Consider the following 61755-nt stretch of genomic DNA (forward strand, 5'->3'; position numbering starts at 1 on the left):
CGCCGGGAGGACGATGCTGGGTCTAGGGCGAACCGGAGCCCGAGAGGAGCAGCTCGGGGCGCTCCTCGCGCCGGGTTCCCGCAGGCCGGGGAGTCCCTGGCGCGCGGGACGGGGCCGCTCTCGCCGGGCGGCACCGCGCGGCCTCCCCGCGCCGGCCTTGCAGCAGAGCAAGAGCAAGCGGGGCAGCAACGCGTGAGAACGGGCTGCTCGTGGCAGCGACAAAAGAGAAGGCAGGGGAAGATGATTTATAACAGCCTAATTACGTTTGAAACAGCTTGTACCCGGCTGGCTGAGGAAAAGGGAGCCCAAAGGAAATTTAGGAAAGAACAATCCTTAGGTCAATTTGACATTTGTTGTCCTGTGTATGGGAAAATATTCTCATAAAAACAAACTTCATAGCCATGGGAGAATAAAGATTAATTCGGAGGATGTTTTGGGGTTGTCATCATGCGAGCGGAGATGACGCTGTTGGCTGTTACTGGCGGAGCAGCGCGAAGCCAGCGGGGCTGCACCCCGGTTTGTATCCGAGTCCGAGGCAGCGGGACCGAGTGAGAGCTGCAACGTGTCCCGGAGCGGGGAAGGGGCCACCAGGGCTTGACAGCAGGAAGCCAAGAGCTCCTGGTGCTCTCGGAGCTGCTCCCCGCTCGGAGCCGCGTGCGGGGCTGGCTCCTTCCCACAGGATCGGGAGCCCGGGGCAGCCCGGGGTCCGTTTCCAGCCGCCATCCCAGCTGCTCCGCACGGCTCTTCCACCTCAGGGATCCTGTGATCCCTGCAATGACGTTTCTTCAAACCTCTCCATTTCCTGAGACATTTCTGGCGCAGCAGAGCAGTCCTCGAAGGCCTGTTGGGAGGGGAGGGGAATACCTGCTGCTCCAAGAGCGCTACTCCTTAGAGAAACCCAGCTTTACGTGCCCCGGTGTCACTGCGAGGTGCACAGAGGGCAGAGCAGAACCGTGGCTGGCCCCGCTGGCGCAGAGCCCTGTGAGGAGCGGAGCGCAGCCCGCAGCGGCGCTGGGCAGGAGGGGCGCGAACGCGTGGGGAGCAGCGTGGATCGGCAGCGCCCGGCTGCTGGCGCTCCCCGCTGCCGGCGCCCCAGTGTCACCCCAGTGTCACTGCAGTCAGCAATATTCTCATCTTCTGCCCCGTTCCCAGCTGGAAACGCCCCCTGAAGCTGTTTCCTGCTCTGGAACTCCTTCAGCCTCGTGTCCAGTACAGCCCGTTTGGTGACAATGTCCTCAGTCACCGCTTCGCTGTCCCCAGACCCCACCGGGGAGCGGGGCGGCCGTGACCACCCTCCTCACGGGGCCTCAGCGCCAGCCCCGGCTTGTGCTCCCCACAGGCCCGAGGCCGCAGTGCGAGCGAGCGCAGCCCCATGGAGCCAAGTGCGCAGCCCATGCTCCGCATCCCCATCCTGTGCTCCCCATCCCACATCCCGTGCTCCCCATCCCCATCCCGCAGCCCGCGTTCCGCATCCCGCAGTGCTGGAACTGCCCACGGCAGCGCAGCCAGCCCGGCCACCAAGGAGCTCCCTCTGCAAACCCGGCTTCTTCCCAATTCCCAGCGGAGCACCCGGCCTCCGGGGCTCCAGTGACGTGGCTTTACCCCAGGCTTCTATCATCACCTCCTATTCAAACAGTCGAGATCTTTATCACAACTACTCCTTTCTGTCTGGTCTCACCCTTGAATTCCTGACAAGCGACACCATCCAAGGGAGGACAGGGAAGCACTCTCGCTATCCCTTTGCATGCAGGCGCCATTCAGAGGTCACAGTGCAGGCGCTGCATGTGCACGGTGAGGGGGTGACAAATCCTGGCTCTCCTGCAGCCACAGGAGCTGTGAGGATGAGGAGGGGAGTGTGGGAGACCTGGGAATGACCATCCAGCCGGACTGTCTGTGCTCGCGGCGCCAGGGTTCCCGTTCCGCCACGCTGCATGTGTTTGATGCATGCGCACACAGAGAGCTGCAATTGCTCCCGTTGCTTTTCCAAGTTGCTGTTGAAAGATCTAGTGGGAATACTGACTTCCTGAGATCTGGATCAGGCCCCTGCTCCATTATCCCCCCCGAGCTGGTTCCCAGGGAGCACTGAGGAAGAGCTGGGTCCCCGGAGCCGCCTGCTGAGCTGCTGGGAAGCAGCGGGGCTGCGGGGAGGCCTGTGCCCTGCGCGGGGGCGGCACCGAGCCGTGAACCTGGTGATTCCAGGCACGTTCTGTTCCCGCTGGATTCTCCCCGGCCACTCGTGCGGCTCCGCTCGAGGCCGCGCAGCTCCGACGGGGACAACGAGAGGGGCAGCAACGGCGCGAGCGGGACGGGGAGAGGCCAGCGAGGACACCGCGAGCCCGTGACTGCAGCCAGGGACTTTTTCCTTCTTTCGCGCTTGCATAACGCTGTGGTGCAACGTAACGGTGGACTTGGCCATGAGAGGGGAATCAGGGCCTTTGCTCTCGCCACGGGGCCAAGCAGCTCCTTGTGGTTAGGGCTGAGCCTGCTTGAGAGGGTTTGTGCTTTGGGAACAGGTTGGCATGGAAACTCCATAAATATTGCCAATACACATTGGCAGAGCCTGTTGTCACCCTCAACCCTTGCCGTTATCTTAACTTGCTTAGGATGAGACTTCAGAAGGCCGCGGCAGGGGAGAGCCTCCTGGGCGGCTGCAAGGCAGCGGCAGCGCGTTTCCTTGCAGAGGTCTCCCAGCAGCTCCGTGGTTTCTCATCCCTTGCTGCTGCTGAGGACTGGGAGCTCCTGCAGCTCGGGACGTCCTTACGCTGGGAGCCTAGGGCTGTATCCCCGGAAAGGAGGGCAAAGCGCCGCGTCGCCTTGCTCAGCACGCGCTCCAGCGCCATCCGTGAGGGAAACAGTTTGGGACACAGACACGCCGGTGCTGGAGGAATTCCGCGTGCTCCGTGCCGTGCAGGGTGGCAGAGCTGCGGCCGCAGGACACAAGCAGGGCGAGGGCTCAGAGGCACCTCACATGGTGCCTTGTCACAGTGAGTGACAGAACCACTGAGTATGACCAGGCTTTCTCACCAGCCACCACCCATTTCCCCACAAACCTGAAGTCGTCCCTTGAGGAAACAGGCTGCAGGTGACAAGTTCCTGTGTTTGGTGTCCCCAGCGGTGCCTGCCATCCCCGCGCAGCAGGGCAGGCTCCCTCCCCGGCACACACCACCTCGGGCTTTCCTGCCCTCTTGGGCAGCCACGAGCCTCAGCAGAGGCTGGTGCTCAGCTGGAACCAGCTGCTTGGACGGTCCCCTCTCCTGCCCCGCCACGTCGGCAGCGAGGAGTGCGAGGGAGACGACGAGGGCTGCTGGAGACAGCAACTCACTCCCTCCCATAGCAACCCGCCCTGGAGTTGCTCCAGGTCAAAACATCATCAAGGTTAATCTCACTGGACTGTGAACCGTAACGCTCATCCTGGAAGCGAAATTTCATAACCCTGACCAGCCTGCGGCAGCTACGGCCCCGTTCCCGCCTCGCTCGCGCGCTCCGCCGCCCTGCCGCACGCCGACACGCGCATCGGGAGCGCTTACCTTGCGGGCGGCGGCGTTGACCGTCCGCGCCAACCTCTAGCATTTCTGCCCCGGGTCCCTCGCGATACTGCTGAAGACCCTCCGTTTCTTTTCCAGGTCACCACTAAAGGTGCTGAAGAGCAACTGAGCCAAGCATAGCTGCCTGGAAAAAAACATAAAACACCCTAATTAAATGAGGATTACATGTTCACAGGTATTTTGAAATGTATCAATTTTTAATACATTTAATATCGGCTTTGTTAATTTTAAGTGACAGTAACAAAAATCTTCATGCTTTAATCAAATGTAGGACCCCATCTCAAAGATCCCCTGACGGAGGTTTCTCTCCTGAGATGCCTGTTCCAGAAAAGCTGTTCCCTGCTAACGCAGTGCTGGACACGGCTTTGAGGAGCTCCCCATCCCCACGGCCAGACCAGAGCACGGAAAAACGGTAACGTGAGCCCAGAGCTGCCGCGAAGCCGTCCCGCTTCCAACCCTCCCAGTCCGGGTTCCGTACTGACCTCCTCGGCTTTATTTAGGGCTCATGTCAGCAAATGATGCGTGCATTTGTACTGGTGTATTAAATAATATGAAGTATGAGCAGAATAGCAGTTTTGTGACCTCTCTCTATCCTTTTGCTTGCAATTTTTGCCTAACTCTCTAAACAAATTAATAAAAAATGATGTTTAGGAGAGTGTCTTATTCAATATTCTTGGGAAAAAATGTATCTGGCTGTGATTATTTAGAAATGTCTGTCCGTCACATCTCAAGATCAGGGCCTAAACAATTTTCTCTCCACTGTAATATATACATACCGATTGAAATTATATGCACAAACAACATTTTTAAGCATGAATATTTACTAACATAAATAAACAGTGCTTTATAACAAAAGGCATAGATTTTCAACTATAAACAATGGAAAGATATTTACAATTTGCACATACATAATCAAACAGCAAGTGTACAATTGGTCACTTCAGATCTTCTTTTTTATATTTTGAGATTTCCTCCCAATCAAGTAATTTTAATCAGTTCTACAACGTCCATTTTTTCCACAAAAACTGCTACAAATGTCAGATAATAGAGTTTATTAAAATGAATAATTTAGCAGCACAGATTTTCAAATAGAGACAGTGTTGCTAACTTCTTCGTATTGGATAATAAAATAAGGATAGCTCTGATCATCATTGAAAATGACAAAAATCTGAGGTTCAAAGTAATTGTCCACACAGGAGTCGTAGAGGTCGCTGGTGATGCTGCCGGGGTTCACGGGCGGAGGTCTCCTCATGGTGTGGTTGCCCACTGTGTATCTTCCTGTCAGCACTTTAGCCAAAAACATGTAATGGACTCCTTTGGGTGACCTTTTGGAAAAGTTATGGGAATAGCTTGCCTTTCTGGCAAAGTAACTGCCTTGTCCAAACATGGTAGCGTGCTTCCCGCAGACCCGCGGGTCGAAGTTGTGCTTGCAGATGCCATCCACCACGTCCTGGGAGGTGCCATGGAACAAATGCCTCTCGTTCATTACTCTGTCGAGGCCAGTCATTTTTTTAGACATATATTCCTTTTTCCTGGAAGAGAAAATGAAAAGCATAGCTGAATATTCACTGTAGTTCAGCACATGAAGATGGATTTTCACTGCAGTTCTTGAAGTAAAAAGTATCACTATTATCCTCTGGAATACCAAAGCCATACGAGGAGACAGGAAAATATTTCTGCATGTATAACGAGACAGGACTTCTGTTTTAAAACAAAGCTTTTGTGTGCAATTTAATACTTTTGAAATGTTCTGAGCAATGATGCTGCAGGAGGCTGGAGCTCTGTCATCCCCAGGGCAGGAGAGGCAATGAAGCTTGGCAAGCGCCCGCTCCCCTCTGCATGGCACCGCTCCTCTCGGGAGCAAACCCGGCGTCGCGCGAGGATGCAGCGGTACCACGGCTCCCAAAGAGCCCCTACAGGGACACCGCTGTCACACAGGGGGACGAGGTGCTCTGCAGGGGCATTAACACTCCTAGAGTTAATATTGGAAGTTCCTGTGCTCACACAACCCATCCTTTGATCCCTCCTGAGATTTTGCATTCTTGAGAAGGGGCAGAGAATCCACAAATCTAATTTCAGATCCATTACTAAATGACCAAAGGATAATAACCTCAAATGCATCGTCTTGGATTTGGATGGAACGGGCTGACATTGAACCTGTGCTTTGCTGGAGCACTGTCAGGCCCCAAGTCCTGCAGAGCCAGGGCACAAATGGCTATTTTTAAAATTGCTCTTGTTTGATGAAGACAGTTCCTCCTTGGCTGGCTTGAAAGGGAATGGAAAGAACATCCCTGTATTTTTCAACTAGACACTCTAGATCTATTTTGAAGTTTCTGTGAAAACCTATTTTATAAACTTATTAATAGCACATAAAACCTCTTACGCAGGAGATTTCTGGACATGCAATCAGCAATATTTATTTTTCAAAGTTATTCAACTGAAGACTGCTTTTCTTCAGAAAAACACTATTTTGCTCTTCTGGAGTTTATGTGTTCAGTTTAATGATTGATTTATATTTTGCAGCTAAAATCATTTATTTTAAGGTACCTCTCCCCTATTACAAAAACAAAACAAACAACAAAACAATATTTGCACTATCTTACCTTTTATACTTCTCCCAAAGAAACTGGTTTTGCACTCTCAGAATCTTCAATATTTTGTATTTGGTCTCCGGCACAGTCTTGTGAAACAGATTATAAATGGTTCTGTAGCTTTTATCTTCCTTTGAAACAGGCACTTGGATGAAATCCTGAGATGGATCCATACTAATCCAGGTCTCAGGGTAGAAGTTTGGAAAGGTAACAGCAGTAGGAGATAAGACTTGTGACGAAACCGGTTCAGTTGGTGGAGAGGGCACTGGAGAATTGCCACCTAAAGTCCTAGTTTGGGAAGGAGAAAGAGTTTCTAATTAAACGTTCACAAACAGAAGACCTTCAAATTACATTTATTTAGTCATCAACATATCTTCAATTACTGCTGCTCTTTAGTTCTGTAACAATTTGCATATCTTTAATGCGTGCTTAAAAAGAATATGCCAACTATTTCTTCTATTTTAATATCTCCTGCATTCATTAAAATTAATAACAACACTTTGGCTTTCATGGGTGCAGTTGCACTTACAGAAATGGCACTGACTGGTGGTGACTTAAAAGCCTGCTTGTCATCACCATCATTATTCGCATTCTGGGCTGCTGACAAGAGCGGTAGTTACAGAAGGAGAGTGCAGGCTGAATGCTACCACGTACAACTGCTTCACAAATAAGCCACGACACATTAGTGGTGTTAACATGTAGCATAAGAAAATAACACTAATTTGTCAACATGTGACCTCATTTCCTTAAAACACCACACAAGGAGGAGAAACATGCCCACCTTCCTTACAGCATAAATCACAAATAAGGTTAATGAACTCCACAGGCAAAATGGGCAGATATTCTCTTGCAGTGATACATGCAAGATTCTATCCTGAACATACCTGAATATACCTGCATCTTCAGGAAATGTTTCACAGGTAATGCCAGCTACATTTAGGTAAAGAGCAGGGACTCTCTGGCTTATGTTTTATGTTCACCCAAGTAAAATCTGAACAAGCCTCACTCAACTGAATAATCCTTACTCACTGGAGTATTACTTATTTGATTTCAATCAAAATTCTTCTGTGTTTATTAATAGCTTTAAAGAAACCCAGAATATGGATTTTTCTAATAATCATTACTGTAACGGCAGCTACAATGTTAGCTGATTTACACAGCTGTGGTCAAACCCTCCCAGGTGCAGCACACTCGATGGCCCAATGAAGCTGGCTGCAGCTACATGAGTTTAGCATCTCTCAAAATCACACACTGAAGCTGTAGTAAAACAGAGACTGTCAGCAAAGCTAAGGCAATACCTTAATCCTTATTTTTCACTACGATCAGAATCAGGACTGCTATGACCAGCAAGTTCACGCTTGCTCCTTTTTCATATACCTTCGCAGTATTTCTTTGGGAATATTTGGTTTTCCCCGGTAGGACTGTACCTAAGAACATGTCCAACAACAGCCTGTTCTGAGGCTCTGCGCAGAGGCGCTGGCAGCAAGACGCCGCGGCAGCGCGGGAGCTAACGAGCACCGCGGCCCCGCGCGCGTCGAGGGCTCCCGGCGCCGCCATGCCAAGCTGCCACTTCAGTGACTAATGACTTCCCCCTTCGCTCACAGGACAATGTGTTCTAACTACTGGCCGCTAACAATAATGTTTCCAGCTGCGATGGTGAGATCACAAAAATGGCATTTTTATGAGTTCTAATCAAAAATGACTACAATGCAACACTTTCCTCACTCCACCTTTGATGGGCGAACACGTTCGCCCCCCAGTTGCGATAACAATAAAAACAGTGGAATGCTTTAATTGATCTCAAAAATTCTAAAATCTTTTTGAACATTCATTTTTATGGGACCCACAGCTGAGGGCCTGGCAGTCGCTAAAGAGGGTGAGAGGTGGAAAGCTGGACAATGCTTTGGCAAACAAAGAATGTGTGTATCCTGATGTTCCAAGACCCCAAAGGTACGTTACAGCCTTCACGTAACAAGCAGAGCCTAGTGGCAAAAGCTCCTTAGATTACGTTTGTTTCTCCTGAAAAGTGGAGAGCAGCCCCCATGTGAAGGGAGCCAAAACTGTGAAAGCCTTGGAGGTCCATGGTCCAATGGACATCCAGAAATCACACCACTCTGTGCGTGTTGTTCACTCCTGAGTGACAATTTTTGAAGATACTGAGTTCTAGTTGCAGCTAGGGTAGGATTTAGCCAACTCTCCTTCCTAGAGCTGCAGAATACACTAAATGATGGCTGAAGACTGTCATCTTTAAAGAAACTGACCAAGTACAACAGCTGTCGAGTGACATACAGGATGTTCTTCCAAACAGGACTGCCAGTTTCTAGTAGGAGGGTTTCAAAGAAGAATGCAGCACAAGGCTCCTCACATATTCTACCAAATTGGGTGATTGGCAAGGCTGTGCAAACAGGATATTTGCTTTAGTACAGTATATGCACATAGTTTTTAAGAAACAAGTTAAAACTCAGACTGTACTTATTATAAAGTCAACACCATTTTATGGTTAAGATTTCCCAGATAGAGGTTTGAGAGATTTGCTTCGGTAATTTTAGAGTTCAGTCCCATTTTCCATTTTCGGGAAAAATCTGACCTCAAGGTAGTGGGAATGCCAAGGCGCCACTTTGTCACATCCAGTCCTAAGTGCGAGGCCACAGCTGACTGGGAGCAGTTTCTTCACACTGATCCTAAGGAATTCACAGAAAGTCTGCCCACTGTCTGTTAGCCCCTACCACACACTCTGCAAATACATTTCTGGTCATTGTGGGGAGAGAAGGACCTGGGATTATTAGCTTTCACCTACAACCTTTCTTTAATCTTCTGTCCTCCTCTAAGTAAGCTTAAAGGCACTCCTAGAGCTTAACCCGTGCTCTGACTTGCAAGCTGTTTTGAATTCACTGCTAGGCCCATGCCCATTATTTGTGCCAAGAGTCACTTTAGAGCTGATGTTGAGTACTTTTACTCTTTCTGTTAATGTAACTAACACTACTTCTCACTAAACATTTCTAGTTTGTGACTAAGGAAATCTAAATTTTGCATAAAACAATCAAACAGCTGTAAGAATATTCTGAAATTTGTTCTTCTATGAAAATGTTCAACAGCATTTTAAAGTGTTAGCCAACAGTAACAGCATTTCGTTCTACCTAAAGGTGGAGTTGGACAAAGCTGCCACTTCTAGTTTTAGTAACCTACTGCTGAATAGCCCAAATATTCTGGAATTTTTCCAAGGAGTAACTCCATGATTTTGATTAAGGAATATTTCCACCAAACACTTTTATCCCATTTATTTTTATTGGAACTGAACACATGCTCACAGAACCTCTCTCTTTATGCAGGAATTCCTGAATTAGGATTTCCTATTTGCAGACAAGCAACTACTCATCTGGAGAACAATAACATATGGTTAAATCCCAAATTTGTAAATAGTTATAGTGGCATGAAATGAATACGATTTAGTTTTTTTTCCCCTATCTTCTGACTTTTCTTGACAGGGACACAGATTTCCTTGTTCACATCTTAAGGGATACAACATGAAGGAACATTTGAAATTTGAAGTTTTCGTTTTGCTGCGATACCTACTGTAAAAACGGCATGAGCACAACGCATGAACGAAGAAGGGGCCTCCTCTTGATTTCTCTCCTGAAGCATGCATTTTGCTGGAATCCATCTTTGATATTTAAGATATACTGATTATGCCAGGTAACAAACCGAACTTCTTTCAGACCCCGGCAGCTGGCTTCTTCTATCAGTCTTACAACAGGCTGTTTGAGAAATATTAATAAAACATACTAAATATACACAACATAAATTATATACTCAAAAAGAAACAGGCTTGCTGGATGAACAGATTTAACACAGGTATTTAGAAAAAGCATCCTACCTATTAGAGTATGGAAGTTCAGGAACTACCTGTCAACCGCAGCAGTGAGGACCAAAAATCTATTTTTAGGATCCAGATTGACTTATTTATTAAAGGTGATTGTATAACCTGGTCTACAAGACAGTAAGGCACTTTGGAGGTTCACATCCTACTGTGCAATACTTTGACAGACAGATAAATAAACCAGAAACAGCAACAAGCTAAATGGTAGTGTTAAGAAACTTGCAGAAAGATGTTTCCCTTGTCTTAAAACCAGATTTCTAGAAATTAGAGATGACCTTCTTGAAAACGACATGGGCCACTTTGCTCTCAAATCTGAGTCTCATTTGCTCCAGATGTTATAAGGGCTGATTCACGGAGCAGTCCAGCAGTGCATAGCTCTGATTCTATTACTTTTTCTGCAAACTGTGTTCCATACCGAAACGCACAGTCCTCTTCCTCAGAGTATCTCTATTTAAGTAACTTTCCCAGATGTTTAAGACTTTAGAGGAAAGCAGACTGAAAATATAAATATATTACCCAACTTATTTTACAAATGGTCCACGGTTCTATTGGAAGCAATTAATTCCACTTTCCGAGTACCAGGGCATTTTGAAATTACAGGTTGGAGACACGTCGCAGGTTTAGCAGCTGTGAATGACACCGAAACACTGGATTGTTCTGTAAAACCAGTCGGACACAACCATCTTATTTCTCTTGAAGACAGCAGAAAATGCAAACCTACAGGTTCCGAGTGCGCTCGGCCGCCTCGCACACGAGCAGGGAAGGAGGGCTGTGTCGGGGACACTTAGCAGAGCCCCCGGCCGCCTCCGCACGCGGCAGGGCAGCCTCGCGGCACCTCCGCTCGGCTGCCCGGGCAGCGTGACCGAGCCCAGCAGTTCAAACGCCACACTCCACCCCCGGTGACTAAACTGAAACGAATGGGTGTTGACGGGAAAGCTGTGCACGGATGGTGGATGGTCACATCGAGAATACCTAAACGCTACCTTCAGCTTGCTGCTGTTAGTCACTCAGCCTCCACTTCCTCGATGATATAACACGGTGCATTCCTACAAGTTGGGTTAATATTTTAAAATAGTTTCCAAACCTCTCTTCTCTAGAGGCTTCCTACATATACCCTTAGCAACAGATCATGTGGGAACTTGGCTGTAGGCTGAGCTCTTCGCGGTCATAAGGGGCTGAGTGAATTTAAACAATTCTGAGAAAAAGTCTTTGGTCTGTTATAAATTAGACTCCCAGTTGGGCAGAAAACTCTCTCCTGTCAGTGAAAAGCAATGGTCTCAAACATTATAGAGCTATTACTCCTCTTTTAAGCAGAGGCCAAGTAATATTCAGACCACCTGAGGACAAAATTCTAGTGCAGTTTTGCCTTATAGCCCAAAAGTGCAATTTTGGAATGTGTTAAATACCTCAGAGTATTCTCTCCAACCAAAGTGGTCCCTGCAGAAGTATTTCCAGACCGTGAAGTAGTTGGAGCTGGAGCTGGGGCAGGAAGGTGTGGACAGCCTCCGCATTTGGTCAAACTCAACAGTTTCATATAATTTCATAGCATTTAAATCCACCCAAAATTCATGTCCCCTGCAAGAAGAAAAAAAAAAAAAAAAAGAAAATTCTCAGCTTTTGCAATGTATTCAAAAAGCATGCAGAGATATCAAAGCAGACATTCAGCAGTGCAGTTAGACCTTCTCAGAGGCACCCTGACCCCAACTGTACTCATGTCACACAACCCCAATGACCTTAAAGATGTTCCACGAGTTTGAACTGGCCACACGTGACCAACCGCCTGCCCTCCCTTGACCGGTCAATGTGGAGAGCGCCGTGGAGCCCGGAGCCCAGCTTGGCTTATACTTTTTGCATGAGAGAGTACTGGGTTCAGTTGCTGTATCGGAGCTGTGAGAACACCAACAGCCACATGGATGACAGGGCAGCAGCGCCTCCAAGCCCTTCTCAAAGATTTTGACCAAGTCGTTGGACTCCTGGAGGACTCAGAGCCCCGACACAGTGGTTCCTCCTGCACCCCAAGGACTCTCCTGCCCTTCACTGCAAAGCAGAGATCACCTGTACTAAAGGCATACCAGATAGTCAGGGCAGTCTTAAGCAGTTCCTATGGACAGTGGGGAAAAAACATGGTCTTTGGCACAGAGAAATGACAACAACAATCAATATTCCTAATCCAGTGATTCTAATTCACTATGAACTGATGGAAAAAACAATATCCATATCCTTGACATTTTCAGCATACTATCTAAACAAATACAACACACAGCCATATTTGATGAAGCAGTCACATACTATCCAAAAGGTTATCCTTGCAAAAGTTAGTGCTTCAGGGAAGAAAAGAAAATGTAAATGTCTTCAGATGAGGAGCATCTGCTGCCTATCCACCAGAGTTCATTTATCTTTCATCATATGCAACAGAAGAGAACTGGCAAAATATGAAAAGGAAAAGTGATTTCACTATTATGGAGCTTTGGCTGAGGAATATGGGCTTGTCTTCCAGCCAGAAGTACCACTACTACAAAATCAAAGCTAATAGGCAATTTCATGTAAAGTGACTGGTGTCTCAAAGGGACATAAACTGCAGACTGACTCAGGGATTATATCCTGTGTGTACAGGAGAGAACAGAAGTGTGCTTCCTTTTTTCCTTTACAAAGAAGTCAGCTTAACATTGACCTTAGAAAAAAGTTCAGCTATTTCTAATGTTGCTTTATTAGTTTTTTTTTTAATCTAAGTAAAGCTTGGAGTTCTAAAACTATACTTCTCATCAGTCAATCACAAGTCCCTCATTTACTAGCAAACAAAACCTTAAAACAAGAAATTCAAAGAAATGAAAGTAATAAATTCATCCCTTATAAAAGCCAATTTTTAGAACAACTAGGATTAACATATTTTCAAAATAATGCTGTTTACACCATTAGTTTTCCACTTTTATAAATTATTTACTAGTCATTAGCTTACTGGTTTTCATTAGCAGCTTATTTTCTGAAACAGCTTTTGAAACCATAGAAAATATTTTCTTTGAATTCTTAACAGTAAGCAGAACTAAAGCTGATACTTGAAATTACAGTTTATTTTAAAAACTTTGGTCCATTAATATCATAAACATTGAAATACTGTGTATGAAATTTGCCACATCAAGTGACAGCTATTTTCAACATCAATAGGGCGTTATACATACTGATTTGCTTGAGAATAGCTGCAATTTTGCTAGCTCTTTCACACTGTTGCTGGTACGACTGACAAGTTTTATTGTAGCATTTTCATAGAGAACTAATGAAGAGCTCAGACTTTAAAACATGATGATCAGCTGCAACTATCCTTCATTTCTCAATAGGAGTTGCAGGTGCTTAGCTGTTCTCAGTATCTGTTATCATTAATTGCAGTTGGATTCTGTCATCTGCACAGGAAAGAAGTTTTCCCTCATCCTGGGGTGCAACTTGCTGAGGTTCAGCACATGCCTGTTGCCTCTTATCCTTTAGATTGCTTCCTTTATTTTCAGTAAACTTGAACATAGACTTAAAAGAAAGAATAGTCTCAAAAGTTTTCAAATCAAATGTTTTAAAAATGCAAATGCAAGAGCTACTTTTTAAAACCTTTGGGGAAAAAAGCACCTCTAAAGTATTCTTTCTTCAACTCCACCAAAGCCCAAACACCAAGTTGGAACCAGGATGAGTTTTGGCCAATTCATTGCTGGGATGTGACTGAGACCTTCCGCTCCAGGCAGGAACAAACCTGCCCACACTAAGAATGGCCCCAACCAGTTACTTTTCTTCCCTTTTATGCCAGGAAATTACTATTGAAAAGGACCGGTTCAGTAAACACGGTTCTCTAGAAATTGTCACACAACGCCACTAATTAAGATGAAATTTTGTCAAGAAGACCCTGTAGAAAGCCTCACAGATCGTGCCCTGCTTGCGCCAACGGCATACGGAGCGGCTACGCTGGAATCCCAGGTACGAGAGGAGCCAAGGAACTCCGAGCAGGAGGCGCAGTCGGCTGAGCCGGGCCTGCCCCGGGGAGGCCGGCACGCTGCTCGAGGCTGCCGCAACCCGCAGCGCGGTTCATCGAGGAGCAGCGCGGACAGCCACGCTGCCCAGGGACACGCGGCTCTGCACCAGCCTCACCTGGGGTTACAGTCTGCATCGCCCCCAACAACACGACGAGCAAGGCAAAGGTCAGACACAAGTGATGAAAGACAGAGTTATGCACAAGTGAAAGCTCTAACCAGAGTAAGTGACTGGCGCGAAAACACTAAAATTAAATGTAGGGCTTAAAAAAAAATACCAAGGGATGAAAATAATTCTGCAGTGAAGAAATAACAAAATCACCCCACCTTACTGGTATGCAGTCAATTTGTTCCATAACAGCAGACTACAATCTACATTATTTGAAGACAATGTGTGAAATCATGAGGAAATCATCTCTGTGAAATACCAAATTGTATTATTATCTGAAGCAGTTGCAGACAACACCATGAGCATGATATTTTCAGTGAATTTCTTCATGAAAACATTTTAATGCTGTTTTAAAAGTATCTCAAAACCTACATGCTCTGGTCATTCTGAATTTCAGGACCAAATAAAACTACCATTTTTGAGAAAAGCAAGTTTTGGGAGATTGATATAGTGAGTCGAACTCTTCACTTGTTTCACCTGAGGCAAGAATCCCCCCACGCTGTGTGGATATTTCATGAAATGTCTACACAAGAAGGTAATTCTTAATGCAAACCACCTGCAATCTGAGCATTCTTTCTCAGTTCGTTCAGTTTTCAAGCCAAATACTGTAAGAGGTTTCCATCCACACCAAACTCCCTGATCTCTGCCAAACTGCAACAAAATGCAAACCCTTTTTATGTATGTATTGTTTCCTTTTAAAGGTGTAACCCAGAGTTTCAGTTAATTTTATTATAATTTTGTGTTTCATGTGGTTATGATGAAACAGATAATGAAAATGTTTGCAGTAGTTCTATAAATGCAAAGTAAAGGGAATCTGAAAATTGAAATATCCACCCCCTATGCTCTAAACATAATAAAGGCAACTGCTCACAAGTTAAGTCCTTTTAAAGTAACCACATATTGATTAAGATCCTAACAAGTTAAGAAAAAAGTCCTTAAAATTTTGAATACCACAAAAGAAACTTCATAAGTACTTGAAAAGTGCCTGGCTGCTGACACATGGCCTGGATATTTGTACCGTGCACTTAACTGTGTTAAAATAGCGAGCGCGGCGCGCAGCTGCAACGCCGCAGCGGAGCAACGGGGCTCACAGACATGCTGTATGCGGGAACTGCGGCAAGGCAGAACATTGTTCTGAGATGAACACACTCTGAGACGGCTGTTCCTACTGCTTTTATCGCAGAGCGTGCAGATCTGCAGGAAAAACTCTTGAAAATCCACCTTAATGGCTACATATGCAAAAAGCATTTGAGGCCACCCATTTTCTAACTGCAGTGCTGGTGGGGAACTGTATGGTTTTACGTAGCTTTCTTCCGGTATATGATAATGAGAAAAAAAATATGGTATATAATAATGAGGAAAAAAAAATCAATTTACTCTTTTCAGAGCAGGAAAAGTTTACATACAATTTCAGTAAAACAAGTTGCAATACTTTCTCCTGCATTAAAGAAAATCCATCCACAGCTGAATTTGCATCAATGTATCTTGTTAGACTCTACTCCAGACTGACAACGTTGGTAGCTAATGACACCTTATAATGAGGACAGTTTTGCTGAAAGCTAAACAAATTTTCAGCAAAATCTGTATTGAACTTGAAGTTTTAGTAATGAAAGAAATAATTTAGCAACAGTTTCACCCTAGTGTTTGCTTTTTTATACATATTTTTTAATTTTTTGTAGCTCAATTTTCTGCCTCTCCTTTATCAGGTCCATCGCCCCCTTAGCAAACTGAGGACGGAGCAGCCGCAGCTCAGTGACCTACGCTGACAGCTCGCTGGGATAAGGACGGGGGCATCGAGCACCAAGAGCAGATCCTCACCCTTCCAGGGTTCTTCTTGCACGCCTATGTACAACCTGAATGTGACGGATCCAAACACAGTGCATCGAAGGGCTTGTTTCCTCCTTACTGAACCGCGAGGATCAATTCATCTGACTGCACAGGTCGCCGTGTTTCTCTGAGCAGCCCATCTTTGGGTGGCCGCCTGTTACACAAATAGAGCATTTGTCCTCGGGAGACTCCCACGCAGCCAAGGCCTCCTTCCAACCAGCATAAAATACTCACGAGTCACCGTGCAGCTGAGGGATGCAGAAGGACAGCAGGTCTGGGCAGTCACAACCTGGGCTATCTTCAAAGTTGCTCTGATAGTAAGAATTCCTGATTAGAAACCAAAGCCATCCTTTTTAATTATGTCTTGAAAAAAAAGATGCGGTCGAGATCTTTCTGAGTCATGTACAATTTAAAAATTGGTATGGTATCCTCTCTCCCTTCCCCTTAGCTGTGCACAGGGAGAGGCTCAGCAATTTTTTTTTGAACATAACACAGCAGACTCCTCCTGAAACTAAGACTTCTGTTAAACTAGAAATGTTTTTAAGAAGTAGCATTTTTATATTCAACATTAGTGAACAGCTTAGAATCTACTTCCCAGTATTTTTAATGGCAAATTGGGTGACCAATAAGATACTCCCTTTCTTTAAGAAGTTTGACTCATGTAAAATGTATATTACTTCCCTGTTTATTTACATTCTTTAATGATTTATTACTATATTCCTAAGTATTAATCTCTTAAAATTACAGCATGCACAGGCATTCTTGTTCAGATATGCTAAGAGATATTCAGCAAGTAGTTCAACAAGAGCTCTTCAGTTAAAGTGTGTCCTCTGTGCATTAAAAAGCCTTTGCAAACTTATATAATGTAAAGCCAGGAAAACAAGTGAGTGGTGATTACAGCAGGCGACCGCATGATGACATTCCTAGGTGTACCTTTACGATACCACTGATGACAGCAAATGTGACAAATGTACCTCTCAGCTGCCCCAGGACATACTATGGGACAAGGACCACAAATTTGGGATTCAAGAGAAATGAGAAGGCTACACGCTGACAATTATGCCTGATGTGTTTGTTAGCATGGCATCACTTTATCTTCCGTATACCCATTTACTGCTTCTGAGGTCCAGTGTAAATGTGAAACAAAGTCTTGATCCAAAATAAAGGCCATCTCACAATGTACAGAGCGCTGATAACAAATGGATTTGGAGGAGGAAACCACGAGGAAGTGAGAGCTGCATTGCATCGCTCTGTTCCTCAAAGGGCACCCAGAGAACAAGCAACCAGCAGCGGTTGCGTGGCTGCACAGCGAAGGGAACCACAGCGATGCTCACGTGTGGCGCTGCTGCAACACCTGAAACACGAGGACAGCAGCACAAGGAATGCGTACAGAAACGGGAATGGAAATCCCTTCTTGGGAACACAGATGAAATAGACCTGTGCCAACCATTCCTGCCAACTGCCTCCAAAAGGGGAGCTCCACGGAACGGAGTCCAGTGCGCCTCTGTAGGAGTTTTAGGGCTAACATGACAAAACGTTCCCTACTGTTGTTCCTTGCAGCCTGGGGAGTCTATGTGGAAGCATCTGCGTCTGGAGAACAGTGGAAAAGAAGATGAACGTTACAGTTTGTCAGATGTTTGGGAAAGTGGGAAATTTATTCAAATTCCTTGGTGGGGCAAAGTGTTATTTCCATCATGTCTTTGCATCATGCAGCAGGAACAGCCTTCAATAGAGCTTAAAACTTGTAATTAAAACAGTGCTTTTTGTCTGGAGCACCTTCCAGCTGAAAATACCAAACCTCTCTGCAAACACCGTAAGACTCTGCCTCACTCTGCTTCCGTAGCAGACTGTTACTATCTCCAGTTTACCCCGGAAAGAGAGAGGCTTAAATAGCTTCTCCGAAGTCACACTGAGAACCTACGACAGAGATGGCAGCAGAGATTTCTCAAGAAATTCTCTTCAACAACTAACCATATAAAGCTCTCTGCTTATTATATAAAGCAGTTTAATGGGATCATTTCCATTAAAAGATTGAAAATATTTAACCCTATTAAGAATAGGGCAAAAATACATAACCAAATGCTGTACTGTGCGACAGCAACAATTCCAAGTGAGACTTCACAAGTGTTCTCAAAAACACAGCCTGGCCCCCTGAAGAAGTTCCTTTTCTTTCTGTACCCCTACTATAACAAATAACACACCCAATTAGTTGCTTCAGGACACTGACCCATACCAACAAGTCACCATACTGGGGTCTTTTGTTAGATCAATGTGGTCTGTGAAAATAAGGGTGATCTGGGCTTGTTCTTCCTTGCATTCTTAAGAATTTAAACCTAATGGGCAGGACCTTTATGCTCTTTCCATTTAATATGACAAATATTCTGTATCTTAAGATACAGAATGATTTTTTTTTTTGGTAAATGCTATGAAAATGCATGTGCTTTCAAACCCTTCTCCTAAGTTCAGTTACATGTCATGAATCTTACCACAGAGTTCAGGGGAAAAAATAAAGAACAAAAAAGCAGCACACCGAACAACAAAGGTCTGTACAGGAAATGAAACTCAGTTCCCATCAGAACAGCTGTGATGCGAGGCAAGATTGAGAGCTAAACACTACTTAGATGATGAAACTGCTGATTTTCTCTCTATGACTAAACCAGTTCCTCTCTGAAACAGCAATAATCTAAAAACCACTCTAGAGAACAGATGAACTTAAAAGATCCAAATGAACATGAAGACTATTCGTGCTTAAGGTTGCAAGATGATTTAAATCAAATTCAGTTACTATGAGAGATAAGAGAAAAAAAAAAAAGGCATTTCCACTTTCTGATGACTGAAAATTGGAAACATTTCATCTTATTTGGGACAAACAGTTTGAAATTGTTGGCTGTGGTCCAGCCTTCGTGGATGCAAGTGAAACGGAGACCAGCTCCGTTGGCAGTAGCAGCAAACAAGCACCTGGTAACACCGAGCCAAGTGACCGTCTTTCTTCAGCAAGTTTTTCATAACTTAGCAATAAAAATACAATGAAGTCCTGGAGAGCAGCCACAAGGAGTTGAAAAGAAAAGTGGAGTCCTTCCCTCCCAGGGGCACCACGGCGAGGAGCAAAGCGCAGGCTGGTAAAGAAGCTCCATCTTATCAGTATCTCACCATTCCTAAACTGGAGAGAGGGATGGCAGGTGGAGGGACAGGAAATTAGTTTTACATTTTACTTAATCTGTCTCTGTCTCGTGCCATACTGCTTCTCACAGCTATGATCATACGTCATGCAGACCAGATACAGCAAGAAAGATGCAGAGAAGATAAAGATGCTGCAGAAATATTTACATCCACAGCTAAAGACTCCACCATCAGAAAATCTCTTTTTCTAGCAGCACTGTAGTTTTACAGCTTATCTTCTATTGCACAAGAAGCAGCAAGAGTTGGTGGAGGGGGTTTCTGACTGTAAGTGCTGGCCGAGCAGGGCAGGGCAACACCAGTGCGTGGCTGTTCTGTTCCCGTGCTCTTCCCGGGACACCCGCTGCGGGCCAGGCCTGGACATGAGGTTCTGCGCTAAAAACGCCCTGTGGTGCGAACGGCTATGAAGTTCTTACAAAATCTGCAGCAACGAGGACTTGAAGCACATTCAAATCTTCCGAGGATTACTGCGTGTTCCATATTTCATAATTCGAATCCAAGCTGCACCTTCTGTTTGTACTAGAGGATAAACATGGATGTCCTTGTCTGAGGTACACTGCTGGTTTCAAAGTTTCAAAGGTCTCCCAGCCGCCCCAGACGAGGGGATGGTTCGGAGAGGGTTTCTGTTTGCTTTAATTTTTGTATCACTGCGGCCACAGGAAGTAGCTGTAAAACCGATAGGGCAAGCGGGCTGCAGCGCCCGGGCCGGGCCAACCCGCCCGGCTGACCCCTGCGGGGGAGTAGAAACCAGCACCTATTTGAGCGTGTGGAAGAGCGCGCCCTGAAACACCCCGACACCATGAGCAAAAGGAAAGGGGGCTCTGACTATTGCTTCAGCAGCTTTGCTACTGTCCAAGAAGCGCAATTTCTTCATTTGAAAATGGAATAAACAGAGAGAGAAAAAAAAAAAAGCCACTCTTTTCCTAGCTTTGCTGCGGGGTCAGCAATCTGTGGCAGATATCCCAGAGCCAGCACCTGCACAGCTTGGACTGACAAGCAAGAGCACTGGTAAAGAGAGGGTCTTCATGCTGCTCAAGAGAAAGATTCATTTACCAAAAGCTGCAAAGCGGAACACAATCTAAAGCACTCAAGTGACTTTGCAGGCTAAGGCTTCATTTTAAAAAAAAAAAAAAAAAAGATGCCTGTTTCTTCTTTTTGGAATTCTATCCAGTTTCAGGATTAATTACTGGAAAATACCTCTGAGACTTATTACAAAGACACTGCATCCATTTAATCAACACTTAACAGCATGCTCATGTGCAAGTGAAGTCTAACATTCACTAGTGACCACCAGTTCTAGATGTTTCAGTTTCTGAATGTCCCAAACGGATGTTTCAAGTGCACCTCCTCCAAATGGGGCTTCCCAGCAAAGGTATCTTCTCTGGAAGAGCTGACTACAAGGAGTAAATTTTGTAATTATTACCCAAATCAAATTCCTACCAATTTCAACACACACATGTATTAACCGAGAAGAAACTCCAGGATCACTGCTCTTGCTAAGCAAATAATTGTACAGACTCTTTGTGTTCCTCACCCTTACCGCCCCGGGCAGGCAGACTGCTCCAGTATCACGATGGCTGGATTACCTGTAAGCAATTCTTCCCGGCAATCTGTCTGAAACAATCATAAATCTTTGTTTCAGAAAGGACTGTTTTATTAACATGAGTACACACAGAACAGACTGACCTCAACCTGAAGCCAGGTGACAGCTGTTTCCAAAACTGTCATCTGTTTACTGACGTGAAACCAGGAAAGGTATATACAAGTGATTGCTACTAATTCCCCTGACAGCTTCGTGCAGCACTCCAAACCTCCCCTAGATTTGTATAGCTAGAAGCCAATTAGTTTTATTTCATATGTAAATGGTGCCATAAAGCAGGGCAAATACAAATCCCTTGAGACGCACTCTTACAAAGCACAAGGCATGCACTTCTCAAATCACTTCATGTGCTTTTTCAGTTGGTGTCTCTGAACTGCATTCCTTCCAGTAAGGAATTCAGAAGTTCAAAACCACTCAGCTGTGTACATTCAAGAACCACCACCCACAAATCACAAGCCAGTACTTTTCAGCTGCTTTCTCATCTCCGGTGTTATCAATAACAGGAGTTATCTCATACGCTGTGGCAGCTGTGCAGATCAGCAAGATAACTCTGTAAATTTAACTATTCAGTGGGTCACAGCTAGTCAGAAGTCCCTGAACGAGAGGGACGAGGCCACGGGGCTCTGTGGTTTTAAAGTCAAGCCTGCACCTTGTAGCAGCACCCTGTGAAGCCCAGACCCAAGCAGAGCGCTTTCCTGGGGCTTGTTTTTGTGCTGCCTTCCCTTCTCTGCCCAGCTCCCTCCGCACGCCAGCTGATAGAGCACTGGGTCAGAGGCAGTATTGACGCTGGCTGGGCGCGCGCGCCGCGCGCCCTGGCTCACCCGTCACCCACGGCGTACGTGCCGGGCGGGCTCCGCTCTGCCCCAGCCACCAGGCAGCTCACAGAGCACACGGAGCTTTAACCACACTTGAGGCTTTTACTGCTCCCACAAATTTGACTGAAACTGTATGTTAGGATTCTGGTGTAATTTAACACAGACCCAGATGTAGCTGGGGGTAAAAGAGACTGAACAATCACGTCAGCTTCAGATTTCAGAGAGCTTGGCTACAAAAGATTGTTGTTTGAACTATTACACTTCTTACAGGGCTTTTTCCTTACAGAATATTGCTAAATAAAAAATTAAAGTAACTCAGAGATGCTGCTGTTTCATGGGAGTTGCGGTATGCCGGGGCACAGGCAGTTGGACAGACACAAGGACATCCCTCTTTGCCAAGAGCAGGATGGAAACTTCAGGCGAAGTCTGAAGGCCAGGAACTGCACAGTTGTTTGAATCACATCCTAACGCAGCAAGTCATGATGTAAGTATTTTGAAAAGCAACAAAGGCATGATCGGACAGGTGGGTGTGCAGGGAGAAACAGCTTAGTTCTGCAGCCAAGTATTTCCCCATATTGAAGGGCATCTTAAAATTCGACAGCTTGGACGCTCTTGTTGCTGAGAGCAGCACTTGGCCTTGGGCTCTGAGCACCAGGCTGAGGCCTCTCCTCACCCCAGTGAGGTGCTCCTATCCCCTCCGTGGTTAGAGATATTGGTAGGTGGTTATAAATTCTTCATAAATTTTAAGAAAGGAAAAATATAAGGGAAAAATTAATTTATCACTATGCTATATATTCAGTTTGAGGATAAACTGCAGTAACTGATTATCTGAAACAGCCGTATGCCAAAGAAGGAATTAAACAAGCTTTACCATTTTTCCTACTTTAAGATCATGTCCCTTTAGGTAAAAAAAAAAAAAAAAAAAAAAAAAAAAAAAAAAAACCAGCTGAACGTTTGTTACCCTGCTCATCTCAACAGCATGGGTATGAGGCTAGGTTTACATAAACAGCTACCTGAAGAAACTCATGTTTGGATTCAGAGCTTATTCTCTGGCTGACCAGTGGCCAGAAGCTCTCGGACGGCGCCGCTTCCCCGCGGCGGGCGCAGCGATGGCTGCAGCCTGCGGTACCTGCTGTTATGCCACAAACTGCATCCAAAACAAAAGAGCACAAGCAGCTCCCGCCCCTGGTTACTAGTCGGGCGTTCTTGGACACGCAGACTGCTGAAGAGGCGTTTCCGCGTTGTGCGCAACCTGCACAGAGAGGCCTGTAAAGCCAGTCCGACCACCAGGATTAGGAGCTCCAGCCAAATACCGTGGTCACCACGTGAACGCGAGCGGCTCCGGCGTGGTGGCCAGTCCCCGGGCAGGGCTCGCCCTGCTGCTTCTGCGTCTTGTTGCCAGGACGCCCAACATCGCAAGCGGGCGAAGCGGCACGTGATGACCATGGGGACACTAGCAAGGCCCCCGCACCGGCCAAGCCAGCCATGTCTGAAGGGTCAGGAGGCTCTTCTCAGGCAAGGGGTTGCATAAAAGACGACTCACTCTGATACACCTCCACTTCAAAACCTTACATCAAACCATGTTACGTCTAAGTTTTTAAGGAATATCAGATTCACTGTTTGCAACTAGCTCTAGTCTTAAAAAAGAAAGTTTCATTTCTACGTTCTTACTGATACTTATCTAGAAACCCCAAAGATACATATGTGAGTTGCAGAATTTGCCGATTTCTAATTCCACAGTAATTTTTTACATAACCACAGGAAAGGCTGAAGACTCTGTAAATTTATAGCAAACCCTCAGCTTTGTATTCAGGTATGATTTCGTAGCACCAATGGATGCAATTATCTTCTCAAGGTCATTTAAGAGAAGGAAGGGAATTCAGGGTGCAGAATCAGCAGGTGTATAGGGATACCAAAATTGGGTTAAAAATGTTTAAAATCACTTTACTCTCAATAAACTGCTTCTGAAAAAAGTCAGGCAAATGTTCCTGGGTAGCCAGCTGCTTAACCTGGGCGACGCTAGTTGACCCTGCAAGAACCCGTCGCGCGGCAGGGGCGCCCGCAGAGCGCGCGGCAGCCGTGCCCCGGTGCTCCCAGCTTTGGGATCGCGCTGCCTCTCCGACTTTAGTCATGGTAACAGAATGTAACGTGGTTGACAATAATCCCGATAAGTTCTTCCCGACCGGCTCGGACAGACGGAAACTCAGTGTACCAAGATGCCAAAATACTCACCAGACTGGAAACCTGCGAAATACACGTGCAGGCAGAGCACTACGCAGCCAGCTTTGCAGCATGGGGAGAGGGCGATTAAGCAGTGGGGAAGCATTGTTTCTTTTAATCACTCTTGACTCCATAATTTAGAATGGATAGATCATGTGTGTAGCAATGGATTCTATGATATATGCTTGACAAAATAAAAAGGACTTTTCACTCATTTGCGCAGAGCTCAAATTTTAATGACTTGCATGGGCTTGTCTTATTCCTCTGAGCATTTGTTTTCAGAAATCTTTTGAAATATCTGGAAAAAATGCACGTCTCTGCTGTGGATTTATTCTGCTCTGCAGTTACAGGTGTTTTTTTTTTTTTTTTAAATATACTGGCATATTTATCCAAGGCAATTATATAGAATATGATTATTTCCTATATTGCATTATTTATTTCTTTTTCAGTATGGGATATCTATATTCTGGTATTACCTTCAACAGAAAGGATTAAGTCCACATGGGAATCTCAAAGTTGATAAAACTTGAGTTTCCAGGTGTAATGCAATACCTGGTCAGGTCAACGCAAAGACTTGCACTGATCTTGACCATTAGATTGGGCCTCTGATGCCCAATGGGAAACGTCAATGTAGTAAATAAAAATAAATCTGCCCTAAAACATTAAGGAAGAAGGGATAAATTTTGGAAAGAGGAAGGGGCAATGAAAAATCCCAAAAGACTCAGGTGCCCAAAAAAAAAAAAAAAAAAAAAAGAGTTTTCCCTATACGACTATGGAACTGTCATTTTGAATCCGACTCTTGCTAGAATTGCACCAGAGGCTTAAAGAATATGATAGGGCAGAAAAGGTATGAGAAATTTGTATTACACATTTCCTCCAGAAAAAGAAAGTGTTCAGTACTCAGAAAACTGAGAGTCCACGCCCTGCACTCACAAGAACAGGGACTACCTAGACCCGATGATCTTGTCAACACTGTCGCTCTCCATTACTATTCAAAATGAGCTACAAAAGCTGAAAGGAGTTCTGTTTCAGAGCTCAGCAGGCAGGATCTAGTCCAACCTGAGAACACAACCAGGGACACTTGCTGCTTGCCTACTCATTTTCTGAAACTAGAAAACACTACTACACAGAGGAAGCAAGAACTTCTAATGTACACTTCAGCATTTTTAGGTGAAACTACGTAAACAGTAGATCAACATTTTTGAAGGTGTTACCCAGGTAACTCCTAGTGAATTAGCTGAAACATCACCATAAATTATCAGCTATAGGAAAGTGAACACAGCATCTAATTTTAGTTCTTTAGAATGTAATTATGGCAATTGTGCTTGCATCGCATACAGTCGTTTCAGAATCACAAAGCAGAAAGCACTGCTGCATCATTCCCATCTCAATGACTGCAAAGGCTCGTTCATCCCGTCATGTCAACACAAGACAAGGCTAATTAGGAACATCAAGTACAACTTTGCACAACAGTCTCTCATGGTTCTCAGTTTTACAGAATTGAGGTTTTCTCCTTTCACATGCTTCAAGTGCTTCTGCTGCGAATAACACCCTGCAGATATTTAGCAACAGTTTTAATAGGTGTGACAATTTTCTGTCTGTGGCAAACTTGCTATATATCATTCAGTTAACATCACCACAGGGTCTGCAAAATACTTGTATACTACATGTCAAAGGAAAAAAAAAAAAAAAAGAGTATTTCTTAACTGCTTCTTGGCTAGGCACTCTTGGCTTTGCCAGTAAGGGAGTAAATTCAGGTACCTACCGGTATTTCACTTTGATCCTGTCATTATCAGGGTTGCAGTAGAGTCTTTCCAGATGTTCCTGGGAATCATTGGTCACGCTTTGCCAGCTCTGAGTTGCTGTCCTTCTCACTTGCCAGTGATACGGCAACACCGTGTGATGTTTGGGACAGTCACTGCCATAAACACAAGTGCCCTGCAGGAAATCCACACAGATTTCTACTCCATCCTCCTGATGGGTGTGATACTGCAGTTGGTTCAAGAGCTCAAATACCAGATCCAGAGAAGCTTCTTCACTTTTACCCTGGAATATCCCAGCACTGAATTTATCACTTGGGTTCAAGTTGTACTGCACTGGGCAGCTGTTCTCTTGGAATAAGCCAGATGCATAGCTTTCCAGAATCTTGTCTGGGAACAAGGGGCAAGCTGCAGCATCGCTAGAAGGTGCATGCAAACGATGATCCTGGAATGATTCGTTACTAGCAGTAGCAGCAGTTCCAGGAGTAGTTTCTGATGAGAAGCCTTGCTCTCCTGACTGGACCTCCTGCTCAGGATGCCCAGGAGAAGGATGAGCTGCTGGCAGTTTACTTTGCACAGCTGGAGCCGTTGGCATCAACACAGTCACATTACCTTCTGGCTGGGGGCAAGAAGAGCCGAGTTCCAGAGCCTTTTTCACAGCAGGCTCACATAAATCACTATCACCACCACCTTGGCCGCGGGGCACAAAGACTCTATCCAGCGCTCCAGCTCCCAGCAAACTGGTAAAGATTGGCCGCAAAGCCCGGAGAGTTTCTGTGTCCAGTCTCTTCTGCACTTGCTGCTTCTTCTTGAAGCAAGGCTTCACTGGGGGGATTTTTTCAGACAGTCTTACCCGAGGAGGAAAGTCCTCGGAAGGAGGGCACTTCATTGCTGGGCAGTGAGCCTGCTGCATGACACACGCTGGCTTTGGTTCCGTGTCCATCACACACAGACTTTGCTCTCTCCAAATCACTTTCAAATGTCCCAGAGCCTCACAAGAATCAGTCTAGGGCAGAAAGGAAAACAAGACAGTTAATCTCTCTAATTGCTCATGGTTGACACGAACAAGATCACCCCTGGAGAGGATTTCAAGCCAGCAACAGCAAACTCCTCCCCTCTCTGTGACTGTGGGTAGCCCCTAGGCACGTAAAGCACAAAACCAGCTAAACTCGAGCTAATTAATCCCAAACACGCACTCATCGTCTTCTCACACACGATGTCTCAGAGACACTCAGGCACGCACGAACAGTCCCGGGAGGGGCAGGAAGGGGGGGCGGAACTGCTGCCCTCCTCCCTGCGAGGATGTTTATTACTAAACAGCACTCGGGCTCGTTAGACTCGCTAAGGCAAGCGCTGTGTCGTGCTGCCTTGTCTCACGCCGGACCCCAGAACGGAAGCGTGAGCAGGCGCACGGCCTCGGGCGCAGGAGGTGAACACCACGCTCCAAAACACTCACACACCGTCTCTTCCTTCCTCCCTCCTGACAGACAGACCTACACATCCCTATTCTACCCATGCACATCTTCCCTCACGTAATCGCACCCTTCCCCCAGCAGCACCATCACACAACGGCTGGTTTCACACGAGCGAGTGGCAAACTTCACGCTGAAGTCAGCGGGGGCAAGAGTTAATGGCTGGCTTTATGAGGGCGGCAGCTGAAGCGCTCCCAGCCTGTTCCTCCTACGTTTGCCACCCGGTCCCCGGCGCGCCCGGCGCTCCCGCTTCACGCGGCGCCCCGCACCGTGACTCACGCGCTGGGCACGCAGGCACCCGCACGACACCCGCGCCCGGCGCACGCTGAGCCAGCGAGGAGCGCGGGGGCACCGAGAAGTCAATCACGAACGCTGGGAAAACAAATTACTTACATTAACAGGGTAACTACTTCTAATAAAGGAGAAGGACATATTAATAAAAACGTCTAGTAGGTCATCAGAAAGCTCATACCTTTTAATCAAGAATCTTGCAATATTTGATTACAGTTAATTAAACATCCTTCGGGCTCTTCACATGCAACCTCCAAGCTTTGAGTGGAGCACATTAAGGGCTACTTCCTGGAAACATGTATTCCAAGCAAAGCAATCTTGCATTTGAAAAATTCTCAGAAAACTGATAAAAAAGCAGTAATTAAATACTTAAAAAAAAAAGTTCTTCAAAATTCCTCACTGATTTTTTTTTATTATTTATTTTGGAACATTCATTGATAAGGGTTTTGCACTACCCTGTGAAAGAGCATTATCAGGACTGCCAGGATAAAGAAAAGAAGTTGTACCTCTTCAGTTTTCTATTTTTAGGTTAAATTTAAGACAATCAATATCAATACACTCATTAGCTACCTAAAATAAATTTCAAAATTGCTGAACTCTATTATTCTTCCATGGACACATTAGGCAGTTCTCTCTTGCTCACATTCAGTTCCTTAAAACTTCCAATAATTCCAAAGGTCTTAAATACTCAACTGCCCGAGAAATCAGATGCTTCACTTCACTGTGCTTAGGTCTAACAGCATCTCTGCTGTATAAGAGGATCACGCTGGATCCAAGCAGTCCCACTGTGCCCAGGAGCTAAGTAAGTGCCTTATGGTCATTTCCAGCTCTATCTTTAACGTAATTCAATGTTGTTATTGCTCTTTTCATTACTGGAACGTTCAGACTTTGCTTTTCTTTGTTTTTCAAGAATTGCTTTATCGCATGGAGTTAATCTCCCAACATCTCTAAAAATACAAACCAGTGGCAACAGCTAGCAGGATATGTTGGCGTTCCTAATTGAGCATTGTAACATCCGAACGCAGCCGGTAGGAGCCAGGGCGCAGTCCGCCGCACGCCGAGTTTCGCGGGGAGCAGCGCTGCGGCAGCGGCCGGCGCTGCTCTCCCGGCGCGGCCCCCGCGCAAAGCGAGCCCGAACGGGAGCGCGAGCGGCCGCCCCGCACCCGAAGCGCCGCCGCGAGCCGGGGCACTCGGCCTCCGCTCAGCGACGCCTCGAGAACGAGACGGAGCGCGGGGAGGAGAAAGGGAAAACGAAGCGGCGGCGCCCGCCGCGCTCCAGGCGCGCCCCCCGCCCCGCGCTTACTTGTGGGCGGCTGCCGGGCCGGGCCGCGCCGCGCCGAGGCCGCCGGCTCCTGTGCGCCCCGCGTGCGGCTGCGGCCCGGTTAAATATCGCTTCCCGGAGCGCGGGCCGAGGCGGGGCGAGCGGCTCCGCTCCGCTCCGCGCCGCCCCCGCCGGCCGCCCGCCCGGCCCGCAGCGGCCCCCAGCGGCCGCGGGGAGGCCCTGCGCGACCCCACGGCGCTCCGGGACACGCGCCCGGCCCCGCGGGAAGCGACGGGGCCCCTGCAGCCCGCGGCCGCCACGGAGCTCCGCCTTACCGAGCGCTCAGAGCGCGCCGCCTCGGGATCCCCACTCGCTTATGTCGGCTTGATCCCGAAGCCGCTCCTGGAGCGGACTCGCCTTCCGCCTCTGCACGGCCTTCCCGCGCGGGGATGACGGGGATGTGGGCCGAGGGCTGCCCGACCCCTTCCCGAAGGGCAGCACGGGTGGCAGCAACGCCATGGGTCACAGTAAACCGTCCTTTACTCACACGGTAACCTTTAAAGGTGAAGAACATCGTTCTCAGCAACGCCAGAATTAAATGCTTCTGCCAACAAACCCCTCCAAATGATTATCAGGAGGTAAATTACTTCAAAGGCTAAAATTTAGATCAATGGAACATTCACTCCGAACATTACCTGTACTTTTTTTTTTTTTTAAATTAAATAAACCAGTGTTCCATACTATATAAATGCTCAGTGACTTTGTGCAATTAGATATACAGAGAATAGAGGTATCTGGAACAAAACTGTCCTTTCAGGATGACCAAGTAGCCTCACAGTGCATTCCAAAGGTGTTGCACAGCTGCACTTGCAAAGAAAACATGCCATTGCTACAAAGAATTGACAGACTTTATCTTCGCACCGTAATGACACAGTACAGGCTGAGTAAAGACGGCACTCGGGTCTAGAGAAGCTGAAAGCAAATTTGCATAATGGTCAAGCAGCGTTAATGCAACTCTTGGGTGTCTGAAGCATCACACAGACACAACCTCACACAGGTTAGAGCACAGCAGCTTGTAACTTGTCATATCCCCATTCAGTGAGGAAGAGCTGTATACACACTGGCATTTATTTTAGAATTGCCAAAATAGAAATGATCTGCTCGTAATAGCTTATTTCATGGGTGAGATATAAATAAATAACACAGATGGTTCAGCTACACAGTCAAATACGCACACCTCCCACCACAGTGAGGTTGTAAGGATGTATCTGAGGGAAGAACAAGGCCCAAAATAACCGTCTTTCTCCAAACAAATGTATAATTAAAGGAAAAACATCATGACACACCATCAGATCATACAGCAATTTTGAGGTTGCCCCACACGTACATATAAAGAAACTCCGACCACCAGGAAAGCATGATCTCATTTTTAAATACTTGGTTAAATCTTAAGCAAGAGAAAAGAGAGCTCTAATTATTTCTTTCAGATGGCAAACTGCATCAGAGCAAATGCAGTAATTTACAATTCTGACTTGCAAATAAGGGACTAATCAGTATGCGCACTTCACTTATCCAGTGACAAAAGAATGAACTCAACTTCAAATGTGCACATCAGAAAAAAGCAAGAGGAAGGTGTTGAGGCTTCAACACATTTTTCTTAGCAACAAAAAGAATAATGCAATTCCTTTTGTATCCAAATATTTGCAAAATGAAAACTAGTTTTTTTTAAGATGCATTGCACTACAGAAGAGTTCATTTTCCTTTTCTGAAAGGATGATGCCAAAATGAAGTCAGCAAGAGTAAACGCGACTTGGAAGGGTACTGGGAAGCAAGGCCACAAAAGATACGTTGTGTGTTCTCCTTTCCTCTGAGGCTATTTAATCCCAAGTATACCTTGCACAGACTCTGTATATTTTTCTCAGCTGCAGTATCTAGTTCGGTCATCTATCCAGAACTCTGCGGGTGTTTAGGTTTTCATTTCAGTTCAGCCTGCCTGGGAGAAGTGCTGACTCTTCTTTACTTAACAGATTTGGCATGAACTGTGTAATTCTACAATAGTCCATTTTTCATCACAATATATAAAATAAATAGAGTTTGTTGATGTATAAGGACATTTTTTCCCCTCATTTAGAAGCTGAATAGATAAAAATACTGATACTTTTGTATCTTTGAGTATGTTTCTATCCACGCTCTTAATCCTAGGTCAAGTAATCTCCTGTTTTTAAAAAAAAAAAACAAAGAAGTGCTTAATATATTCACACAAAGGAGAAAAACAAAAGGCATTTCCCATAACAGCATCATGCAGAGAGGAGGGCAGTGCAGGTTTATTAAGCCTGGGTTTAATGGAGTGATATCACCTAGGGATAAGTTGCCTAGTCTAGCTCACCTGGGTTTTTCCACTGGAAATGCTGGAAATGGACCACACGTTGGCTCTGCTGGCATACAGTTTCAGGTCAGAAGGACCTGCTGGTGGTGGCAAGTCCTGCATGTCACAGCTCACCAAGCAGCCTGGGACCCTGGGTAGGGGCTACCTGTGTTGTACCATATTCAAAAAAATCCATGTTCTAAAACCAGCCAACTTCCCTATTGCCACACTGAAGAATAGTTTCTGAAAATGCCATTAGATTACAGCCAAGTTGATCAGTAAGTAAATAACAATAGTAATTGCTACTCCTTCTCATCTCTTACTGCTGAGAGAGGCAGCCATAAATCTTAGCTAGCAGCACAGTATTGCACTGACTGATAAATGTAATTAGCTTTTTGGAGGATAGCACTGATCCCCAGCCACAGTGGTTCTGAAAAAAAAATATAAACCCAGATTATTCTTCTGGTACTATCCACAAGCAAGTGAAAAATGAGAAGGCACATTCACCCATGTGGAATGACAAAACTGCTCACCTATGGACATCTAGCACTGGTATAAATGGAAAGGACTCCTTTATTTGCTATAAAAGTCCAGGTGAATTATTCTTGCAGATTAAAAGACATATATTCACTATGTGGTGCTGTTCTTCAGTATATACTTAACATTATTCTCTTTGACACAGCTCCAGAAAAGTATCAAGACCAGAATAACTCCAATTAGTATCAGCACATGAAACTTTTTGAATTCAGACCCAACTTCCAAATTTGCAGCTAGTGATATTAAAAGTCATATTCACCTTCCTTTACTATCTCATGCTAATAATTAATAGTTTTTAGACTATAACCATTCCATGTTTCTATTATTTAATAAAGCTTCAAAAGTTCAGCGACATCACCATTTCACAGAAAAAGAAAACATACACATTGCATATATGAATATCAACACAGTTTTAGTTATCTTGCTGTCATGCAAGAATATCTGTAAGTGACATGTGATTTGGGACAGGCATGCATGATTCAAAAGCAGTCTTTTTCCTGGAAATCTTTTTATGGTTAATCAGTTATACACATAAATCTTGCTATTCTAGGACTGCCTCAGAGTGATGGACCTAGAACTTTGGCCGATACATCCAGCAAAACATTCTAGTGCTTTTAGCATAGCAGTACAGTAACACTGTACAACTTACACTTAAGCCTTAATGACAGTTCCTTACTTACTCTATTATAAAACAAATAATAACTTTATTACAAAAACAAATAAAAATTATTATCAGTAATACTTAATCATTTAAGAACTTACTTTTCTAGATGGTGTTTTCTTCTGTACCAGTGTTGTACCAATTTGAAAGGCAAACTAATGACGTTCCAAAACAGGAAAACACAAAATAATAATAAAAAATAAATAGGCATACATTTGTAGACAGTATTAAGGAGCAAGCAGCAGGTTTCAGTAGGCCAAACCAAAACAAAGTAAATCCAAATTTTGAATAGTATTTTGTGACTAGGCACTAGACAGTCTTTCAGCAGTGTGAATAGGACCTCTGGAAATACTGCCTTTACACGAATGGATATGTGATACTGTGAAGTATCTGCTTACTGGACCGGACAGACACCCTTGCACATTAAGGCATCTCTCCAATTTCTAAGCTGACTTGGATACACGAGCACATAAATTGGCAGCAAGCATGCACACAATGGGGACACTCATTCGGTTTTGAGGAGATTTTGCTGAACTGGAGCACCCTCTCGTGGAAGTCTCTTGAGTTGCTGCACGCATGCCACAGATCTACACAGGTGAGGCCAACTGCCCGTCTTTTAACCTCATAAGCATGTAAATAAACTGATTCATACAATCTGTGGGTTTTCATTTTTACATTTTTGTGATTCTGGAACAGATGGGTCTAATCACAAGGCAAGAACTAATGTGCGAGTGGCAGTGCATTGTTTCTTCTCCTTTTGGCTGGCTCCTACTTAAACAAGAGTAGGAACATTTCTTTTTATTTCATTGTTGGCCAAATAACACTAAAACAGGTCTAAAATTAACAGACCTGGTTCCATGTAAAACATGCAGGTAGGTGACCATCTACATGGTAAACAATGGCCATTCTATCATGAGTGCCAAAACATTCTACAGGGATATATGGAAGGCAACGGCCTTGTAGTATTTCACATTCAAGAAAAACAGCTAATGCTAGCTCACTAGGAAAAATCTTCACTAGAACGCTGTAAAATCCACGTTCTAATGAGCAAGGGGAGCCATGCAGCACCCTTGAGAAGTGGAAGAGGCGAAGGAGCACAGAGATCCATCTACACACATCCCTCCAAAAGGATCGAGACTTGCTATGCAAGACAGGGAGTACTAAAAATCTGACTTCTCCTCCCCCCAATCTCTGCATGATTCCAAGGGCAGGGAGGAAAACAGCAACCTCCAAATCTTCAACCAGAAATGAAGTAAATGAGCAAGAGAGATTCACTACTCCTGATGAACACAGAAACCTGGGTTCAGGATATATTGCTAATATTCAAACCTTCAGACTTAACTATGCCGCCTGAAAACCGTAGTAACCAATTTGTAATTATTCTCAAGTGCATCAAATGCCCCCGATGTGCCAGCTGTAGTTTCATCAACTGTAGCAGTATGATAAAGTTCTAACTCTGATAAGCAATGCAAAAACATCCGGAAGAAAGAAGGGAAGAGGTCCTCTTTTTTCTTAGTCACCAATTAGAAGAGGTGCACACACTGCTTTGCAATCCTGCACATCTTCCCTCAGCACTGCAAGTTATAGACTGTCGCAGTTTGGAGCCCTGAAGCCTCATTGTCATGGATATTGAGAGCAGCTGGATATAGTCGACAAGTTGCAGAAGACATAAATTAAAGCACAGTGTGAGATAAAACACAGGGAGGGGAGGAAAAAAAAAAAAAAAAAAAAAAAGTAAATGTATTGCTATATTCAGCAGATGCTCTTTATCCGAAAGAGACCAAGTTATTATGGGTAGAAGAGATACTGTGCTGCACATTCTCATTCTAGAATGTGCATTTGAAAGATATTTCTTGAGGGAAGAACCTATTGTGTGGGAATACACTGTAAATGCTTCATTTTCTAGAACTGGCAGACTTGAGCATTGCTGAATCCAGCCCCTCAGAGCAAGGCAGTATCCTGCATCCTTCAAACAACTCTGTTCATTAGACTTTTTTTTCTTACATTTCCTATGGTCTTTTAAATTAGGAATAATAATAAAAAGGCAAACAAATGAAATAAACACATAACTTGGAGAAATTTCCCTTAACATATATCCAGGTTGAGACTAGACATGACTCGCTAGCTAGAAAAAACAAAGGTAATCCTCAGTAAACAGTTGATGGGGTAATCTCCAATCTATAAGTATATGTTGTGAAATAAGCACCCTTGAAGTGATTCTACTCAAAGCCAGCTCTGACCTGCACCAGCCTCAAGGTCATCACAAGCAAGCTACCTGCTGCTAGGATCGGCTCCATACAGTGCTCACATGGAAGCTTGGAATTACCTTCCCATTACAGACTTTGTGCTAAACTCAGGAGAGGAACTAGAACACTGCAGACTCCCAATGGGGTCTTGATCATTCACCCAGGGCCGTCTGAACTCGGGAGCACACTCCCTGGCTCCAACACTGCTGCCTACCTGCACTCGCTCCATGCCCGGCCTTCCCTCCAAGGGCAGGGATCCCACAAGGGCCAGCCCGGCTAAGCATGCTGTTCCAACTAAAAAGGGATGCCTGTAGCACTGGTGAGCTCCATCTCACTTGTACAGGAGCACCCCAATTCTCAACATTAGTATTAAATAATTATAAAAAGGAGAGGTAATAGAAAAATCTTATTAATTCTACTTCAACTGTTATCTAATGTGCTATGTTGGCTAGATACAATTCCAATGTACTTCATTCTATACAGACTGTTATAGTGAAATAGGTGTTAATGTGAGTTCAAGTGTTTGACAATTGCAAGATTAGTAAAAACTATATACTTTGTCTGTACTATATATGACTACAAATAACCACTCAAGAGAAAAAACAGTCACAAGTATTCCCTTTTAATCTCTTCTTCATCCAAACATTCTTCACATAATCCTTTAGTTTCTAGCTCATTTTTCTTGCTTGATACTAGCATTTTAAGGGTCATCAGCACACGGGCGGCCCGCTCTTCTGACTACACATTATCTGCTTACATTTTCTGATGGGTAGGATTCAAAAGGCTTTTGCCAAACTCAAGGGGCTGAAGGAACGGGAAACACCCAGAGAGGTGGCAGGTGATACCAACCACATTGAGATCCTCCTACGCTGTTAAAGGAAGGAGCAGTAACATGTGGGTGGGTGCCAGGATGACACACATTTCAGACTCAGAAACCCCATCTGGCTGACTTCCTCCCACCAAGAGGGATTCAGATTGTGGAAATGGGCCAGCATAAGCCCACGGCAGACCATTTGACACATCCCTAGTGTGGGGACTCTGTATAAGCTGCTCATAATCTACATGCTGTTAAAGAGACAGGGAGCGACCATCAGCACTTAATATGGCTGTTCCTGATTGCCTGGCATTCTGTGTGTGTGATCACAGGCAGCAATTAAAAGGATTTTGTTATGCAGCCTACAATAAGCCTGGGCCCTATGCCTGTGCTTCACCTCTAACTGAAGACTGCAAATCTGGCAACCCTACTGCCTGCTGGTTGTCATCTTTGCAGAAAACACAACTTGTTAACGTTCAGCTGCATTAAACGCTCATTCATTCCACTTCCTCAATCTTTCCACTGATGATGCAGCTCCCAGACTTACTTTCACCCCATAATTCTGCATAACATGTAAATAAAAGCAGATCAGACTGAATTTCTATGACATTAGTTACAGGCCCAAAGACTATTGCTTAGATCCACACTGGCTTATCTGATTTTAAGAAAGCTCTTGAGGAAGTTTAAATTCCAAGAGCAATCACAACATTGAAGAAAGTTGGATATATGAGCACAACAAAATGATCTTCGGTGCATACTACGAGAATGCTCAAATCCTTTTACCCACCTTCGCTCCCCACACTCCAGATATCAGTTATAACCTAGGTCACGCGCTGACCAGTCAGAGACAAGAGAGAGAAAAAGCAATCTTTATGTAGCCACGGAACAACTCTGTATCACTGCATGGTTATTTGCTACTAGAACTGGAGGGCTACAGCAGCTCTTCAGTCCTTGGGTACTGATTCCTCATGCTGTTAAGGTGATGGAAAGAGTCACCACAACAAGCAACTTTTTGGTTCTGTTCTTGACCCACCTGAGGTTGCACCCTCGCTGTGCTGTCTCTCCAGAACTTTCCCTTCTGCACAACATGATGTCATTTATTCTGCTTCTTTTCGGATCTCCATACCTAAAAGAAGAAAGTGCAGCAATTAACCAAACAAAATAGTAATAAATGACGGACTCACTAGTGCTCTGCCTCCATACCTATTTTCTTGCACTACCTAAGCATGCACGCTATCACAATGCAGTAAATACCTATGTTTAAGACACTCATGACATACATTCCTAGACCATGGAACATTAAGGTTCATATTAGCACAGAAGGTTACAAACAAAGTTTCACCAAAGAGCAGACTTAGTCACTGTAAATTACATGTCCCAGAGATTCTGCTTCCCAAGCCAACAGGAACGTGCCTTTGAGTCTACACTTTACATAGATAAGCAACAATGACAGAATAGATAAAATACATTATGGTGGGAAATGTGAAAGCCCTCATCAAATCTTTTTAGAGAGGTCTTAAAAACAATCTTCTATTTTGAATCGCCTAAGGCGTTGAAGACTACTGGAAAAACGAAGAGTGTTCATTAATAGAAAAATTCTTACAACTGGTCGCACTGACCAAGTATACAAACAGTAACTACATTACACACAAAATATTTAGAAAACAAGAAGTTGTGTTCATTCTTGCTTGAGTAGCCATCCCCAGTGTACATTTTAGAAGACCATCTAGACCATTTTAGAAAACAGCATCTGCCTGCCAGAGGAATTTAAAAACTGCTGCTGAAGCTATTCTGAAAGAGTTTAGTATAACCCAACGATGCAGTTCAAATGGAAGGAGGATATTATATGGAAAATTTCAAAGGTATACAGATGATCCACGCAAGAGAAATTCATCCAAAAGAAGCATAGCAAAGTATACACACACTGCTTTAGTTACTTAAAGACCTTAAAATACCAGTCCACCAAAACATCTCCAATATCCTCAGTACTTTCTGCATAAGGAAAAAGATCTCATTTAAAAGTCTAAGTTCCTGTTCTTAACAATTTTCATAAAGTTCTTCCATTTATAGACCACCTCAGCAATACTTAGAAACCACAGAAAGAAAATATAGCTTGAAGAAAATGTTATAACCTGATTAGGTGTGGGAGACATCACGATTGAATACTGAACAGCATTAAAAGCCTCTGCTGAGGACAATGCCTAAAATTAACACCCAGAGAAAGGAAAGCCATACAGGCCAGCTAAATACACGTATGGCGAGCGCATCACTTGCTGGTGATGAATCATATAGACCATATGTTTCCAAAAAATGAAAAACCACCATTGTACTCCTATGCCCTCCCTCCTACGTACTCTACCTGACTGCCCGTGTGTCAGCAAGTGCCTGCAGGCAACACAACATCAGCAGTGTCAGTCTGTCAGGGCAGCGTGTTACAGCAAACCACATTGAGCCATAAAAATCCATCCTCACTTGTGTCCCGGGTACTGATCAACAGGTTGCTCAGCAGATCGACCACACTGAAATGCTCTGCAGGCTTCTCTTCAACTATAATGAACAGTGAGCTGTGGTTATGCGGCTTTACTTTCGTTTCCAGGGTGCACCTCCCGCTTTCTCTTGCGCATGAAGGGTATTAGCAACTGCAGGAATTAAGCAGGAGGGACTAGTTTATTTATTTTTAAAACTATAACTTTATTAAGCTGCAAGTTTTAAAAAGTGTCTTCAGGAATGCTCTAGCCAAAACAAAATAAGGTGAAAAAGGTGCTGTTTGAGCAGCCAAGGGGTACCATGGTCCCTCACCAAGGACACTCTAGACCATGAGGAAAACATCCCTGAAGCTGTTACCTCAGAAGTCTCTATAGAATTTCAACCAAGAAAGCACAATTAACCCTTAAAGTTTTGCAGGCCACCAACACACCATTTTCACTGAACCATAGAGAGGTTATTAAAGGAAAGCCCGAGGATGATGCTCTGCAGCTCCACAGACTCAGAGGGGGGCATGGAGGAGGAGAGGCTGCAGGATACTTACCCCAGAAAGCTAAAATAACACAGAAACGCACTTAAACTGCACAATAACTGGACCCGAATGTTTAAAAAAAATAAAACGGCGTGCGCCCGTGCCCCCAACGGCACCCGTTCCCTGGGAAATGGGGTTTTTTACTCACTTGCCTCAAGACCCGGCGCCGCTCGCACCCGCCGGCACCGCAGGCGGCGGTCCCGGTCCCAGTCCCAGTCCTCGGCCGGTGACCGCCACACGCCCGCGGCGCCACATGAAGGCGGGAAAGGGAGAAGGCGAAAGGCGCACAACGGCCCTAACGGTCATAACGGCCGCGCGGGGGCGGAGCCTCCCCGCGCCCCGCCCCGCGGCCCCGCGCGCTCCACGTCTCCCAGCCGCGACCCGGAAGCGCTTCCGCCCCGCGGTGCTGTCGTGTCGCGTCGTGTCGCCGCGTCCCGCCATGGCGCCCAAGGGCGGCCCCGGCGCGCGGCAGCAGTCCGAGGAGGACCTGCTCCTGCAGGACTTCAGCCGCAACCTCTCGGCCAAGTCCTCGGCGCTCTTCTTCGGCAACGCCTTCATCGTCTCCGCCATCCCCATCTGTGAGCGCCGGCGGCGGGGCCTGAGGGGACGGCGGGCCCGGGGGGAGCAGGGCGGTGACAGGCCCTAGAGGGACCTTTAAGAGAGGCCTTAAGGGGTGGGGGGGAAGTCCCCGGGGACCCTGAGGGGGGCGACAGCCCGTGGGGGCAGCAGGGGGTTCCCCCCCTATAGAGGCGGGGGGCCCGGGGACAGCGGCGGTCCCCAAGGCCCAAGGCGAGCCCTGGGGCTGCTCGCCACAGCCCGGGCCCCGTGTGGGGACAGCGGCACCCGGCGGCTGCGGGGATCGCCCGGGGGCTCCGCAGGAGCCCATATAGAGCTGGTAAACCACGCAGGGCCCCCGGGAGAGAAATTCTTATCTCTCAAAGGGAGAAATCACTCCTAATGCCTTCTCTCTGTCTCTCTCACTCCCCCCATCCCCCTCCCTTTTTTTTTCTTCTTCTTTTAAGGGCTTTACTGGAGGATATGGCACATGGATCTCGTTCAGTCTGCCGTCCTGTACAGCGTAATGACCCTCATCAGCACCTATCTGGTGGCTTTTGCCTACAAGAACGTCAAGTTTGTCCTCAAGCACAAGTAAGGTTTGCTGGTTGCTTGAAGTGTGACTTAGCTGTTAAAGAAGCTGTTGAAAACAGCATTTACAATTGTTTTCATCAGTAAAAGCATTTGAAACAGTATGCTGAAGAGCTTTATTTTACCTAGAAGGTGAAAGAGGTAAGCTTTTCTTAAAACTGTTGCTTCTTTTCTTGAGATTGTTTAGAGTCAGGTACTGGTGGAGTCTGTTTGGTTCAGGTAACTCACAGACCTAATAATTTTTCATTTTTTTTAACTTTAATATAAATGGTGTTTCCTGCAGAGTAGCACAGAAGAGAGAAGATGCTGTTTCTAAAGAAGTTACTCGCAAGCTTTCTGAGGCAGACAACAGGAAGATGTCTCGTAAGGAGAAGGATGAGAGGTAATGCTCTGTTTCCTTTCTTCTTTCTTTTGCTTCTAATACGAAGTAGTATCTTCAAGCTGTAGATAGGATTTTAGAGACTGTCTCCTTGTTTTCTTGATATATTCCAGTAAGAAGCAGCTGTGCTGTCAGCTCTGTGTTCATCTATAAAGCTTTTTTGAAGTGAGTTATCAATGAAGGGACACAGACTTTGAAACCTTTATCAGAAGGGCTCATAAAGCAACCACGCTGTGCTTGAACTGCGAAGCAAAACACCTTTTCCTGCAGGCTTTCTCATAACTGCCTGAAGAGTGAATGCCACAGCTGTCTTTAGAAATAGCAGAAGTTCTTTTTCTCAAGGACAGGCTAGTGCAGGGCTTTCCAAAGCTTACTACATTTTATTAGGTTCAGTCTATTCATAACGCTGTGTGTGTCAGGGTATACATTCAAGAAGAAATGTGTGAAATAATGTCTCTACTTGCATACAGAATTCTGTGGAAGAAAAATGAAGTCGCAGATTATGAAGCAACAACTTTTTCCATCTTTTACAACAACACCCTCTTTCTGGTCTTGGTCATCATTGCTTCATTCTTTGTGTTGAAGAACTTCAACCCAACTGTGTATCCTTTACTAGTGCAATTGAAACAACTAAAATCCTGCTTATATTTTTTCATAGTTATGTTTGCAGTCTGAGTTGTGAGATTATTCTTTAGATATAAGCAGGTCTTTGAAGTGCCTCTGCTTGGAAACCCTTGAATGTACAAAGGAAGAGTACCCCGTAAGTCTCCAAATCACATAAACGATTTATCACCTAGCAGTAGGTGTTCTAAAGGCATCACCTGGACAATCTAGAGAAATCCCTGTGGTGCTGCCATTTCAAACATAATGTTTTATGCACTTAGGAAGCAGTTCACAGCCACAGAGAAATGCTGCATTCATGTTAGCTGCCAGATGCTTTTACATTGTTACATTACAGAATTGTTGAGTTTCAGGAAGTAAAGTTCCCAAGTAAAATTATTTCTTTCATGTAAGTAAATAAATACTGCCAGTAAGTGCTGCATATGTTAATGAAAGACCTGTATAAGCAATACTAAAATTATAAACAATATTTATAATTTCTTTTAAACGAACAGACTAAACTTTGCAGGTGTCTTAAAGTACGCTTGTAAATTCAACATCCCACAGAGGAAAACAGTTTCAATCTTTTTTTTTTCTTTTTTTTTTTCTCCAGACATGCTCTGCTAAATGTTTTGTGCAAACAGAGGTTGCCTGTTGTACCTTAAAAGCTTATATCCTTAACCTTTTCCCTACAGGAACTATATTCTTTCTATAAGTGCTTCATCAGGCCTGATTGCCCTGCTATCTACAGGATCCAAGTAGACCAAACAAAGCAGGGGTTTATTTCTGTGAGGGGTTCAATTTTCTTACTAACATTTAAGGGGGGGAAGAGGACTGCTTTTTTATGGCATGACTCCTTGAGGGTTTGGGGTGGGGTTTAAAAGGAAAATGAGTGAATTGTAATTGTAATTTTGGTGTCTTTACAAGGCATTATTCAATAATTGGATGAATAAGTTTGTTACTTAGCAAAGAAAGAAGGTGGCATGTGAGCAGTTACTGAACATACCTTTTCTGAAGCGCTTCGTGGGTGCGTTGGCACTGCAGGTTCCAAGCAGACCGTAACGGGGTGCTACACGATGGCACAGAAAGCTGGGCTCAAAATCCTTAACACAGTTTGGTCACTGCTACAAGAGCCTGGCTCCCTGACCCTAAAAAGTGACAACCCACCATTTATCATTGTAACATGAGAAGTTTTAATAAAAAGGAGGCTTTTCTGCCAATTACTTCTTTGCGTTTCCATTCTGAATTGCTGAAAATGGGGGTTTTCGTGGGCGGGGTGTGTTTGGGAGCTTGTCGACAGAGAGGAGTCCTCTAAAGTCAGGGTATGTGCTGTTTCCTGGAAAGACTCCTCATTCTTGAACAACTTGGAGCTATGGACGGAACCTAGACAGTGTCCTAGGAAGGTGGTTTGGAATTGGTTTGTTTGGAAGTGGTTTGAATGTAGATTTTTTCCTCCGTTCATCTCTGAAGTCTTAAATCAGAAAAACATGCAGACTTCCTGGCACAGCCTAACTAATAAAAAAAAGCAGCTAAAGCGATTTTCCTGTTTTAACAGATTTATCACTCAATTCTTCTGCTTTTCTCATGCTATCAGTGAAGCAGATAATCCACCTGTTAAATGAGAAATTTTATTAATGTGATTATAATATAAAGTTATTGCTGTTACGGATCTGGTATCCTAAAGAAGAAAGAGCCTATAATCAGAGCTAAGGTAAGAATTATTATGCTAACCTTTTTAATATTCATATTTTGGTAAAAAATAGTAAAACAGAACTTCAAGGGGCTGTAGTCTTTGCCCTGAAGATGTATCTGGCTTGGCCTCAAGCGTGCTGAGCTTGTACATTTTCCCATAACAAGTTGAAATAACATTTCTGACTTGTGTCACTGCTGTGTCCTAGGGCTAGTGCGCTAGAGGGACAACTGAGGGTCAGGTTCCAGTGATCAGGGGATGACAGCAGGAAACAGAGCAGTATTTCTGATGCTGTTTTTGAAGTGTTCAGTATCCACCTGAATCCGAAGTGTTCGGTTCTGGTAATGCTATTAAAAAGAACAGAATTTTCCTTCTAAGTCATTGCTGAGGGCAGAAGAGTAACCACCACCTGCTTGAGGCATGAAATACCCATAGTTGTCAGCATTTGCCAAAGCCTGATCAAGAATTTTCCACTGTTCTTGATGCTAATCCTAAACTACAGTCAGCAGCTTGCTAATTCTGACAAATCCGACCACAGTGTCAAAAAATAGTACCTATGCTACCCGTTTCCTGTGCATATTTCTCTCTCTTCAGCATTTTCGAGGTTGAGATTTTTTTTTCTTTGCTCTTAATGTCATTATGTAATTTGCTTTGTTTAATTTGCTTCCTAGCAAAGGCAATACTATTGATTTGTTTGCATCATAAAAATTCCATGGGTTTGGGTACACTTCAGAGCTGCCAGTGAAACTTACTGTTCTGTTCAGTTATTTAACACTTCAAAATATCCAATTATCTTGGATATTTTCCCTCAATACAGAGTTTTTCTTTATTGCTCCTGCTTATTAGCTATTAAGGGAATATTTTCCATATTACTGCTGCTTACTGTGCATAATTGTATTTCTGTTGACCTGCCACTTAGGATATTATTTTTTATATATATACACATATACATGTATACATATTTTAATAACTTTTAAAGCTCTTATTAAAATACTAATTACTACAGAAGTTAGTTGTATAAAGGACTGTGTAAGCTTAAATGTGGCACTAACTACAAGTATTTAGCATGTAATTCTAATACAATTTTATAAACTCATCACAAATAATGCAAAGACCAACATTCAGTAAGCAATTGGACTTAGAAGTTGCTATTTTGCTGGGGCTTTTTTGTTTGTTTCTTTTCTCTCTCGTAGTTTCCACCAAAACTGTACAGTAAAATTCAGACATGTAAATAGGCAGTGCTGATGCTCATTTTACTTGTCAGTGTTTGTAGAGATGGAGACTAGCTGCAGGTATTTTTCAAGAAATCTGCCATTTAGAGAAAAGTAAATTGAAGCAGCCCTTTCTTCTGCTATTACTGTCACTTCACTGAGTCTTCTATTAACAGCTTTTCATCTTCCCTTATATTTTTTTCCCCTATTGGCAGTTACTGAACCTGGAGCATATTATGTGCCAGGTTTTTTGGAGGGAAAGTGTTGCAGAATTGACAGCCTGAAACGAAAGCTGTTTTTTTTTTTCTTTTGTTTTTAAAAAAGGCAAGCATGTTCTGTGGGCTTCTTCAGGAAAAGTGTGATTTTTGAAACGCACCCCGTTTCAGCTGTGTGATGCTGAAGAGTGGCCTGAAGCAAGGGGAATGCTTAGCAGCCCATTCGCCTCTGACGGCTGAAAGCAGCTCACAGCTGAGACAACGTCGTCTCCTTTTTAATAAAAAAGGAGGAGGGGATTAATATAGTTTGCAATAATGAACTGTTGGATTCCCATGTAGATGAGAGAGAGGAAAAGAGAGCACTAGGTTGTATCCCCGGAGGGGCAAAAAGGAGCAAATCTGTTACTGGGAAAATAATTGACTTGGTAAGTGTATAAAGTCAAAGCCCAGTGCTGTGCACGAAGAAGATCCTTTTAACACTTAAACAGTAAATTTTCATCTAGAAAATACACAGTAAGTACTGCAGATGTTCCTGCTATGTTAATTCCAGACAAAAATAGATTTTGTGATTGGCATCAGCCTTAGGCTAGCTTTAAAAGTACCTTCTGAGAGGTGCAGCACATGGCAAAACGAGACCCTCCGACAGCAGCTGAGCCCCACGTCACGGCCACATATCCTGTTCCCTTGTCCTAAATGGGTGCAGGTAAAGATTAAATTTTGCAGTGGAAAGTTACATATTCATTTTCAGTGTAATTTATACTCTGACAACAATGTACCTTTTAACCAGTGTGCAGGTTTCCTTTTTATAAACAGTACGTGTCTCCAAATATAAAATTAGGTGCACAAAATGCTTTTATTTTGTCCAAGCAGAAGTCCAAGTCAGATTGCAGTTCCTGATATACAGCTACTAAGTTCATTTACACATACCATAGCTCATTGAATTAAATACAGGAGAGAAAAAATATATATATAAGGATTAATATCTGTCCGTGCAGCACAGAAGTGCCGTACACACTTGTACAGATATCATGAAGTTAAGGAAATAGAATACAAGGGTCCTACAAATACTGTACAGAATCGTAGCCTTTAGGAAGTATGATTATTCAATACAGGTGTGAAATATTTAATGAAATCCTAGGTGCGTTTTACAAAGCAAAGTCATGGTAAAAATCTAACACAGTTCTCAAAAATGGGCAAATTAATGCTGACCATCAACTCCTTAGAGGGATGAAATGCTCACAGAAAAACCCCACTGGATTAAAATGTATCTTAAAAATACTATGCATTTACTTGTGCCCGATTCTAGAACAAGTTAAAGCACAGGTAGCCCTCCACCAAAAAACATACCTGATTTTTCTGATATTTTTCAGCAGCTTTATATTATACACATTTAAATGTATCTATAGCCTTAAAAGCTCATGAATAGTTAAAGCTGCAATAGCTATGTCTACAAGCAGGCAAAAGTAGAGGCAGATTTCTGCAAATTGCAAAAACTAATATTTTATCAAGGGTTTGTTGGTTTAAAGCCTATATAGAACTAGAATTCCGCAACCAGCAGCTGTTTGCGTTATCCTGACATCCCCCCTGGGGTTCTCGCTCTGCTCTTCCAGTTCGTACTCAGAAATACTTCTTCGGAGCCATATCTCCACAGCTGAGATTACTGGTACAGTTAGGAGCTGAGCTATAGGGTTTCTAACTAATTTTCTGACCTAAGTCCTCTATTCAATTACAAGCTAAATCTAAAGCCTGTATTCAGCATAAAAAAAGCGAAATGGAAAATTTGAACATGCCCATTCTCTCTGTTAATCTAACTGAAGAAACGTTATAGCTGACATTCCCCAAATGTAGATTTATTAAAACCTTAAGTTGCATCTGGCTTTGTTAATTGAAAAAATATATCTGTACATCCTTCTTTAATTACCAAGTACCTAAAGGTTATAAATTTTTTTTTTTTTGCTTTACATATGTTTTTCACAGCACAAGCATGAGGTGCTAAGAGTAAAGTCAAAATGAATGGTTTCAGTCGAAGGTAAGAAAAGACGAGATCGTTCTCGTTGTAAGAGATCAACTGTGCTTTGAAATGCCACCGCGCGGGCAGCGGCGGCAAGGGCCACGCGGGACGGCCGCGGAGCCGCCGCTCCGGATGGGGCTCGGTGCCGCGCGGGGTGCACGGAGCGCGGGTCGAACCATGCGGGCCGGGGGCGTCATGCATCGCGTTAGGATCTGTAGTCCTTCTTGCCGTAGGGTTTGTTCCCCAGAATGTTGTCCATCTCGTTCACGATGTGCGATGTCATCTTTGGAAGAACCTATAAGCAGAGGAAAGCCCGCGGTTCGTTAAGATGCTCTTAGAAAGCGCCACAGGTTTTTACAAGCCCAAAGTTAGGCTGGACTAAAGCCTGGAGCCGTGCTCGGTACTTGCCTGGATGGCGCCCAGGTTCTCGATGAGCTGCTCGGGGTTGGAGGATCCCAGGAGGACGGAGCTGACGCCCTCGTTTCGCAGGCACCAGGCTGCAGAGGGGCGGCAGGGTGAGGGACGCGGCTCGCGGGACGCGCAAACCCTCGGGAGCTGCAAACGCTGCGACCTCAGCGCGACGGGAACGCTCCCCGTCCCGGCCTCCGAACCCGCGCCAGCCTCTGGTTGGCCTCCCCTTCCCCTTTTTGAGGGTGCCCTTCCTGCACGTTGGGTGGTTCTCCTCATCCTCACGGAGTGCAGGTTAGCGAGGCTGGACTCCCCCCTCATTGCCACCAGCTCTTGGTTTTCCCCACCTCCTTCCTGCAGCGCGCCAGGGACGCGGAGCTGCTCGGACACGCGAGGGACGCCAACGTTTTCCACCCAACCCCCTTTCTGGTGGAGCCTGGTCCTTTCCGGGCGCCACGGATGGTCTCCCGGTGCCGGCGCCGTCCCGCGCGCCGCTTACCCACGGCGAGCTGAGGTAGAGTGCAGCCGAGACGCTCCGCGATGGGCGACAGGTCCTTCAGCTTCCCCTGCTGCTTCCGCCCTTCCTCGCTCACGATCTTCTCCTTCAGCCACTGGTAGCACTGAGAGCAACAGCAGCGCGAGCAGCCGTCAGCTTTAATCTTCCCAAGGGGAAACTCTGGGGCAATTACTACCATCTCTTCAAAAAATATCACCCCGGGACTTAAGAGAGCCTGAGAAAATTAGCACTGGCTGCCTGAAGCAGTTACGATAGGGAGAACCAGGGCTCTTCCAAGAGGTGATCCCGCACCAGGCGGTGGCGGAGCTGGAGCGGACTTGGCCATCCATCTGCGCACCCGCATCCCGCGGCCGCGCAGGACCCACCTTGAGCGCAGCCCTGGAGCTCTCGGGGACCCCGTTCCCGTATTTCCCTGAGATGATGCCGCAGGCCAGCGGGGACCACGTCATGGCGCCGACCCCTGCGGGCGAGCGCGCGTGAGGGCGGACGGCGGCTCCACGCGCTCCCGCGTGCAGGACGCGCGCCCCAACCTTACCGATCTTGTGGTAGAGCTCGGGCAGCTGCACCTCCACCTTCTCCCGCTGGAAGAGGTGGTACTCGGCCTGCTCGCACACCGGCGGGATCATGTTGAACTGCCTGGCCACCGAGTAGGCTTCCTGCGGGGCGAGCGCGCCATGTCCCGGCGGGAAAACACGGGAAATGAGGGAAAACGAGGGGAAAAACTGCAGGCCCTGCTCACCATGATCTCCATGGCGCTCCAGCGCGACGTGCCCCAGTACATGGCCATGCCTTGGTTTATCACGTGTGTCATCGCGCGCACGATTTCTAAAGGAAAAAGGAGAAATTAAACAACAAAAAAGAGCCCGAGCATGCCACGGAGTCCGGGTGTGCGGCCGCCGGCCTGGGCGGCCACTGACCTTCCATGGGGGTGTTGGCGTCAGGGCGGTTGGCGAAGACCACGTCCACGTACTCCAGCTGCAGCCGCTGCAGCGAAGCCTTCAGCCCTGCGAGCGGAGGGGAGAGGAAAACCCACCCGGCACCGGCACCGGCCCCGGCACCGACCCCAGCCCAGCGCGCCCGGGGTGCCCACGCGCCCTGCAGGAGCTCCACGTTACCCCCGCAGCGCCCCTTCAACGCGCAGCCCCGGCGCTTTGCCCAACATCATGGGGAACGAGCCCAAACGGAGCAGCTTGAAGCGCTCGCAAGCTTCGGGGCTGAAAAGCCGGGCGCTTTTGCTAAGTGTTTCTATGGAAATGTTTGGGAGGTTTCTATGGAAAACAGCTAACGGCAACATTTGCATTATTTCCTACGCTGCCTGTGAGGCGCTGCCGCCTGCCGCCGGCGGTGCCTGCGTGTTCCCAAAGAGCAACAGACACGGGCAGAGCCGGAGGCACCGGGCATGGGGCTCCCTCCCTGCAGCGGTGCCGTGGCCAGCGCCACTACAAGGGTTTAATGCATAAATCATCTAATCATCTCCGGCACGCATGGTGCAAGCAAATAAGCACTTGTCACTATTGCATTTTCTTGCATTTCTTGCACCGGGTGCAAAGCGGCGCTCACGCCGAGCGGGGCCACGTACCTTCAATTATGTGCTTGCGGGAAAGGCCCCTCTCCGTCTCGGCCCTGGCAAAGGGGACGAAGGGGCAGGTTGGTCACGGTGCACCCAAAATATCGAGCCGCAGCCGCGCGCGTTCCCGCAGGAGAGCGCTTGCACCCGCGCGCGTCTGCACGAGCATCGCATTGCGCGTTCTCCGCTGGATCAGCACTGAATCCAACAGCGGGAATAATTTCAGAGGAATGGGGGAAACAACATGAGAGTTATCATTTTGTTTGCTAGCCCCTGATCCCAGATGAAGAGCTTGCAGAAACAACTCGCCAGCCAGGGATACCCTGGGCCATTTCACTTGTTTTTCTGCTCAGACATTTGAATTTAGTTTTGGGGAAAAAAAAAAAAAAAAAAAAAAACAGTGCCATTATTTTGTCCTGGGTGAGTGCAAACAAACCCCGCATCTGAGAAGGACGTGCTGCCATAAAGCCAAACTGGATCCCCCCTGAGATGTCCTGGAGAGAAAACTTACTTTCCACCCCAGTAGAGTTTGGTTGTGATGACCAGACTGGACCTCCTGCGGACGGAAAAGGGAAAGGGTTATTGCTCCCGGGAAAACCCGGGATGCTGCAGCCCGGTACCTGCACGGCCAAGTGAAGCTCCTGCTCCTGCAGTGCTGTTCAGCGCCGCGGGTCCTACCTCCAGCCCTTCTTCCTGAGGATGTTTCCCAGGATCACCTCCGCCCTGCCGAGAGGGGAGAGAAGGAAGGGAACGGGCTGAGCGCAGCGAGCGCCGAGCTCGCCGGTCCCCACGCCGCCCCGGGGATGCGGAGGGACATCCCACCCGCGTCCTCCCCGTGGTCCCCAGAGCACGGGCTGCCTGGTGATGCTGCCACTCGCGGAGCCGCGCGAGGGCGCGGGAGAGGGGCCGGCACCGCGAGCGCCGCGGCGGAGGGAGGCCCGGAGCGGCTCCGCGCGGCGCCGGGCGCTCACTTGCCAGCCGCGTACACCTCGGCCGTGTCGAACAGGTTCACGCCGCTCTCGTAGGCGATGGTCATCAGCTGCTCGGCCACCTGCGAGAAGCGGAGGAGGGAGAGGTGACCGGCTGCGAGACCGTCACCCGAGAGCGCTGCTGGTGCAGGAGCACCCCGAGAGCACGCTCGAGTTACCCAAAAGCTCGCGGCCGCTCCAAGAGTGTGTCAGACCCACCAGGGCGCACTCGGGTCCCCTGAAAATTCTCATCTGTCCCAAGGGCGCTTCTGGTCCTCCAGAGCACCCTTGGGTCACCCAAAGGTTCACGTTCACCCAAAGGCTCACGTTCGCCCCAAGAGTGAGTCAGACCCACCAGAGCACCCTTGGGATCCCCGAAAGCTCATGTCCATCCCAAGAGCACCTCTAGTCCTCCAGAGCACCCTCAGGTCCCCCAAAAGCTCACGTCCATCCCAAGAGCACCTCTGGTCCTCCAGAGCACCCTCAGGTCCCCCAAAAGCTCACGTCCATCTCACTCAACCAGAAGCCACCCCTCGGTGTGGAGCTCCCAGCGCTGCCTCCACCACCTCAGCGCAGAGGAATCGGCCTCCCAGCAGCCTCGAACGCATTAACATTCCTGCAGCGCACATTCCCTTCTTTTTTTTTTTTCCCCCCCTGAGAGAACATAAATTATACCCCACAGGCAGCAAATCCGGAGAGATTTATGTCTTATAAAATTATACTTAGAAATTGGAAGTGGCAGCAGTGTCCAGAAATCCCCTGTCCTCAGCCTGGGTGTTTTTTTTTTCTTTTTTTCCTTTAAATAATCCAAAGAGAAGCTCAGAGCTGTCAGAGCAGCCTCCTAACCCACTTGTGAAGGGAACACGAGGCAGGAGATGGTGACCTCTCCATCTTATTTGATTTTGAGGCTACGTGACCAGCTCTTCTGCAATTCTCCGGCCTTTGCAGGATGTTTTGGCAGCTGGAGGTTACGAATCCCCTTCACGGCCCTGTGGTGCCCAGTGCTACCCCAAGGACTCTGTGCTGGCTCTGCCCCTTTTCCCATTCCCTGCCGTTTCATCTCATTTTTTTTAATCCCAGGAGGGCGCGAGCACCATCAGCCCCGGCCCATAAGCAAAAGGACCTTTTTGCAGTGCCCGAGAATACCAAAACGCCCGAAATAAACCCGGCTCCATGGTGAGCAGAAGCGATAACGGAGATCAAACGTCTCCAAGCCCTGAACCCGCTCCCGCGCCTCCCGCTCCTCCGGAAGGAGCTATTTTGGGGTTTTGTGTCACCGTCCTCGTGGCGAGGCTGCCGGCAGCTCCGGGGCGGCTCCTCTCCTTGCGGTGAATAACGCGCGCACGTACGCGGCGCCCGGCGCGGGCACGTGCCGCCACGCGCCGCTATCAGCGGAGATTAGGAGCCATCTGCTCCGGGCAGGAGCAGGGCGCATCCCTGGCGGCATTTTCACTCCTTACGTGTTTTTTTCTGGAAAACCCGGGCGGCATCGCGGGGCGCAGGGCGAGCCTGTCCCCACGGCACCAAGAGCACAGCCCTCCCCGGGGAGCGCGCTCCGCCTCGGAGCCGATCCCGGCGAACGGCGCAGTAATTCCAGGGTTTTGCAGCCGGCGCTCCGGCTCCACCGCCCTCCCCGCGCTAATCCCGGCTCCCGCTGCGGAAAAGCCCCCGCGCCGCCGGCCGCTCGCGCCCCGCACGCGCCGCGCTCACCTCGTCCGAGATCTGCCCTCCGAACGTGACCCACGTCCCTGCGGGGAGCGAAACGGGGGTCACCGCGTGCCAGGTAGCCCCAGGGTACCCATCCCGCAGAACGGCAGCGCTGGTGGCAGCGCCGGGGGGCCGCGGGACCCCGTGGGGGGCGATGCTGCTGCTGGGGCTCTGCTCAAATAAACGCTCCCCGCGAGCGCACAACCCGCGTGCCACCCCGTGCCACCCCACGGCAGCCCCCAAGGCCCCCTTTGCTGCCCCAGGCCTCGCGGATGCCGAGCGCAGCTGCTCAGCGACAATTCCTCCCCCTCAACATTAATTCTCTTTCTATTTTTTCCAACATATCCTTCCTGCCCCCCGCCAAGGAAGCTGCAATCTTTGCCCTTAATCCCAGGAGGGCAGCAGCAATGGGGACCCGGCTCTGCTCTGGCTGCAGGGAAGGGCTCCTGGAGCAGGGACGTGGTTGGAAACGGGGTCTTGTCACGGAGCCGCTTCATGCAGGTGGGGGGGAAAAAAAAAAAAAAAAAAAAAAAGGATGAAAACTGCTTTCCCCGGCAAAGCCTCAGAAGTGTTATTTTTACAGGAATACATTAAAGGCTTTTCTGCTGAGAAAGGTTGAGCCTGCTTATCCCAAAGGGATTTTTCCTTTTTTTTTTTTTTCTTTCCTCCTCTTTTTATTTTTTTCTGCTTAAATCCGCGGAGAGGTCCCAAGCCGGCAGGCGGGAGGAAGAAGAGCCATTTCCACATTTCCTATGTCCTGGCAGGGTGCCTGGGGCCATCGGGCTCACTGACGCACCCCTTCCCAGGGCAGGAATTCCCATCGGCAGCTCCCGTTCCCGCACCGGGTGCTACGGATGCTCTGGCTCCCCGTGCCCGGAGCCCGGGAAGGGCCACACGGGGGTGACTCCTGCCACCTCCATCCCCTCCACAGCAGGGCTGGCTCCCAGCAAAGCTGCAGGGAAGGAGGAAAATCCCTGCGGCAGCTCCAAGACGCTGCTAAGAGCCTGGGATGTGCCTCAAGCTGGGGAGGCTCCTGGCCGGGCTCGCGGACGGGAGCCAGGAATGCGGCCACGTTCCTCAGGCCACCCTTCACTGCAGGTCCCCCTGTTCCCGGGCGCATCCCTGCGGATTCCCACTGCGTTCGGGAGCCACCCGGCACCGCAGCGCGACACTCACCCAGGCCGAGGCACGACACTCGCAGGCCGGATTTGCCAAGGTTCCTGCAAGGAGAAGGAAAGGAAAGACGAGAAATGAACAGGAATCCTGCAGGGACTCCCGGCTTGAACAAGGGCGCACCGGGCTCCGGCGCCAGGCCAGGCTCGTGCACATCTCCCTCTGGAACGGGCTCGCCAAGAGGAAACCCCGACTCTGACAGCAGCGAGCGCGCCCCGAACGCGCCCCGCTCCCGCAGCCCCGGCCCCATTCCCGCATCCCGGCCCCGAGCAGCGTTAGCAGGAAAACTCTGCTCCCAAAAGCGGGAAAGCTGCCCGATGCAGCATCGTATGCAGCACCCGATGCAAGCAAGTGGGGCTCACGCTCACCCTCATCCTCACCCTCACCTTCATCCTCACCCTCATCTTCACCCTCATCGTCCCCCTTCAGGAGCCAAGAGGCTCCTGCCAGCGCGTCCCTCCTGCTGCCCTTTGCTGCCGCAGGCCTGTGCAATTCTTTTTGCCAGATCCAGGCACAATTTGGGGCCCTTCTCCCTGCCTCGGGGCTCCGAGTGCCACAAGCGCCGGCTGCGCTTTTCCCTGCTCCAAAGGAGCTATTTACAGCAGCAGCTGAACATGGCAGGAAACCCCCCAAACCCCAAAAAGGGCCTTTTGTAGGTGTTTTGGTAAAGCCCTGGAGCCGCAGGGAGCCGCGGGCAGGCGCAGCCTCCCGGCCTCCCACCTCCTTCTATCCCCCCGCCGCCCCCAGCCCGGGCGTGATGTGTGAGAGCGTTTTCTGCCTACGCCACCGAGCCCTAAAAATAGAGATTTTTTTGTTTCCTCTCTTGAATGAAAACCCAGCTGGGCCGCCGCGGAGCAGAGGCCGCTCCGGGGATGAGCCGCCACCTCCAGGACGAGCCGCTGCCGCGTCGCCGTCCCCATCGCCGCGCGGGCTCCCAAAGGCCCCGACACGCAGGGCGCCCAGCAGAGCCCATCCCCGTGGCGTCGGGGCACGGCAGCTTTGCGAGGTGCCGCGGGCACCCGCCGGGTGCGATGGCGCCCGGGGAAGCGCCGCGACGGCGGCTTCTCCGCTTGCCCCGCGGTGACAACAGGCGCCCCCGCGCCAGCTGCCGCGGCCACGCGGGACGGGGACGGGAGGTGACACCAGCACCCGCCTCTGCTCCCGGGAAGCCCCGCACGGCGCGGCGCGCTCGGGGGGCCCGCGGGCAGCGCGCGGCTCTGCCGTGACCCCGCTGCCATCTGCGCCCTGCCGCGAGCAGCGGACAGGGCCGGGAGCGCCGGGGATGATGATCCTCTCCGCGCGCATGCCCCGGGCGCTTCAGATGCTCCCAGTCACCGATTGCATCAATAATTTGCCCGAAATAGCCAAAAAACACTGGAGACTTGGTTCTCTTCCAGCCCAGGGAGAGCCAACCAAGCAGAAACACCCAGAAGCTACAGAATTGCCAAGCGAAACAAGCGGTTCTGCATTTTGCGCTTCGCTGCGGCGAGCCGCCCCGTCACTGCGCACGCGACCGCGGGCCGGGAGCCGCCGGGTCCGCGCGACCCGGGCGAAAAGCGGCCGCGCCGGAGGATGCGGCGCCGCGGGAGCCTCCGCTCTCGGCATCCGTGTGCTGAGCAGCGAGCCGGAGCTCGCGGCCCCAGGGACCTGCACCTGCGCCGGGGATTTCTGCCTCGGGACCTGCGGATTCTCCCTCCAAAACGGGAATTTCGCGCAGATGTGCTGGACCCTCCTCGGCCTCGTTGGTGATTAAGGAAGCAGCTGCTCTGGCTTGGGGAGCCGCAGATCCCGCTTCCCTTGCTCTTCCAGCCTGCTGCCCTCCCCAGCACAAGCTCATAGCAGTTACAAACGCGTTAAAGGAAAATGAAAAAGAAAAAAAAAAAAAAAAGAGGAATAAAGGGCCCCGTTCCTGAAGCTTTCCATGGGAAAACAAGGTTGCTTAGAAACATGCCCGCTGCCGCCTCGCGCCGCTCCTGCCCGCGCAGGGCATGGCGAGAACGCGCAATCCCACCCCAAAACACTCGCAGCGGCGCTCGCGGCCAGGCCCCGGCAGCGCCCGCTCCCCGCGGGACAACCTGCGCCCCGCAGGGCACTTTGGGGGAAAGACATTAAAAATCAAAATAATTCCTGAAGCGACGCTACAGGGAAGAGATGCGGGGCCGTGCACTGGCAGCAAACCCATGGCCACCCAGGCTGGGCGACGCCGGGACGTCGGCCCTACAGCAGCTTGCAGCCCTAGTGGCAAAACCAGCAGGTTTTGGGGCTGGGGAGCTGCAGTCGGTGCTGCCCAGGCACCTCCCATGGGAAGCAGCACTGGCCAGAGCCTGCTCCAAAACCCGGGCTTCGGAGCCGAACCAGCAGCGCCGACGGTGCGCAAAGCCCCTCGAGCTGTTGAGAACTGCTGCAAAACCGGGAGGAAAGCGCGGGCTGCTGGGGGTTACGGCCACATTAGGACCATACAGGGGAAACACACGGCCCCAGAGCGCTGCAGAAACCCCCACGGCACAGGGGATTCACCCTCTTTGCAAACTAACTTTGCAGAGCCGGGGTCTGGGTGCCGCTTGCGGCTGGGCGGGTTTGCGGCTTGCTCATGTGCGTGCTCCATGTGCACTCTGAGTGTGCTCCGTGTGCGCTCCATGGGCGCTCCGAGTGTGCTCCGTGTGCGCTCTGAGCGTGCTCCGTGTGCACTCTGAGTGTGCTCCATGTGCACTCTGAGCGTGCTCCGTGGGCGCTCCATGGGCGCTCCGTGTGTGCTCCGTGTGCGCTCCGCTCTCCCCGCACACCTGCACGTCACCCTGCACCAGCACCGGTGCTCGGCCACATGCGCCCTCGGCCAGTGGCCGCTTCGGGCCTCCCCAGTGCCCGCGTAGGTGCGTGAGGCACCGGCCTCCTCTCGCCTGCATCCGGTGCCCAAAACGTGCTGAGGAGCTGCCTCCCCCTGCTCTGCCTCCTCCTCCTCCTGCTCCTGCTCTTCCTCCTCCCCCTGATTCTGCTCTTCCTCCTCCTCCTCCTCCTCCTCCTCTCACTGCTCTTTCTCCTTCTCTTTCTCCTGCTCTTCCTCCTCCGCCCCCTGCTCTTCCTCCTGCTCCCACTCTTCTCCCTCCTTCTGCTCTTCCTCCCCCTGCACAGCACGGGTGTGGGACCCTCTCGGGTTATCCGCAAGCTGCTGGCCCTATGCAGGGCCCACGGCTGCCAGCGTGGGCTTGTCCCAGCGCCCAGGTGGGACACGGGGAGCACGGAGCTGCCGCTGGGCTCCGGCGCTCCCGTGTCCCCCAGTGCAGGCCTGGCCACCCCCCAGGCGCTGCCACGTGCCCAGGCAGGGGATGAGGCGAGGGCCGGCGGCCGCCCCGCGCGCGACGGAGCTCGCAGAGCCCGGCCGTGTGCGCTACGAGCCGGCCGAGCACCCGGGCACGTGCTGCTGCGTGGGGCCCTCGCGGCCTCCCCTTGCAGGCGGCGGGGCAGGAGGGATGCGCCGGGCAGGGGGCATCGCTCCCGCATCCCCCTGGATACGGGTCCCGCTGCCCCTGGGCGAGGGAAGCGCGCGGGGCCCGGCCCCCCGACACGGGAACTTCGGTGCCGCTGCCGGGTTTTTGTGCCTGGCGCCACGGCCACGAGCGAGCGGGAACATCGCAGCGCGGAGCAGCGCGGCGTGGGGCAGCGCGGCGCAACGAGGAGCAACGCAGCGCGGGGCAGCGCAACGAGGGGCTCCTGCGCGCCAAGATGCGGAGCCCGGCGAGGCGGAGCGCGCCCGCGCAGCGCCCGCGGTGGTACCTGTATTTCATGCCGGTCTGCTTGGCCGTGGACTCCTTGAGGGAGATGTGGTGCTGGGGGGTGAAGGTGCCCAGGCTGCGCGCGATGATGGCCACGGTGCGGAACTTGGCGCGCGCGGCGCTCACGGCGCCCGCGGCCCCCGCGCTCTGCTTGCTCAGCAGCCGCTCGTCCCCATTGCGGGCCTTGAGGTTGTGCTCGGTGCAGGCGATGGACACTTGCATGGCGGCGGCGCCGCGAGGCGCGGTGAGGGCCGCGCAGCCCCGCGCGGAGCCCCGCGCCGCAGCCGCGCAGCCCGGGCGGGCTCCGGCGCCGGGAGGCGGGGGAAGGGGCGGCTGCGGCGCCGCCTTAACCGCTTCGTGCCCGGCCCGCGGGCCCGCCCGCTCCCGGGCCGCAGCCCCCGCGGGGACGGGGGCGTGGGAAAGGGGGGGAAAACGGGCGCCGCCCGGAACGGTGGGAAACGGGCCGGGAAAGCGGCGTGGGGGGCGTGGGATTCACAACACCAGTCCCCAGGGATGGTTCCTCTGAGCCCCCCGCGTCCAGAGTCCCAAGTCCCCAGCGTTCCTCTGGGCGCCCCATATCTGCGACTGCAGGTCCTAAGGGTTCCTCTGGGTGCCCCATATGTGAGACCCCCAAGCCCCGCTCAGCTCCCCTCGTCTCGGGGTGGGTGTCAGACATCACGCAGAGCTGGAGCGTGAGGAGCTCCCGGAGCCTGGGACACCCTGTCCGGCTCCGAGGGAGCCCCTGGCACCCAGCCCCTTTGGGACGTGGATCATGGAGAGCCCCGTCAGCAGAGACGTGGGGCAGCGCCCGGCTGCCCCCCCGCACTCGGGGCTCTGGGACTGAGAAACCCCAGGTTCAGCAACGAGAACCTTCAGGAATCAGAATCAATCTTCAGAATCAGAAAATGCAACTTTCTTAGCTGCAAAAAAAAAAAAAAAATTCTGGCCCGTGTCCATACACCCCGCCTGCCTCGTGGCCGGTGCCCGCGGCTCGCTTGCCCAAAGCGCTTTGCACAGCAAATCTATTTTGGCGCAGCTGCTCGTGACCGGCCCGCGGCTCCTCTGCCCGTTCCCCTCGGCTGCTCCGCGCCGCGGAGCCGCTGGGAGGGAGCAGGGCTGCCCAGCGGGAGCAGCCTGGGCCCTCTCCCGCTCGCTGCGGCTGCGGCTGGCGCCGCTGCAGCGCGTGGCACAAGGACAGGCTCCCCGAGAGCATCCCCGTGCACAGGGCTCCGGCGCGCACGGTGCAGCGGGGAGCCAGCAACGGGCCCGGGTGCTGGGCAGGCCTGAGCTCATGCTGGATCCACTCAGCTCCACGTGGCTCCGCAGCAGGATTGAAAATCCAGCCCGCTCTGCAAGCACCGCGCGGTCGGACACGAACAGCTCAGGGGCTCGCGGGGTGTTTTGAGCCAGCTGAGACTTTCCAACCAGGTGCTGCTGCTCTGGTATGGCTACTGAGTGTTTACTCTTAAGCCTACTGATGTCCTGCAGGCTCCATCTCAGAACAGTACTTCCCATCTGAAGCACTTTGCCTTTGGGCTCCGCACAGCTGGGCAAAGCACCTGGCTTCCAGTAGAGCCTCCCACTTACATTCCCCAGCGCCCAGGAGCTCCATATGAGGGAGAACCCCCTGCCCACGGCCCCGTGCTCCTCCCGTGCCTGGATCTCGCAGGCTGCTCCAGAGCAGCAGGAGCCACGTGGGGAGGTGGCGCAGCGAAGAGCAGCTCCGCTTTGCACAGCGGGTGCCAATCCGGGGCCTGCAACGCGAGCGCAGAAGCTGCTCAAGGGAAACGCGCTGCTGCCCCCGGCCCCTCGCAAGCCCCGCGCTCGCTCGCGGGTCCTCGTGGCCACCCCGCGGTGCCGCACGGGAGCACGAGGCTGAGGGCTGCTCCTGCTGCTGCGAGCTGACCGGAGCGCCCACCGGCTGCTCCGCATCCCGCGGCGGCTCCACATCCCACAGCAGCTCCACATCCCACGGCAGCTCCACATCCTGGCAACAGCTCCACATCCCAGCAGCAGCTCCACACCCCAATGGCAGCTCCACATGTCGGTGTTGCCCTCCACATTCCAACAGTGACTCTGCACCCCAGCAGCTGCTCCACATCCCAGTGTCACCCTCCACATCCCAGCAGCAGCTCTGCATCCCAGTGTCACCCTCCCCACCCCAGCAGCAGCTCCACATCCCAGTGTTGCCCTCTACATTCCAACAGTGACTCCGCACCCCCAGCAGCAGCTCCACATCCCAGCCGCGGCTCCCCATCCCAGCAGCAGCTCCGCGTCCCAGTGTCACCCTCCCCACCCCAGCAGCAGCTCCACATCCCAGCATCATCCACGCGCATCCTCCCGGGCGCCGCTACCTGTATCCCATGAGCACGCAGGCGCCGTCGGAGCCCGGCAGCGAGAGCCCGTGCGCCTGCAGGAACCTCTGCAGCTCCCTGTTCTCGGCGGCACCGCCGGCCCCGGGGGCCCGACACCGCAGGGATGGGCAGGGCCGGGGCGCCGCGCGTGGCCGCCTTGCCCAGGGCAGCAGCTCGGCCGGCCGCTGCGCACCCGCCTTGCGTGGCGGCACCTCGGCGCAGACCGCCTTGTACAGGTGCATGGTGCCCGCTCCGCTCCGCGTCCAGCACTGCTGGGAACCGTGCACCGGGGCCCGTTCCCAAGCCTTCTATTTAGCAACGGAGAAATATTTGCTTGGGAGCGAGTCCCAGGGTGAGGGATGTCACCGAGGGTCTCCTGGGTGCAAGTGCCCGCTCCACTGTGTGCCCAACGTGGAAACCTCCTTCCCGGGGCTCTCGTGAGCATCGCACACAGACCCCCAATTCCCCCCATCCAGCGAGGCCACCCATTCCCCACAGCGCGGACTGTAAAACCTTGACCCGCTTCTTCGGCCTCCCCTAGATGCCAAATGTGCCCAGGAAAAAAAAAAGGAGGAAGGTAAATAACGAAGGGCTGGCTGCGAGCTAATCCCTAACCCTTGCAAAGCAGATCAGCAGAGACTGATCCCAAAGGGAGCATATTTAAAAAGATTAACAGCCCAACGTGGTGGGGAGGAGGCTGCTGGATGCGGCCGCCCGCATCCCTGCCGCCCCGAGCCGCCCCGGCTGCGGACACATGGCTTTGCCATCAGGAAACCTTCGCAAATCTGCAGGGTAGAGAAACGGCCTGGAAACGCCATGCAAATCCTGCTCCGAGAAGAGCAGCTTAACTCACCGGGCCTTTTTGGGGGGAAAAATAATGATTCCTGAGCTCGCAGCTTCCCTCCTGCTCCCTGCGGGCGCTGCTGGACACGGCTGTGTGTCCGGGCTCCCGGAGCTCTGCCCTTGGCTCCTCCAGGTCCCAGCGAGGGCGGCAGCGACAGTGACCCCCGTGCACAGCCCCAGCTACCCCAGTGCTGCAGGAGTGCCCTGCAACCCTGCACTGCAACCCTGCACTGCAGGAGTGCCCTGCAGCCCCTCACTGCAACCCTGCACTGCAGGAGTGCCCTGCAGCCCCGCACTGCAACCCTGCACTGCAGGAGTGCCCTGGAACCCTGCACTGCAACCCTGCACTGCAGGAGTGCCCTGCAGCCCCACACTGCAACCCTGCACTGCAGGAATGTCCTGCAACCCCGCATTGCAGCCCCGCACTGCAGCCCCACACTGCAGGATTCCCTGCAGCCCCGCACTGCAGGTAGGCACACACGGATGTGCTTGGACACCCCCGTATCTGTGTGGCAGCCCGAGGGCGGCGAGGGCTCATGGCCTCGCGCATTCCTCAACCCGGGGACGGAAGGGGGGATGAAAGCAGAAACGGGAGCACTGGGACTGGCAAACGTCCCCTGTCACCTCCACAATCCCTGCACAACAGCTGTGTCCTTGGGACCCAAAGATAAAGGAAACCAAGGAAAGCGCAACCGCCCAACAAAGCCGTCGCGCGGAACCAGCCCATGGTCCCTGGCAGGTTTGCCCGGAGAAGTCACGGGGTGAAGGAAGAAGCGAGCGGAGTTTCAGCTCCGCAGCCCGTGCTCAGCCCCGACCCGTCGGGAGCGGCGAGCGGAGATGAGGAGCTCCAGGAGCCTCCCGCCTCCCTCCCTGTCCCCTGAGCTCCCCAGTGCCGCTGTTCCCAGCACTGCTGCTCCTACTAGTGCTGCTATTGCTACTACTGCTATTGCTGTTACTGCTACCACTACTACTGCTGTTGCTGTTACTGCTACTTGCACTAACTCGGGCTATTACTGCTATTGCTAGTATTGCTATTGCTCCTACTGCTGTGATTGTTACTACTACTATTGTTACTACTGCTATTGCTACTACCGCAACTGTCACTACTGCGCCCGCCGCTCCTGCAAGCGCCGCAGCTCCCGCTCGGCGCGCCGCGCTCGCCTACCTGTGGGGCATGCCGGTGGCGTGGGCCACGGTGTGGCGGGGCGCGAGCTCGCACAGCTCCAGGTACCAGTTCATCTCGAGCTCGCGCAGCAGCGCGAGGCGGCGCGCGGGCTGCGGCGGCGGCGCGGCGCGGGGATGCGGGGCCGCGCGCGTCGCGCCCCGCTCCCGGCCCCCCAGCGACAGCACCGAGGGCTTCCGCGCCTTGGGCGCCTCCTCGCCGCCCTTGGCGCCCACGGTGCCGGTGCGCGCCGCCAGCATCGCCGCGCCGGCCTCGCCGCCGATCCCCCGCGCGCGTCGCCCCCGCGCCCGCCCGCCGCAAAGCCGTAACTGGATCCCTGCCCACGGGGCTTAAGCGGGAGGGAGCTGCCACCTGCGCGGCCTCGGGGCGGCAGTGACACCGGGGACCTGCTGGTTGTCACCAGCGCCCGCCTGGGGGCTGCTGCGCGAGGCCTGGGTGAGCAGCAAGGGGGCAAAGTGCGAGCAAAGGAGGGTCCTGCTGCTGCGGGATCGGGTTCGCATCCCAGATCCGATCCCACACTGGAGCCACGTGCACGGGGCCACGAGGGAGCAGGACCGGCTGCGTCTGCAGAGCGACAACAGTGCGAGGAAACAGGCCCCAACTTTATTAATTTCAGTTGTTCAATCGTCCCGTGTTCGGGCCTGCCCTAAATCACTGCCCTGCCTGCCCTGCTCCCTGGAGCGGGAACGTCCCCGGGGCCTCGTGGCCACCGCAGCCGCCCCGCAGGCCGGGTCCCGCCTTGGAGCCAGCGAGCGGGACAGGGAGATGCTCCGGGGGCCGGGCAGGCCCCGCTGTGGCCAAGGCGCTCCCGGCTGTGGTTGCCCACGGCCGCGAGGCACCGCGAGGCCCTGGCAGCAGCACCGAGCGCGGCTCCCGCGGGATGCGCGGGACGCGGTCCCGGCGGGATGACACAAGCCCGCGGCCAAGGGGCGACACCTTAGCCGGCCTTATAAAACATGCAGCAAACGATAGCGCTCCCGGGGACGGAGTTATCTGCCCGGCTCGAAATACCAGCGCCCCGGCCGCGCTGCCCCGCGCCGCACGGCCCCGCGCAGCCTCCCGGCCCCCGCGAGCAGCGCGTTCCTGAAACCCTTTTCCATCAGGGGCCGCAGGAGCAGCGGCTGCAGCCGCCTAATCCCCGCGCCGACCGCAATGCCGTGCACTTATCGGTATTAAAATGCACAATCCTGCATTATGGGCCAGGCGGGAGGCCAAACCCGCGCGGGGCGAGACGGGCAGCGCCGGCGCTTAGCGCGGCCGTTAGCAAGGTGACCTGCCGGCGCGGGGTTCTCCCCCCGGACCTATTTGCTTCACGAGCCCCCTGCTTTGCTTCACCCCGACCCCAGGGAGCTCCGAACCGGGGGGAAACGGGACAGGATTCAACCAGGGAGCGTCAGGGGGTGGCGGAAGCGCCTGAAGCCCGTGTTGCTGTATCGGCACGCTCGGAGCCCGGTTTCCTTTGCTCTGCCAGGGGGATTCCCAGCACCAGCCCTTGCTCCGGTGCACGGAGCCGCCGCGGGGCCCCCTCCGCCCGGCCTGGCGGGTTGCAGGCCCCGAGCAGCGGAGCAGGGCCCGGGCAGCGGGGGGTGAGCCCGGCCATGCCCCTGCGCCCCTCTCCGGTTGCAGCTTCCCGCGGGGGAAATTACAGCCCGGAGCGCCCCCGCGCTCGGGTTGCGCCCGGCGTAAGGAATACGGGTCGTGAATTATTTGGTGCTCGAGGAGGGGAGCGCGTGGACCCACACGCGTCCGGGCATACGGCACGCGT

At 49.9% G+C, this 61755-nt stretch overlaps 3 protein-coding genes across 4 annotated transcripts; 1 reads left to right on the plus strand and 2 right to left on the minus strand.

Annotated features, from left to right (window-relative positions):
* Positions 1-4425: 4425 nt before the first annotated feature.
* Positions 4426-38414, minus strand: TIPARP (TCDD inducible poly(ADP-ribose) polymerase). Of its 2 annotated transcripts, none has more exons than XM_088530461.1 (6): positions 38397-38414; positions 25591-26591; positions 11420-11588; positions 9710-9891; positions 6149-6424; positions 4426-5077 (listed from the first exon to the last, which is right to left on the minus strand). In XM_088530461.1, exons 2-6 carry the CDS (start codon positions 26526-26528, stop codon positions 4630-4632), a joined length of 2013 nt encoding a protein of 670 aa, XP_088386587.1. In that variant the 5' UTR covers positions 26529-26591; positions 38397-38414; the 3' UTR covers positions 4426-4629. The 2 variants fall into 2 exon arrangements, with proteins under 2 accessions (XP_088386587.1, XP_088386586.1); XM_088530460.1 differs by lacking the exon at positions 38397-38414 and adding an exon at positions 28652-28666.
* A 236-nt stretch (positions 38415-38650) lies between these two features.
* Positions 38651-41594, plus strand: SSR3 (signal sequence receptor subunit 3). Its single transcript, XM_088530472.1, has 5 exons — positions 38651-38826; positions 39271-39397; positions 39678-39776; positions 40244-40375; positions 41069-41594. Exons 1-5 carry the CDS (start codon positions 38688-38690, stop codon positions 41133-41135), a joined length of 564 nt encoding a protein of 187 aa, XP_088386598.1. The 5' UTR covers positions 38651-38687; the 3' UTR covers positions 41136-41594.
* Positions 41595-45661: 4067 nt separating this feature from the next.
* On the minus strand, positions 45662-55866 carry KCNAB1 (potassium voltage-gated channel subfamily A regulatory beta subunit 1). Its single transcript, XM_088530475.1, has 14 exons — positions 55612-55866; positions 51844-51887; positions 50671-50708; positions 48964-49043; positions 48671-48715; positions 48504-48548; positions 48005-48048; positions 47343-47429; positions 47165-47250; positions 46961-47081; positions 46791-46885; positions 46408-46528; positions 45909-45997; positions 45662-45795 (listed from the first exon to the last, which is right to left on the minus strand). The coding sequence occupies exons 1-14, from the start codon at positions 55830-55832 to the stop codon at positions 45706-45708; spliced, it is 1206 nt and encodes a 401-aa protein (XP_088386601.1). The 5' UTR covers positions 55833-55866; the 3' UTR covers positions 45662-45705.
* Between the last annotated feature and the right edge of the window lie 5889 nt (positions 55867-61755).

This window comes from Tinamus guttatus, unplaced genomic scaffold, assembly GCF_059628265.1.
Source record: "Tinamus guttatus ecotype Peru unplaced genomic scaffold, ASM5962826v1 Tinamus_guttatus_pri_ptg000376l, whole genome shotgun sequence".
In the NCBI taxonomy this organism is placed as follows: Eukaryota; Metazoa; Chordata; class Aves; order Tinamiformes; family Tinamidae; genus Tinamus; species Tinamus guttatus.

What these genes read in the sequence shown, in the direction of transcription:
- TIPARP (XM_088530461.1), bottom strand. Translation starts at nt 26,528, where the DNA reads ATGGACACGGAACCAAAGCCAGCGTGTGTCATGCAGCAGGCTCACTGC. An exon ending in AGGATCAAAGTGAAATACCG is followed by an intron (nt 11,589 to 25,590) that starts GTAGGTACCTGA and finishes TTCTTCTTGCAG; the next exon opens with GGGACATGAATTTTGGGTGG. An exon ending in GTGCTCATGCCGTTTTTACA is followed by an intron (nt 6,425 to 9,709) that starts GTAGGTATCGCA and finishes TTCCCAAACTAG; the next exon opens with GACTTTAGGTGGCAATTCTC.
- SSR3 (XM_088530472.1), top strand. Translation starts at nt 38,688, where the DNA reads ATGGCGCCCAAGGGCGGCCCCGGCGCGCGGCAGCAGTCCGAGGAGGAC. An exon ending in CGTCTCCGCCATCCCCATCT is followed by an intron (nt 38,827 to 39,270) that starts GTGAGCGCCGGC and finishes TCTTCTTTTAAG; the next exon opens with GGCTTTACTGGAGGATATGG. An exon ending in AAGAACTTCAACCCAACTGT is followed by an intron (nt 40,376 to 41,068) that starts GTATCCTTTACT and finishes TTTTCCCTACAG; the next exon opens with GAACTATATTCTTTCTATAA.
- KCNAB1 (XM_088530475.1), bottom strand. Translation starts at nt 55,832, where the DNA reads ATGCAAGTGTCCATCGCCTGCACCGAGCACAACCTCAAGGCCCGCAAT. An exon ending in GAGGGCAGATCTCGGACGAG is followed by an intron (nt 49,044 to 50,670) that starts GTGAGCGCGGCG and finishes CGCTTCTCGCAG; the next exon opens with GTGGCCGAGCAGCTGATGAC. An exon ending in GGAGCGCCATGGAGATCATG is followed by an intron (nt 47,082 to 47,164) that starts GTGAGCAGGGCC and finishes CTCGCCCCGCAG; the next exon opens with GAAGCCTACTCGGTGGCCAG.